This window comes from Eucyclogobius newberryi, unplaced genomic scaffold (assembly GCF_026437365.1).
Source record: "Eucyclogobius newberryi isolate DKJ021-1_F unplaced genomic scaffold, fEucNew1.0.hap1 SCAF_2, whole genome shotgun sequence".
NCBI classification, from domain to species: Eukaryota; Metazoa; Chordata; class Actinopteri; order Gobiiformes; family Gobiidae; genus Eucyclogobius; species Eucyclogobius newberryi.
Window position 1 is genome coordinate 46364425 of NW_027315834.1, and position 67946 is coordinate 46432370.

Consider the following 67946-nt stretch of genomic DNA (forward strand, 5'->3'; position numbering starts at 1 on the left):
ACAGAGGGATCTCTCCAGGTAAAAGCAAGAGGCAGCGGCATGTTTCTCCACACATCTCTTAATTAAGTGCAAACCATTCTACTCTTCACATGCGTTCGCCTCATTCATTCTGGCCCCTGTTTACATCCCGCCGAGCGCTAACGTGCAGGAGGCACCTTGCTCAGGGACAAACCAGTACCTTACTTTTACTTTAAAATACACTATATATTTTACACTATTGTCAGGTCATTATCTTTTTTCCGGTTCAAAATCCCTCACTTTTCTCATAAACAGGTTTTAAATCACTCTGCTTCGTGCAGCTCTTGCAATTCTTGTTCTGATTGGTCAGAGCAGTCAAGTGTTTCACGAGTGGGACACATGGCTACCAGATGTAGCTAGATGCTAAAGGCTAAAGGGACATGCACTAACGAGCATGACCCAATGATTTGACTGGACAACCATGGGATGAGTACGCGGACACTGTGACGTCATACATTTGATTCTGTGAGGACAAAGTTATACCTTCACCAGGGCGAGTTATAACAGTGACAATCACCCAAACTGAGGCAGTTGAGGCGGCAGAAGGAGGCAGCGCACAGGGCAGGTGACCGAGAGCGCTACAAAGACGTGAAGTATGGATTTAGCAGGGAGGTGTCGAGCGCTACATCTCAGTACAATACATGTCTGAAGCAGCAGAACTTCACCAACTACAAGCCCAGAGCCCCCACGCTGACCAGATAGTCCACTCCCTCCACCCATGACGTCACTAATCTGGGAAATACAATATACTTTTGAAGCTCAGAGATGACAAGGTCACAAACAAGATAATTGAAACAAGCCTATAGAATATTATACACTTTTAGCTCTAATTCATGTCCTTTTCAACTTTTATTTTATATATTTTTGGAGTATCATAAATAATACTTCACACAGATTTAAAGCATTAAATGAGCTCTTGATGAAGTAGTGTGCTGATTATCGGTGTACAGAAGCTGAACTGAATCAATAACTTCATATCATTTTTTTTTTGTATATTTCTGTCAAACCCAGAGTCTTCCACACGACATCAGCAATGACCATTTCAGCGGCTCTCAAACATGAAAGTACTTTTTACTTTTACTCAAAACTGCAGTATGTCGGGCTGTGAACAGGTTTGGGCTTCGGCCCTTGGGATCACGGCTCTATTACATCCTGTTCTCAAATGTGCTGAAGTAAAAGTGAAAAGTATCCACTGTAAAAGGTAAAGAACAGATACCTAAAACATTTTGTGACAGGTCATAGACACATTTCACTCAAATGCAGCTAAGATTTGTATGTTTTAAATTTGGCTAAAATGATTTTTTTTAAAAATGTGTCCCAGAATAACTCGTTTTTAGGTTTATAATTTTATATCCTGTTCGCAATTGATGACATCACACTAGAAATTACCCAGCAAACACTGGGAAAAAAAACTCTAATGTCACAATTTTTTCACTTGACAAATACAAATATATGAGAGCGACTTTATGTTGTTGAACTAGAGTCAAAAAAGACGTTTCTTTGTGTAAATTCTGCATAAACTTTATCTGGAATGAGTGTCCCTGGTGTGATGTCACTTCCTGTCATTTCCTACAGATTTTTCAACGTTTTCAAATACCTGCTCGATCGGTGTCAAACTATAATATATATGTACAACAGGTATAAACACACCAAATAAAGTCAAAATGAGAAAATCATAAAACCCTGTCATATATGCACTTAAATCTAACAATACAAGGGTCAAAATGGGACAAAAATGCTCTCGCGCGTGTGCAGTGATGACCCTGGCCCCTAGAGGTCAGCGTCATCACCTCAGCTGCATCTTTAAGCGATATAATCCGAGTTGTTCATCTCATTCGCAGATAATGTCATGACGTTGTTGCGCAAACATGTGATCGCATTAGAGTGAGTAAATGACCGTGGAAGAAGCGGCTGACCGGTGAGTGACCACGGCGCGGGCGCACGGTCTGGGCGTGGTTCTCTGCTCGGTATGGTCACTGTCGCTGTAGGAGCCCCGAGTTGTGAGCGGAGCGGACGCGAGGGGGCGCCAGCGGGCCACCTCCGCGCGCACAGCGGGACGGGAGGGGGACGCCGGGCTCTGCAGCAGCCACGCGCGGTCAGGTGGTCAAGACGCGCGGGACAGGGGAGGGCCCGGAGGAAACACCCCGTCAAAATAAAACGCAAGGTTATTTTCAACACACGCGCGCCGTCATTGTCTGGTTTCTGGAGTGAGATGATTGAAATGTCGTGTCGAATACGGTTTCAACTAGAACGATCCGATAACCCACTAATGAGATGTGATTTTTGGTATGTGTGTTCACGCGTCAGTTAATCAGGGGATTTTGAGAGTAACTGCTGCATTTGGAAGACATAGAATTCATCTTTGTCACAATAGTTTGTCCTTTTTGCGTCACTTTCCTCGTGTGAAAGTGTGAACAATCAGAAAGAATTCAGATTACTCGCATCAGATAGAGCTGTTTACATGATGATCATTTATTTATTTGCTCTTTGTTGTTATGTTGTAATGTGTGAGCGACTGTGTCCAAGTCACTCCCCCTTTTCAATCAATAAAGTTTGTAAGTCTAAGTCAAATTATATACATTAGGCTACTTAAAGTCCAATAAAGTCTTTACCTGGTGACCACAATTCTGATTAAAAACTTACAATTAAAAGAAACAGTATGAAACTTTCTGGGGTGTGGCATCATTCCGTGGAAATACTGTAGAATATTATAGCCAAAGGAACAACATTTCCATTGAGAGGCTCTCAAAGTAGGAAGCATGTTTTCAAGAAAAAGTTACGTGCTGGAGCTTTTACAAAAAGAAGATGTCTGGCAACTTTTGTGCAGAACGTTATTCATAAAAAGTTTTATAAGTATGAGGATGAGTCTGTCTACAGGAGGTGGAGCGGCTGGTGTCCTGGTGGGGACAACCTGGAGTTCAACGCCCAGAAGACGATGGAGATGATCATGGACCCCCGAGGGAGCCAACCATCATCCAGGACCTCAAGTGGGAGCCGACCATCACCCAGGACCTCAAGTGGGAGCCCACCATCACCCAGGACCTCAAGTGGGAGCCCACCATCACCCAGGACCTCAAGTGGGAGCCACCATCACCCAGGACCTCAAGTGGGAGCCACCATCATCTCCCTCATCAAGAAGGCCCAGCAGAGGCTGTACTTCCTGCAGCAGCTGAGGAAGCCAAGCTGACAGTGGAGATGATGGTGCAGTTCTACACGGCCATCATTGAGTCCATCCTCACCTCCTCCATCACCTCCTCCATCACCGTGTGGTACGCTGGAGCCACAGCCAGGGACAAACAGAGACTACAGCGCCCTCTGCTGAGAAGGTGATCGGCTGCAGACTTTTCTGCAAGACTTGTACATCTCCAGGGCTCTGGGACGAGAGGCCACTCCCCTCAGGCAGGTAGCCACTCCCTTCAGGAGAACATTTCTTTCCCTCATGGACACTTTAACCTGTTACCATCCACCTATTTTCGCCCTGTGCACAATGGTTGGACATACCCAAATGGCATTGCTTATTAAAAGAGGATCTTATGTTCCACATGCAAGTGTGATGTATCATTAGAAAGCTTAGGCCTTCTAGTTTCTGCAGATGTGCACATGACACACTGTCAGGGCTTCAGAACTTACACTACAGAGGCCCAAATATAAACAAAACATCCTTTTTAGTCTTGCCTGAATATTGGCAATTTGTAATGGTCCTGAGCATGACATATTTCATTGTGTGCATATGCTGTTCACTGCACATGATGTTTATCTTGTTGACAACAACTATGTAAAGTTTCAGATCTCTAGGAACAGGCATTTTGGTGCTGTTGACCTTTTTGTATCAAAAAGTATATTCGGAACAAGTGATCCAAATATGTGCCAACTGTGCCAAACTGTTTTATTACAATTTTAGCTCCTCTATGATCATAAAACATACATTTTGATGTTTTGTAGGCCACTAATAGCAATTATAACCGCTAAAAACAATATATGTGAAAATGTGTAAATATGAGTTTACCCATGAATTTCCCATATAGAGGTTAAAAAAAAAAAAAAAATATATAATATTTTTATTTCATTTTTGTATTGATATAATAATACAAATATCTAACAAAATGCACGTCCAAAAGGCTAATAAAATCAGAAAACGTTATGCGCAAAATCCTGCCGAGAAATCTGGCTCTTTACAGCCTTACCTGAGCCTTACGCACCATAATACAGAAGATTCTGTGTCAATGAGCCCTTTGTCCCGCCTCTCTTTCTAAAGCTATTTTCATTGGCTAGAATAATCTGTCAATCAATCTGAGCTACGTCATTCGCACGCGGCGCTATTTATATGTAAACAGACTAATCCATGTGCGTCACAAGCAGCGCATTTTTTTTTTTGCGGAGGCTGTAGCAAACAAACCCGTGGACAGAAAAATTGGTGGATGGTCTCATTCTGTAGGAAACAGTCTGAAGAAAAGAAGGATATCCAACATTATTTTATAGGTCAAACAGGTCATTTGTTATGGACGGAGAAATGCGCCGAACAAGCGCATTCTCGTCCGGCGAGAAACGAAGAAAAGTTTGTTTACTTGACAATATCTCGAAATCGGATGACTTCAGGAAAAATACAAGTGGACATTGTTTTTCAATGATTCCTTACGGACAGACTGAGCACAAGGATGTACAGAATTAAAGCCGTTTCGTCCGTCATAAACAGCAAAGGACATGCGTTTGTAAAAGTTGAGACTTTCTCACAAACTATTGGCAATTGCTTTTTGGAGCATATTATTCAATGTAAATCAATGACATATTCGTTTTGTTGAGAAAATAAGCTTTAAAATGATGTATGGCTTGCTGGTATTGACCACGGAAATAAAACTGATGATGTAAGAGAATATTTGAGATATAGAAAATGTTCGCCGGCGGACAGGTGGGTGGTAACAGGAAAAACACTTGCCACTTTATCAATTATTCAAATCAATAACCATTCATTGGACTGTTCTGACTGTTCAAAGTATTTGTTGATAAGTTCCTAGTTTAGTAGAGTCCTAGTTTTTTCTCCTCCTTCATTACAGTCCCCACTGGTTCATCCGCCGCGCTTTTATTTTGTAACCGAGCGCCGTTTCCGCCGCGCACTATTTCCCTCCGCCTTGACTGATCCGTCTCGGGCACAAGAAGCACTTTGTCTTCTCTTCTCTTTCCCGGAGAAGGAGGAGGACGGAGGGGGACGCGGCCAGGAGAGCAGAAGGAGGTGTAGGTGGAAAGGAGAGTCCAGCGCGCGCGCCTCGTCCACACCGACTCCCGCAGCGGCGCAAGGACGCAACCGGAGTGCTGACGCGGCGCAAAAACCACCGCCACTACCGAGGGCCAGGGGGGGGGGGGGGCATCCAGGTGGTCCCACACCGAGGGGATGCAGCGCGAGGACGCCCCCCTTATTCTTCTTCTTCTTGCGTGCACGTCTTGCTGAAAGGATGCTGCCGTCGTGCCAAATACGCGCAAGAAGACGCGCTATAACGGAATAACGGATTTCCAAACGAGAGGGTGACATACCCCCCCCCGCCTCAAATAAACCCCTTCACTCCCAGTGCTCAGCAGCAGCTCCGCTTTGCATGAAATCAACCCCGGGATCTGAACACACACAAAAAAACACAGAACAGGAGGTTTTTTGTGTGTGTGTGTTTTTTTTTTTGTTGTTGCACGGAATCTGCGCTTAAATTAAAGACGCGCGCGCGGCCGGACGCGGAGGAGGAAAAAACCCCGGGGCTCGCGATTTATTGACCCGAAAGATGTTGCTGCGATGCTACCGGGGCAAACTGTCGGTGTGGGCCGCGCTGTGCCTGCTGGTGCTCTGCTGGTTCTACGTGTACCCGGTGTACCGGCTCCCGCGCGACAAGGACGTGGCGGAGGAGGTGCGGCGGCAGGGAGACGCGTGGAGCCGCAACCGGAGCGGCGTCGATCTGTTCAGGTGCGTGTGTGTGGGTGTGTGTGTGGGTGCGTGGGGCCCCGGGATGGAAGCTCTGTTGTTGTTGTTGTTGTTGTTGTTGGGGATGGTTGGATGGTTTGGGGCCCCCCGCGGCTAATGCACATCACAAAGAGCAGCTCGAGCCCCCAAAAAGGGAATTCCTCACGATTCAAAGGGAAATGTCTTCAAACGTGATTAGAGAGGATTAGCTCATCAGAGAGTTCTTAAATGCTGGTAATGATGTGATTCTTCTGGAGTTATGAGATGATTAAATTGTGCAGGTTTTGACAACGGGAAATAATGCAAAACAAACGGATGTGGCGGAGACAGAGAGGAAAGAGAAAGTGTTGAAAAAGAGTATTCAAATGTGTTTGTCTTCCAAATGCAACATGCAAACGATGTAACTGACATAAACAGACCGTTATTATGATTATTGGGGTTTGTGATTGATCTGTTGGCATCTGATTGGTGGTATTTGATGCAGAGTCGGGGAGAATACTTTGAAAATGTCTTGAGTTGCAGAATACTGAGTACAATACATTATAGGGGGAACTCTTTTTTTTATGCATTTATTTATCGTTATTTAGAGAAGGGGAAATCACACATGGACCCAAAGAGCAGTTTCTTTTTGTTGTTGGTGGTGGTGGTTTCCCCCTCTGACTAATACTGTGGAGTTTAAACCCTGAATTGCTCGATTAAGTTACGATTAAAATACCACCAAATGAAAGAGAAACTGTACCAAAGTAACTGAACTGAAACATGCTTGAACAGACCAGCAATGATTAAGCTTAACGTGTTTTATTCCACTTAACTCTGCAACAACACAGGGAGAAATACAATATGAATTAATTTGTAAGCATATATAACAGAAATATAGTCATGAAAAAATAAAAATAAAAAGATGTGTAAGTAAATATATAACAGACATATAATAATGCAAATAAAAAAAAAATGATTAATTAATTTGTAAGTAACAGAAATGTCTTCAAAAAAAAAAAAAAAAGATTTGTAAGTATATATAACAGAAATATAATAATAAGAAAAAAAATGTGAATTAATTTGTAAGTATATAAAACTGAATTTTTTGATAAAAAATAAATACATATTTCGATCATGGTAATTGTTATCTGGACTATACGAAATACATACGAAAATACCTTTTTTTTAATCAATCATAATGTCAAAAAAAGAATAAAAGATTTCCGATAAATGTAGAAAATGTATTTCTTCATAAATAATACAATAGAAATAATCGTTTGACTTGTCGACTGCTATAAAAAAGGATGAGACGCTGCCCTAATTCTATAAACGTATTCTTGGTACACGTAGACCAAGACGAGCAAGCCGTCCCCATAGCAACAGTAATCAAGCGCGGACACTCAGTCACTGCGAATCGTACTTGTTGATCTGAAGCTGCAAATGAAATCCCGAAGAGGCTGATGCCCAGGGAGAAACTAGAACAATCCATTATCTGGAGCGTCCATAAATATCCAGATTTATGAAGATGTGGAGCTTTAGATTAGGGCTCGATGCATAATATGATAATAAAAGTTTAGATTTTCTTTTCAAAAACGACAAAATGTGACTCAATATGAACTTAATGAACGCAAACAAAACCGACTTTTAATAAACAGAGCTAAATATAAATATGCAAACTTCCCTGTACGACATTACCACCATATTCATTTTACGAGACGATATTTATTGCGACTTTTTATGTTAAAATGCCTTGAAGTGTGTCAATCATCACTGTCTCTTTACAAAGAATAAAAGGACACGTATTTTTATGCAGAACAAACATTTTTGAGCTTTTAACCGTGTCATAACATCGTTCCCTCGTCAAAAACACGCCCTCTGTTTGATGAATCCTCTCCCTCTGAGCCTCAGAAAACACGTTAAATAAAGGCTTATTTTATCTTATAAAAACCAAAACAATCGTCACAAAATTCACACTTTTTCACTCACCAATTTACACCAATTTACAATTGGGAATAAACTAGTTCTAAGCACGAAACTAAACCCCAAACTCGACCAGGATGATACAAATCTGTACTAAATCCAGTCCGAACGAAACCGCCTCACACTTCCACGTGCTCCGCCTTCGTCAGAAAGCATTCGTTTGTCATTTCAGTCAAAGCAAAACACACAAACGCTGCGTGGCTTCTGGGTAATCGGCAGACAATCGTTTGGCCTCACGCTCTCCACACGTCCTGACTTCCTGTCCGCTCTGTTGCCGACAGGAAGTTGCTCTTCGAATGCTGCGACCCCGGGAGGATGTTCGCCGTGACCAAGGAGAACTCGCCGATGGGCAAAGTCCTGTGGTACGACGGAGAATTCTACCACTCGCACACCGTCAACAACGAGACGTACCCAGTGTTCGTGCCGGTAAGAATATATACAAATATAAGTACACGGAGTTAAAGGGGACGTATCATCCTCTTTTCTCAGGTTCTTAGTGTGGAACTATAGTATAAGTACATCATCACTTTACATTATTTTCATTATCATTTGAAATATTGATCTAAAACGGCTCAGTAATGAAACATGTTTGTTGACTTCCTGCTCAAACCGGCAGAACTGATAAGCCCCGCCTCTTCAGAGTGACATTTACATGCTTTAGAAACGTTTGTCTTTATTATCATTATACTTTTCTTATGTAGAGGAGTTTGTAGCTATTGAATGAATGAATTTATTTCCAATATGAGTCACAACTCACGTCACAGATAGTCACAATAAATTATTCTGTTTTTCCGTTAAGTGTTTATGATTAGTGTTTACAGGATTTCTACCGATTTTGACAGAAAACCACTTATAACCGGTGTATTTAGCTGAAAAATGACCAAAAAATAAACTCATAATTCACCACCAAATCTCAAGATATCTCATGGTTGAGCGATTAATCGACCAAACGACTAAAGGTCTACGATTCAGAAAAACGTATCTCACTGAACACTTGTTTTCACAGTTCAGCGATATCTTTTATTAATTTTCTTTCTTAAATTTCATCATTTTGGTCACATAATTTGGGCAAAATGATCAAACTGTACTTCACACATCGGCATCACAATATCGCCACCTGCTGCTCTGGAGTCAAAAACATCAACGTCGGCGTCAAACATGAAAAAAACAAACTGTATCGCTCAGATTCTAGCATCGCGCATCAAGCCTTTCCTTTGTGTTGGAATCATGTTTCCAAATATGTGCATTAGCACTAACCAGGCCAAGATGAAGGAAATGCTTTTCGTCTTCAGGGGCCGTCACAGACCGCGGCGTCCAAAGCCTCCAGTTTTCATTCAAAGTCTATGTAAACGAGCATCAAACGCGTCCTGCGTTTTCCGCTACGCAATTCCTGCGTTTTCGTCGTCGAGCGCGATGCGTCGGACGCAGAAAAGTTGAGCAGTGTCCAACTTTTCTGCGTCGGACGCGGCGCAGCAGCCAATCAGAGCTGACGCTCCAGTGACGTGCTACGCACGACCCGGAAGAAGACCCAAAACAAACCCTGCAACGAGCCAAAAAAAATCTTAAGATGCAGCTCTTGGAGCGAATAAAGATATTGACTAAACTCTGCTTAGCTCTGAGCAGAGTTTAGTCCCCGGGGCCCATCGCCTCCGCTTTTGGACTTTGTAAAGTTAATAAACCAAAGCCATGGTCTGATTAAAGTCCATTTACACCACGAGAAAAGCAACACAGCAAAACTCCTCCACTGAGCATGTGCAGACGCCTCGGACGCACGTCTGCTGCTGAGTGTATTTTACGGACGCGCGTCCGAGTCTGTCTTCAAATGTAAAGGCGTCTAACGCGAATTTGACGCCGCGGTGTGAGGACGACTTTACTGGGCAGAACATGACACTCCGGGGATCCAGAGGAGGAGCATATGGGACAGGACGACCCCTTTGAGTGCAGGACGACCCCTTGAGTGGAGGACGACCCCTTGAGTGCAGGACGACCCCTTGAGTGTAGTGCAGGACGACCCCTTGAGTGCAGTGCAGGACGACCCCTTGAGTGCAGGACGACCCCTTGACCCCTTGAGTGCAGGACGACCCCTTGAGTGCAGGACGACCCCTTGAGTGCAGGACGACCCCTTTAGTGCAGGACGGCCCCTTGAGTGCAGGACCATCCCTCTAGTGCAGGACCATCCCTCTAGTGCAGGACCATCCCTCTAGTGCAGGACCATCCCTCTAGTGCAGGACCATCCCTCTAGTGCAGGAGAGGCCCCCGCACTCAAGACAGATGTGGGAGACGGTCTCGAGTGTCCCGCGGCAACGCCCCGCCGAAACCTCAGCACGGTCAGAACGAGCCGTTTTCAACGCTTTCCATTCAACGGAAAATACATCTGTGTTTTTGAACCGAACTTCCGACCTTTTCCGGGGTTTGACGACGAGGAATCGCGAGGAAGGGCCGGAGCCTGTAAACGTTCTGTTGCCATTTTCAGTGAACAAATGAGGAAGCTAGTGACTGCTAATGACATGTGCCTCTGCGATGCGGCGCGACACCAAACAATCAGTTCAATTCAAAAGAGAAGCACGTTATGACATATATTATACAGTGGCATGTGATGGAGGGTCACCAAAGACCCTCCAGGAGCTCCACATATGCTAACCTCATATGCTAACCTCATATGCTAACCTCAGTGCACGATGTAAACAGAGCATGTCGCGCAGAGTATAGATTATAGAACGACAATAGAATTTGAACGATGCGTTGTGACCATGGCAACCGGCTTTTTATGACTGCAAACGTTTTGAAACTCGAGGACGTGATTAGCTTCCAAACGGCGCAAATAATGAAAGCCAAAGCATGAAACACTGAAGCATTTTGAGCGTTAGAGCGCCCCCTGCAGGTCGGACGACTCGTCGAACTAAAGCAGTTAAGATGAACTATATTAAAAATTTTGCTTAAAAATTATACAAAATGTCATCACAGAATGGCACATTTTTTAGGTTTGTAATTTCACTTCCTGTTTGTAATTGATGACGTCACACAAGGAAATTACCCAGAATACACTAATAAAACTCACTTTTTTTTTGGGACAAATCAAAATATATGAGAGCGACAAATTTTGTTGAATTCATGTTTAAAGAGTCAAAAAAGTTGTTTCTTTGTGTAAATTCTAAATAAACTTTGACTGGAAAGAGTGTGATGTCACTTCCTGTCATTTTGTACAGATTTTTCAACATTTTCTCCACAAATACCTGCTCGATCGGTGTCAAACTATACTTTATATGTACCACACGTATAAATACACCAAATAAAGCCAACAGTAGAACACCGTAAAGTAAAGTAATCTCCTAAAGTGATATTCTTCCAGTGTTTGTGATGGAACTGTGCAAACGAAGAGCTCAAACGAGGCGCGGTTTATCAGAAGTACGCAGACTACGTTCTCTACATAAAACTATCAGAAGCAGATATTATAAAGTGTTTACGATGATAGACTCTCTTTACAGAAGACTATACCACCAGTTCATCATTAAAGATACAAACTACGATCAAATAAAGTTAGAATAAGGCGCTGGAATAAAGATAGATTTGGGACGATTATGCAAAGACCCAGAATCTTTTACAGTTGTTTCTTGAGACTTAAAGATGAGGAAAGTGGCTTTGCTCCAGGTTTTAAGAGCGCACGAAACGCTCTGAACAGAACCGGCCACGCCTTTTATATTTCACATTTTTGCTTCTGGACAGATGGAGTCAAACACATTTCGAAGCATGTGCAGTTTTTACACATTAAACGACATATTTTTGACCTGTCTCACTGATATTATTGTAATAAGAATAATTGCACCGTTTGTACTTTCATTTTCGATCTTTCAAGCCTAAAAAAATATTCTTCTTTCTTCCTTCTTCCTTCTTCCTTCTTCCTTCCTTCTTCCTTCCTTCTTCCTTCTTCCTTCTTTCTTCCTTCTTCTTTCTTTCTTCCTTCCTTCTTCCTTCCTTCTTCCTTCCTTTTTCCTTCTTTCTTCCATCTTCCTTCCTTTTTCCTTCCTTTTTCCTTCCTTCTTTCTTCCTTCTTTCTTCCTTCTTCCTTCCTTCTTCCTTCCTTCGTTCTTCTTCTTCTTCTTGCATCGATTCACGCACGCGCGCTCAGCTTCCTTTTAACCTTTCGAGGCTCGGCCAGTGGCAAAGTGCCGTTTCCATGCGGCGTTGCTATGGCATTTGCATTTCCGTAGACATAATAACAATCTGCCTGGTAATGAAGAGCTTTTGGAACGCCGACTGGATGCTGCGGTCCCGGCTTTGTGTGAATGTGATGAATATCTGACCCTAATTTGCAGGCGTGAAAGGGGCATGAGAGGGGCGTGTTCATGCGGGACGAGTGGGGGAGGTGTGGAGAGAAGAAAAGAACATGAAAGAGAGAGAGAGAGCTGGACACGGGCAGAGAGCGGGTAGTGCATCAGGAGCTCGACACACCGCACGGTTCGGTCTATTTTAGTCGACCGGCGTGTATGTTTATTATCTAATCTGCGATGCGTTAAGACTGGGGGGCGGGGCTGGGGGCGGGGCAGGGGGCGAGGCAGAACACGGGTTCCACGGGACGAGACACAACACCAGATGAAAGTCCTTGAGAACGAGCTCCAGACCCGATTTAGCCGTAAACTACAGTAAAGAAGTTGTGCTGTTCAGTTTCGTTTGTGATTTGTTTTATTTTGGTTAAACGCTCATTAGTCATTTTAGCAGAATACGTCCCCTTTAAGGCCAGACTCCGCCCACAGCTTACCCTTTATTTCCGCGCTCAAATGGCCTTCGCTACTTAATGATTAAAACGCCTAGATAATGCACACTATACAACTCCTAACAATAACGAGGAGATTCATTATTGTTGCACCGTCAGATGTCTTTCTCGTGTGCTCCTTATGTTGTAGAGTCTGTGTCCTCACGTGCCTCGATTTTATAGTTTTAACTTTATTTGGCGGGATAAAACCTGCCACTCGAGAAGAAACGTTTTCAAAAGAGAATTCTGTAACGTGTCGATGACGTCAAAACCTTTTTTTTGACCCTTTAAACACTAATCCCACGTCATTTTGATGCGTGTTTTATGTATTTTGTCATGACATCAGAGGAGAGGCCCGGGGTGGTTGCTGGGTAACAGTTCAGGAAGTTTCCAACCTGTTTGAACCACTTCAAGCAGATCAACCGAGACGTACTGACATTTCTGCAGACGACAAACTCTCGGGTCTGATGAAACCGGCTAACCCTGTACTTTAGTGAGTTTTTTAGTTTTTATGCAGTCGTTTAGCGTTCATATTTCAGATGTCTCTCAAATGTTTACGCTCCTGGACTTCAGTAAACAGAGTACTACTTTCAAAACCTAAACCTGGACCCTCTGACCGACGGTACTTGAAGAACGCCCGTAGCTAAGACGTTCCTCCGCGAGCTCAGCGAGGTCCACGCATCGCAGCGCCGGTCGAATCCGGTCCAACCGCCAATTAAGAGTGGAAGCCCTTAAGTGGCACGTCGGAGGCAGATGCCCAGCGCCGCCGCCGCCCAGCAACCCGCAATCACGGCGCGGTCACGGAGAAGACGTCCGGTGCAGACACTGTGAGGAGTCATCTTCAAGTGGATTCTTCTCCCACACAAGAGACGGCGATTGCGTACTGACTGAGCTGTAAAAGTACGAGGAAAGGGCGCGGCGTGCAAAATTGACTCTTTAAAGTTGGTGTGTCGCCATATCGGACTCATTTTCACCCATATTGTTACTAAATATCAGCTGATTACTCAATATTTTGTCCTTGGTGCGTCAGATTTGTCTTTTTGAACAGACACGTGACTAAAACTGGAAAGAAAAGACGAATCAGGCTAAGAATATGTCTGCAACAAACAGTTTTATATCCTAGTTACATTATTATTAACGCTTCAGATAGATTTGTGGGCCGTTCTATGATGTTTAAAGCACGCTCGTCTCCATGGATACGGTACATCATCGCTCCCCCCCCCCCCCCCCCCCCCCCCCCCCCCCCCCCCCCCCCCCCCCCCCCCCCCCCATTTGTCGCGCAAGTTCCATGGGAAATATGTCGAGCCGGTTCTGGTCCGAAACATGGAGTGAACACTTTGTACGGCGCGTGTGCAGTGCGTGTATTATTGAAGCTTAGCAGTACTTTTCCTCCTGATTATAGCAGCATTCTGTCCAGACTGACCACAGTGTGTCGAGACGGCAGCATATGTTTTCCTGGTAAATTATAGTGGGAAAGGGGAACGTCAAGTCCAAAGGGGGGGATGGAAATCAGACGGCACGGGCGGTCATTTGTTACATGGGAGAACAAGCGAGACATGTGAGGATAAGGTCGGCCAAACACAATAGTCAGTGATGAAAAGAGTACTTATATATACATAATACTTTCCCGTAAAAAGTGCACCGTGTGGTCGGGAAACTCCACATTGACTGCACTTGAATGCCTGCTCTATGGGAGGGGTCGCTCCGATTTGGATGAAAAGTGTCGTTCTTTATGCAGGGATGGTTACCGTGTGACCGTTGCGCCCGTCGTGTCCCTTTTCCAGCTCGTACACAGCGGCGGACTGGAGCGTCTGATACGTCGTTACATTAATCGTTGTGCAATATGAGGCAGCTTCATATTTCAAGAGAGAGGGAGAGAGAGAGGGGGGGAGAGAGAGGGAGGGGGGAGAGAGAGGGAGAGGGTAGAGAGAGGGAGGAGAGAGAGAGGGAGGGGGAGGGGGAAGAGAGAAAGAGAGGGGAGAGAGAGGGAGGAGAGAGAGAGGGAGGAGATAGAGAGAGGGAGGGGGGAGAGAGGGTGGGGGGAAAGAGAGAGAGAGAGGGGAGAGAGAGGGAGGGGGAGGGGGAAGAGAGAAAGAGAGGGGAGAGAGAGGGAGGAGAGAGAGAGGGAGGAGATAGAGAGAGGGAGGGGGGAGAGAGGGTGGGGGGAAAGAGAGAGAGAGAGGGGAGAGAGAGGGAGGGGGAGGGGGAAGAGAGAGAGAGGGAGGGGAGAGAGAGGGGGTGGAGAAAGAGGGAGGGGGAAGAGAGAGGGAGGGGAAGAGAAGAGAGAGAGAGAGAGAGGGGGGGGAGGGGAGAGAAAGAGGGGGGGAGGGGAAGAGAAGAGAGAGAGAGGAGAGAGAGAGATGGAGGGGGGAGAGAGAGGGAGGGAAGAGAGGGGGAGGGGGAAGAGAGAGAGGGGAGAGAGAGCGGGAGGGAGGGAGGAGAGAAAGAGGGGAGAGAGCGATGGGAGGAGAGAGAAAAATAGATGGAGGGGAGAGAGAGAGGGAGGCGGAAGGAGGGAGGAGAGAGAGAGAAAGACCCCGTGGGCGGTAAAGGCAGTTGTTTCCTCTGGTCGAGTCCGTGTTAGTGCATTTGTGGCGGTCGCACACACACACACACACACACGCGCACACACACGCATGCACACACACATACACACACACAAACAAACACACACACACACACACACGCATGCACACGCGCACGCACACGCACGCACGCACACACACATACACACACACACACACAAACACACACACACACACGCATGCACACGCATGCACACGCATGCACACACACACAAACACACACACACACACATGCACACGCATGCACACACACACAAACACACACACACACACACACAAAGAGAGAACACGTGGCGGTCAAGTTCCCACAGGTGAACGCGCTCGTACGGGACGGAGGGACGAGTGGGTTGTTCTGTCCATTTTCAAAGTCAAACGGTCTTTTTTTTCAACATTTTTGTAGTTGAGAACTTCCCACGGGACGTCACCCACTAAAACATGAAAATGGGGTAAAATCGAGCAATAGTGATTGTTTTTCTTTCTTCGTTGGTGCAGATGTTCGCTCTGGACAGTCCAGAGCGGTGATTCATTCCATTACCGTATTTTCCGGACTATAAGTCGCACCTTTTTTCATAGTTTTGGCCGGGGTGCGACTTATACTTATACTTATATACTTATACTCCGGAGCGACTTATATGTGATATTATTTGTTATTTTCACACTTGCAGCTGCATTTCGTACTCCAGTGCGATATGTTTTTTTCTTCTCTATTTTGCATTTTTTAGCTGGTGTGACTTATACTCCGGAAAGTATGGTACATCCATGTGTAAATTCCTCATATTTCTATTATGAACTGCTTTGGTTGTGGAACATGAGTCTGTGCTCGTGCCTGGATCCAGACATGGCCCTCTAGGACTAGGACTATTAGATGTACACTGGGAGAATAAAATATAAGTAACTTTCCTGTAAAACCCATGATTCACTTTGAAGACCTCACCTGGGAATACTGTGAGGGCTGATGGGAAAATACAAAGTCTCAGAATTCTATAAAACATGCAGGACTGGCTGAGGGCCCCGAAGTCCCCGGTCTACGAGTATGACATCATCAACGCCAATAAGCCTTGTGCGGTATATTTATGATTGATCTGATATTGTAGGTTTTACCGTGTGCAGTGTATAAACCCCGCCCTCTCTGCCTCAGGACAACCCTCTGACGCTGCCCCTGAAGAAGTGTGCTGTCGTGGGCAACGGAGGAATCCTTCGTCACAGCAAATGTGGCCGGGACATCGATCAGGCCGACTTCGTCATGAGGTGAGTGCAACGTGACCAGAAGGACCAGCAGGACCAGCAGGACTAGAAGGACCAGCAGGTCCAGAAAGACCAGCAGGACTAAAAGTACCAGAAGGACCAGCAGGACTATCAGGGCAAGACCAGCAGGACCAACAGGACCAGAAAGACGAGCAGGACCAGAAGGACCAGCAGGTCTATCAGGGCAAGACCAGCTGGACAAAGAGAACCAGCAGGACTGCCAGCACTAGCAGGACCACGGGAAACCATGACAAGGTCCTATGCCGTTGGATGCCGCTTGCGGCTTTAATTTCTGTTTATATCTGCTTTTTACTGTCTTGTTTTGACCCGAGTCTGTTTTAGAGCATGTGATACAAATCTCAGCCGTTAATAAACACAGACTCACGTCACCCTAACGTGCTCAATGGGTCTAACTTCTGTTGTTGTGACGTTCACCCACAACCATCACCTCATATCTCATCATGATAATACACGGCCACATGTTGCTAGGATACACAATTCACAGGATGCTGAAAACATCCTGCGTCTTGCAGCACACTCATTAGACATGTCATTGAGCATGTTTGGGATGCTCTGGATTGGTGGATACAACAGGATGTTCCAGTTCCTGCCAAAATCCAGCAACTTTGGCTACATTTTGGTGGCCAATACAGCAAAACCACTGTGGCCAGCCTGAGGCACACCTGTACGATATTCATCTCACTTTGATTATGACATAAAATCAAATTGTTTTTCATTTAACTGTAAAAATATTACATATTTTATATACTTTATAACTCATGAAACTCATTGATGTCCTTGTCTCATTTTCCTCCACAAAACGTCTCCAGTTTGAATTGTCTCAGTGAATGTAAATCCTCATGTGAGTTTATAAGTCCTCGTCTTTGCTCGCGGGGATCATACGAGGATCTTCTGCGACTCTCTTCATGTCTGTGGTCTGCATTTCACGTCTCACCTTCATAAATCACTCTGAACTCGTGCAGCGCAGCTCGTTTCCGGAGGACACAGCGGCGTCCCGTCTCCTGCTGCAGAAACATTACTCTTTTCAGCCTGTGACGCTCTGGGGACGTCACGTTTAGGCCCTGCTCGGCTCTGCGCGGCCTAAAAAGAGTTCCTGGTCTGAGGTTAGCACCGAACGGCAAAGCGCTAAAGCAGAGCCGAGACGGTACTAATGCCAAAGAATGTTCCGCTAACCCGTCAGTCAGAAGCACAGACCTTTACGTTGAGCAAAAGAACCAGTTTGACTTGATGCCCTCAGGGAGAAGGTTTAGAGTCCCAAACTGTAAACTGAAGAGATTTAAACATTCATTTGCACCATTAGACATTATATGGCTGACCTCAGAAAGCGCTGTCAAAAAACAAAACTATAGATGAGTGACGATGCTAAGCACGCTAAGGACTGCGCCATTAAAACGCTGCACACACACGTCCACGATATAGTGACTACCAGAACCTTTTTTTGTCTCTTCTTTTTGTGTTTGTTGATTTAAATGCATTTGTATTGTTGTGTTGGGACAATAAAGTATTATCTTGTTTTAATAGAGCATTCAGAACCTCTAAAAACACTTGATTCTGAACGTCTTCTGTGCCGTTTTGTAAATCCATAAGTCGTTACCAGACTCGTTCTGAGCATTTCTGCGGGAAAATCGAGTTAGCATTAGCATCAGCATTAGCATTAGCATCAGCATTAGCATAAGCATAAGCATAAGCATAAGCATTAGCATCAGCATTAGCATTAGCATTAGCATTAGCAGCAGCATTAGCATCAGCATTAGCATCAGCATTAGCATTAGCATGTCAAGGGAAAGCTAGGTTTGTTCGTCCCCCCGTGTAAACCCTTCTAAAACGCCAAAGCAAAAGTACTAAAGAGCACGTTTAAAGCCCAATAACAATCGAAGTAAAGCGTGTTCTGTTTCCTTTAAGGCAAAAAACACATCCCCGGATGAACCTGCACAAAAGATCAAATGTCAAGAGAGAGTACAGCCCGCCACGACAGCACGCTCCAGCAGGAGAACGTGGCGAGACGGAGCCTTTAGAGGCTTTTGACTAATGTAATATGTTGTGTGTTCTATAGGTGTAACCTGCCTCCGCTTTCCAAGGAGTACACGGACGACGTGGGGACAAGAACACACCTGGTCACAGCCAACCCCAGCATCATCGAGAAGAGGTGAGCCCCTACGCTTCCACCACACGCCACCACACACGCCACCACACACGCCACCACACGCCACCACACACGCCACCACACGCGACTACACGCCACCACACGCCACCACACGCGACTACACGCGACCACACACCACCACACACGCCACCACACCACACGCCACCACACGCCACCACACACGCCACCACACGCGACTACACGCGACCACACGCCACTACACGCCACCACACGCGACTACACGCGACTACACGCGACCACACGCCACCACACGCGACCACACGCCACCACACGCGACCACACACGCCACCACACGCGACCACACACGCCACCACACGCGACTACACGCGACTACACGCGACCACACGCCACCACACGCGACCACACGCCACCACACGCGACCACACGCCACCACACGCGACCACACGCCGCCACACGCGACCACACACGCCACCACACGCGACTACACGCAACCACACGCCACCACACGCCACCACACACGCCACCACACGCCACTACACGCCACCACACGCGACTACACGCGACTACACGCGACCACACGCCACCACACGCTACCACACACGCCACCACACGCGACTACACGCGACCACACACCACCACACACGCCACCACACGCCACCACACGCCACCACACACGCCACCACACGCGACTACACGCGACCACACGCCACCACACGCCACCACACGCGACTACACGCGACTACACGCGACCACACGCCACCACACGCCACCACACGCCACCACACGCGACCACACACGCCACCACACGCGACTACACGCAACCACACACCACCACACACGCCACCACACACGCGACCACACGCCACCACACGCCACCACACGCCACCACACGCCACCACCCGCCACCACACACCACCACACACCACACTCCACCACACGCCACCACACACGCCACCACACACCACCACACGCGACTACACACCACCACACACCACCACACACGCCACCACACCACACGCCACCACACACGCCACCACACGCGACTACACGCGACCACATGCCACCACACGCCACCACACGCGACTACACGCGACTACACGCGACCACACACCACCACACGCGACCACACACGCCACCACACACGCCACCACACGCGACTACACGCAACCACACGCCACCAAACACGACCACACACGCCACCACACACGACCACACACGCCACCACACACGCCACCACACGCCACCACACGCCACCACACGCCACCACACGCCACCACACACCACCACACACCACCACACACCACACACCACCACACTCTACCACACGCGACTACACGCCACCACACACGACCACACACCACCACACGCCACCACACGCAACCACATGCCACCACACTCCACCACACACGACCACACACCACCACACGCCACCACACGCAACAACACGCAACCACATGCCACCACACGCCACCACACGCGACTACACACCACCACACGCGACTACACGCTACCACACCCTGACATTTAAAACACAACCAGAACACACCTAGTCACAGCCAACCCCAGCATCATCGAGAAGAGGTGAGCGCCAACGCTTCCACCACACGCCACCACACACGCCACCACACGCCACCACACACGCGGCCACACGCCACCACACACGCCACCACACGCCACCACACACGCGGCCACACGCCACCACACACGCCACCACACACGCCACCACACACGCCACCACACGCCACCACACACGCGGCCACACGCCACCACACGCGGCCACACGCCACCACACACACCACCACACACCACACGCCACCACACACGCCACCACACGCCACCACACACGCGGCCACACGCCACCACACACGCCACCACACGCCACCACACACGCGGCCACACGCCACCACACACGCCACCACACACGCCACCACACACGCCACCACACGCCACCACACACGCGGCCACACGCCACCACACGCGGCCACACGCCACCACACACACCACCACACACCACACGCCACCACACACGCGGCCACACGCCACCACACGCGGCCACACGCCACCACACACACCACCACACACGCCACCACACGCCACCACGCTTCCACCACACGCCACCACACATGAAATTTTAAATTTTTCAAATTTTAAATTTTTCAAATTTTAAATTTTTCAAATTTTAAATTTGGGAGATTTCTGAAATTCTAGCTACAGTTTACAATTCTAGCAGAGACCGTGTCAAGTATCAATGTAATTTGAAAACCTTTTGATGTCCCACTCCTCAGCACCCTTTTCACCAAATTTCAGGCTTTTTAGAGCCAACGCCCTGGGAGGAGTTCGTAAAAGTACGACGTTTGGAAAAACTCCTGAGTCATGCTTAGCCAGTTTTGAACCAATATGGCCGACATTTGTTTGGGTGGACGGCTTTGCCGTAATAATATTTTTTACTTCTCTTGTCACCATCTACCTCTGCGCCAAATTTCATGATTCTACGATCAGATTTTTTTGGGTCATTTCCTATCTCTCAATGCATTTTCGGTACATTTGGGGGCGCTCACGCGCCAATTGTTTTTATTTTAGAAAAGGGAAATAGCCAGAATGTAGAGAGGCACGATTTTTAGAGGTGTGCAAATTTTTGTGACTTTTCGTCAATGTTCACTGGGTGAGAAATAGGGGGGTTGGTCCCGAGAAGAAAGAAGAAAGAAAGAAAAAGAAGAAAGAAGAAGAATATTCCGATGCGAAAACAATGTTTCCCATTTTTCAAATATCATAAACTATACATTTTCAGAGAGCTTTCCTACCTCATGGTGTGGGTCCCTGGTCACTGACGGGTACTTTTGTTAATTTTGAGTGGGCTCCACCCACTTTGTGTTTTTGGCCCTCTATATAGTAATAATGTTCAATTTTTGCATTACATGTTTATATGCACGGAACATGCAAGAGATGGGGAACGTATTCGTGAGCTACTTGAGTAAATGAGTGCTTTATATGTAAAGTGCTCGTTTAGTGCGCACTTTTGCACAGGCTTCGCCCGTTTACAACGGTAATGTTCCATTTTCCTACTACTAATTAGTATGCACGGGGCGTGCATGAGTGGAGGAGTGCGTTAGTGAGTGTTTGGAAGTTCGCGAGCTTCGCGCTCGATTTCGTGCGCACTACCTGCGCACTTTTGCAGCCGTGCTTTGGGACTAATATGCCTCTCGCCAGCTTGGCGCTCGGGCCTAATAACACTTGTACTCCAGAGCGACTTATAAGTATATAAGCATAAATACAAGTATAAGTGGCCAAAACTATGAAAAAAGGTGTGACTTATAGTCCGGAAAATACGGTAGTTAAAAGTTGTAAATTGAAAGACTCAATGTTAAATAATAGAGAGACCGTGACAAACCCAATCGTATCTGTCGAAGCAAGAAATACAAACGACCATTTCATATTGTCAAGCAGTAGAATTACAAGTACTTTTTACACAAACAGTACTTACTAAACAGAACAAATATAATATCTTGCTAAACTATGTGTAAGAGGAAGAGTGTGTAAACTGTCGAACGCCTTTTATGAAGAGAAAATCTACAAAGGTCAAGGAAGAAATGTGTTTTAGATTATTTAAGATTTAATTTTACCATTGATTTCTGTACAGTGTAAATGAGGTGTATTTTTACAATTGGGTATTTGGTAGATGGGTACTGCATATGGGTACTTCATATGGGTACTGCATATGGGTACTGCATATGGGAACTGCATATGGGTACTTCATATGGGTACTGCATATGGGTACTGCATATGGGTACATCATATGGGTACTTTATATGGGTACTTCATATGGGTACTTCATATGGGTACTACATATGGGTACATCATATGGGTACTGCATATTGGTACTGCATATGGGTACTGCATATGGATACATCATATGGGTACTGCATATGGGTACTGCTTATGGGTACTGCTTATGGGTACTACAGTTGGGTACTTCAGATGGGTACTGCTTATGGGTACTGCTTATGGGTACTGCTTATGGGTACTACAGTTGGGTACTTCAGATGGGTACTGCATATGGGTACTGCTTGAGTGCACACGCTTTTTTGCTCGCTCCGCTTGCTATCGCTGCTTTCCTTATTTATTTTGCTTTTAATCAGTTTTTGTCTTCCAAACATTTTTGCTTTAGACTTTTTCAAGTAAGCCAAGGATTTTAAGAACATTTTTCCAGTTTTATCGACATATCTGACGCCAGCAACATGTCCGGGAGAAGAAGGGAGAAAGACTGTGAACGCTGTCGGAAATATCAACAAGAAATTAATGAGCTGAAAACACGGATATTTGTTTTGGAATCTGAAAAAGTTCTTCACGATACCATTCCTGTGTCAACCGACGGTAAAAAGAGCACACTTTTTACAAGAAAAACTGCTACTTTCAACCTAAACCGCAGTGACTCTGTGTCGTTTCCAAAACTGTCTAAAAACCAGAAAGACCAGGCTGTTTCTTGGAACAAACTTGGAGCAAAGCCTAAACGATACAAAGATAACGTGAAGTCACCTAAAATACAGCTCACCAACAGATTTTTACCACTTTCAGAGATGGAATTAAATGAAAAAAGGAAAGATGACGTGGCCAAAATACAGCGAAGAGGATCTGCCAAGGTCACGCAGATTGTTTTAGTTGGGGACGGCGCGATAAGTCACATGACGCATGAAAAGATAAACACACATTCTTTTCCAAGCGCCACTGTTTCTGAGATAACGTCACTCCTTCCAAATATTATGGCTAATCATTGAGGAGCTAAACAGCTGATTGTGCACGTGGGTGCAGTGGACATGCGGCGGGAACAGACTGAAGTTTTGAAAAAAGACTTCTTGAAGTTATTCGACGTGCTTGATAAAATGGAAATCAAAACTTTCATAAGTGGACCTCTTCCAAACATCGACAGGAGGATAAACAAGTTTAGCCGGCTTCTTCAGCTGAACACCCGAGAGGACTACACTACATTGAGAACTTCTATCTATTCTGGAAACGAGAGGACCTGTTTAAGAGAAATGGCCCCCACCTATGCAGAGGTGGAGTGAGGGTGCTGACAGAGAACCTGCTCCACGCTCTGAGGCATTGGACTGGGCCTGGACAGGGTCCTGAGCAGATAGTTAGAGAAGAGAGGAATGAGAGAAGAATTCCTGCTCCCTCAGCCAGAGACCGAGCCAATGTTTCAACATCAAAAGCACCACAACCTCAGCCTCCACCAAAGGATTCATCAGCAGCTGCTCCACCACCACCAGCAAAGGATTCAGCTCCAGCTGCTCCACATTCACCTCCACCGCCTCCAGCAAAGGAACAATCTTCAAAGGCCTTGGACCCATCTGTGACAAGCCCAACAACATCCCTGTCATCGCCCCTGCCTTCACACCAGCCCTGGGTTCCCCCTGCAACATCTACTCCCACTAAAGATTCATCATTCTCCTTCTCATCTCCACTCTCACCCATGGGCCTTCCCAGCCATTTTGAAAGTCTGATCAAATCAGGCATTAAGATGGCTCCACTCACGCCCAATATAGCAAGGGCTATGCCGACTACACCAACAAAAGCCCCACCACCCATCCCCCCTCGCCTCTCACCTGGTCCCAAACTCTCCTTGGCTACAAAAGCCCCACCACCCATCCAACCTCGCCTTTTACCTGGTATCTCCCATAGCTAGGATGCACTGGGTCTCAGCGTTGCCGGGAATTATTGTCACATTAAAAATCAAACCAACCCGGGGCCCTATGTAAAAAGAGCCCCCCCTAGTGCTATTTCTGTAGTCACATCATCACACAGATGGAAAAACAAAATGCGAGTCAGGCCCAATCTGAGAAATGTGATTCATATTCCCTGTGAAAAGATAAAGCCCAGTCCCACTGAAACTAGTCTGAAACTTGCTGTGCTAAATGTCAGATCCTTATGTAACAAATCTCTCTTAATTAATAATTTTATTTCTTCTTATAATCTTGATTTTATGTTTTTAACTGAAACATGGCTTGACAAAAACACAGGAAATGTAGTTCTGATAGAATCTGCTCCACCCAACTTTAAGTTTGAATCTGAAACACGAGAAAACAAAAAGTCTGTGCTGTCTTTAGAGATGAAATAATTACCCGCAGGTTGTCTTTTGGGGTGTTTTCATCATTTGAGTATGTATCCTTTAAAATGGAGCTAAAACGGTCTCCATCCGTTGTCTTCATTGTTTTATACAAGCCTCCCCAGCACTGCCAAAGTTTTATTGATGATTTTACTGAGATGCTTTCAGTCATATGCACAGACTTTGATGGTTTGGTCATTACAGGTGATTTCAACGTGCATGTTGATAATGTTTGTGACAGAAACGCTAAAGAGCTTGATGCTGTCCTTGAAACCTTCAGTCTTACTCAGCATGTGAGAGGCCCCACCCACAGCAAAGGACACACTCTAGATCTCATAATTACAAAGGGGGTAAATATTTCAAATGTTAATGTGATCGATGTTGCTCTGTCTGATCATTTCTGTGTCTTCTTTGACCTGTCTGTTTCTCCCAAACCTCCGGTTGGTCCTGCAGTTGTTCAGAGGAGACACATAAGTGATGGCACAGGTGCACTGTTTATGGAAATGATAAACTTTGAAAATGTCTCATGTTCTAATGTAAATGATTTGTTGAACTCTGTTACATCTAGTGTTTTGAATGTTCTGGACACCATCGCCCCTATAAAGGCTAAAATGGTTAAAAATAAGCAGAAGGCGCCGTGGAGAAATGATGATTCGGTCAGGGCACAGAAAAGGGAGTGCCGCAGGGCCGAACGGAAATGGCGCAAGTCAAAGCTCCAGGTTCAAAAAGAGATTTACAAAGAAAAGCTGAACATGTACAACCTAATCTTATGTAGAACTAGGGAAAGATATTTTTCTGAAATAATTGGAAGCTGCAGTAACAACTCGCGTGTCCTGTTTGCCACAGTAAACAGATTAACAAACCCTCCAGCTCAGCTGCCGTTAGAACTCATTTCCACATCCAAGTGTAATGAGTTTGCATTATTCTTTAATGACAAAGTTCAGGGTATTAAAAATGCTATAAATCCCACAATGCAAAAAATTACCCTAAAACCACCAAGACACTTAGAGCTAACTCACTTTGCACCAGTAACTGACAAAACTGTCCATGAGATCATCACCAGTCTGAGTTCATCTACATGCTGCCTTGATGTGTTACCCACCAGATTTCTAAAGTCTGTGCTGAACAGTTTGTTAGCACCATTCACTCACATAGTTAACATGTCGCTTCAATCTGGAACATTCCCAATGTCTTTGAAAACTGCGGTCATAAAGCCTCTCCTAAAGAAGAGCAGTCTTGATGCCGCAGTACTGAGTCATTACCGGCCCATCTCTAATCTGCCATTTTTGGGCAAAGTCCTTGAAAAGGTTGTTTACCAACAGCTCACAGATTTCCTCTTAATAAACAACTCATTTGATGTTTTTCAGTCAGGTTTTAGACCTCATCACAGCACTGAGACTGCTCTTGTCAAGGTGACAAATGACATCCGCCTGAACACTGACACGGGCAAAGCCTCAGTCTTAATTCTGTTAGATCTGAGTGCTGCTTTTGACACTGTCGATCATGGGATCCTCTTACAGAGACTAGAGGACTGGGTGGGCATCACTGGCACTGCCCTAAACTGGTTAAGGTCCTATCTGGAAGACAGGAAGTACTTTGTTGAAATTGGTAGCTGTGTCTCAGACCACATGACCCTGACCTGTGGAGTGCCCCAAGGGTCAGTCCTGGGTCCCCTTCTGTTCAACCTCTACATGCTGCCGTTAGGTCAGTTGATACGCAGTGAAAATGTGTCCTATCACAATCATGCAGACGACACTCAGATCTATGTTTCACTATCGGCAGGTGACTATGGACCAGTAGATTCACTCTGTCACTGCATCCAACAGATCAGTATGTGGATGCAAAACAACTTTCTCCAGCTGAACTCAGACAAGACTGAAATAATCGTTTTTGGCCCACAGAAACAAAGAGAAAGTGTTAGCGGTCACCTCCAGAGTCTCGCTCTAAAACCTACAAACCAAATTAGAAATCTGGGGGTAATAATGGACTCAGACTTGAACTTTAATAGCCACGTCAAATCAATAACATCAGCAGCTTTTTACCATCTAAAAAACATTGCCAAAATCAAAAATATAGTGTCAAAACCAGATTTAGAGAGACTTATCCATGCGTTTGTCTCCAGTAGATTAGACTACTGTCACGGCCTGCTCACTGGTCTCTCCAAACGAGTTGTAAAACACCTGCAGTACATCCAGAACGCTGCTGCTCGGGTCCTGACTAGAACCAGGAAGTATGATCACATTAGTCCTGTTCTCAGGTCTCTGCACTGGCTCCTGTGGCTCAGAGAATAGACTTTAAAGCAGCTCTGCTTGTGTACAAGTCTCTCCATGGCCTAGCACCAAAGTACATCTTGGATATGTTAGTGCCATATGAACCATCTCGGACTCTGAGGACCTCAGGGACCGGCCTCCTGCGGGTGCCCAGAGTCAGGACAAAACATGGGGAATCTGCGTTTCAGTTTTATGCAGCTAAAATCCGGAACAGTCTTCCTGAAGATGTGAGACAGGCTTCAACTCTGACAATGTTCAAATCTAAGCTAAAAACAGTTTTGTTTAGCTGCGCATATGACTGAAAGGATTTTTTCTTTGCACTCTTCTCTTTTGTTTGTGATTTTATTAGTTTAGAAAATCAGTTGGATTGATAATTTTTAATTTAGTTAATTTTATTGTATTTCTGTTTCTGTAATTTCTTTGTGATTTGAATGCATTTTTCCTGCTGTGAAGCACTTTGAATTGCCTTGTGTATGAAATGTGCTCTACAAATAAACTTGCCTTGCCTTGCCTTGCTTATGGGTACTGCATATGGGTACTGCTTATGGGTACTTCATATGGGTACTTCATATGGGTACTTCATATGGGTACTGCTTATGGGTACTGCTTATGGGTACTGCTTATGGGTACTACAGTTGGGTACTTCAGATGGGTACTGCATATGGGTACTGCTTATGGGTACTGCATATGGGTACTGCTTATGGGTACTTCAGTCGGGTACTGCTTATGGGTACTTCATGTGGGTACTGCATATGGGTACTGCTTATGGGTACTGCTTATGGGTACTTCATATGAGTACTGCATATGGGCACTGCTTATGGGTACTGCTTATGGGTACTGCATATGGGTACTGCTTATGGGTACTTCAGTCGGGTACTTCAGATGGGTACTGCTTATGGGTACTGCATATGGGTACTGCTTATGGGTACTGCTTATGGGTACTTCAGTCGGGTACTGCTTATGGGTACTGCTTATGGGTACTTCATGTGGGTACTGCATATGGGTACTGCTTATGGGTACTGCTTATGGGTACTGCATATGGGTACTGCTTATGGGTACTGCTTATGGGTACTTCATATGAGTACTGCATATGGGTACTGCTTATGGGTACTGCTTATGGGTACTGCATATGGGTACTGCTTATGGGTACTTCAGTCGGGTACTGCTTATGGGTACTGCTTATGGGTACTTCATGTGGGTACTTCATATGGGTACTTCCCTCGTCAAACATTACACAAAGTAGGCCGATCGTCCTGCTCCTGACCAGGATCCTGGCTCATCTGGAGACGGGCCCCTGCGGGCCCCTGCGGTGTTGTTCCCACACTAAAACCTCATTCTCAGGTTTCATACTAAGTAAAAGGTTAAGAACTTGATTAATTTTCAACACCAAATGAAAGTAGTTTCCATTTCGCGCCATTATAGTAATGACATGGATCAAGACCGTTGACAAAGCTTTTAGCGTCCGTGTTGCAAATAGGAAGTGAGCACGAGCACAAATTGGCCCCTCGAGGAAATTGTTGTTGTGATTTCGGGCATAAAAACTAAATTGAACTGAATTGAACAAATTTGCCCCCGTGAGTCACTTTACGCCCCTGTCTTTGTCATTTCTGTTGTCGGAAACAACATTCTAGCCTTAAAATGTTTGTTTTCCCGGTGTTTCTATTTCGCTTATGTCTTTCTGCTCCGGCCGACACTAGCGACAGGTTTGCACGACAGCTAGCACTCCTCCTCGCTCGTGATTGGCTCTGTAGTTGCCATGCAGACTACACGGAGATTTCCAATTATGGAGCTAAAACTGCTAGCCACGATTAGCTTCAATTGCCTGGAACCGAAGATACAACATATATAAGTCTCACTGGAGTATAAGTCGCATTTTTGGGGGGGGGAATTCATGTGATCAAATCCAAGACCAAGAACAGACATTTCATCTTGAAATGCAGTTTAAAATAATAACAGATGAGAGAACATGGTGAATAGGTGTACGTATGCTAACGCTAACACCTTCAGCTACATGACGTATGCTAACGGTAACACCTTCAGCTACATGACGTATGCTAACGCTAACACCTTCAGCTACATGAGGCACAGACAGAACTGTGGTAAGTGTCTGGTATGTTAGCGTAACATATGAACAGTTATTCAGATAACTATAGCATAAAGAACATGCTAACAAGTTTAGCAAAGCATCAGTTTTACCCCAAATCACTAAATCCACTGAATTCTTCTTCCTCTGTGTCACTTCTAAACAACTCCACAAACTCCGGAGGTAATATTACATACAAGTCGCTCTGGGGTATAAATCGCACCCGGGCAAAACTATGAAAAAGGGTGCGACTTATGTTCTGGAAAATACGGTATCTAGTTTTTATACTAGTTTTAGAACCAATTAGTGACAAATCCGGCACGGGTTGAAGGATGGGTCAAATGTCTACAAATGCACTATTACACAATTGACTCCCATCTTGTCCCGTTCTTTTGTCCAGATTTCAGAACCTGCTCTGGTCGCGGAAGGCCTTTGTGGACAGTATGAAAGCTTACGGCTCCAGTTACATCTACATGCCGGCCTTCTCCATGAAACCCGGGACGGACCTGTCTCTGCGGGCACACTACGCCCTCTCCGACACCTCCTCCGACCTCACCATGCTCTTCGCCAACCCAGAGTTCCTCCGCACGGTTGGCAGGTTTTGGAAATCCCGCGGCGTGCACGCCAAAAGGCTCTCCACGGGCCTGTTCCTGGTCAGCTTAGCGTTAGGGCTGTGTGAGGAAGTGACTGCCTACGGATTCTGGCCTTTCTCAATGGGCTTGGACGAACAACCCATCAGCCATCACTACTACGACAATATCCTGCCCGATAAGTGGTTTCACGCCATGCCGGAGGAGTTTGTGCAACTTTGGCAGCTACACAAAAGCGGCACGCTGCGTATGCGGGTCGGGCACTGCCCCCTACAGGAAGGCGGGTCGTAGACGGCCGATAAGACTGGACTAACATGTCACAGGAGGCGGATGTATCTCTCCTGATGCAGCAAACTCAAGAAAAAAACTGCCGTATCAGTGTGGATGTGAGCTTTTCCCTGGTCATTAAAAACTACGATGTCCTTTTCCAGTGCGGGACACGAGACGATGTGAGAAAGACATTCCGGAGAACTGAAAATACCCCCAGTCGACCATCGAATGCATGAATGTGTCTTTGTTCATGGGAGTTCTGGGGCCAAAAACGGCGCAAACATCTGAGGATGAACAGTTGGTTGTTGCCTTTGTCGACTGATTGCTGTATCTCACTACGGGCCAGCGTGACCAAGCCCCCCCCAAGCGTGACCAACTCCCCCCCATGGGGCTTTTGTTGAATACAGAATGAGACCTGAGGGGAATAGTAAATGCACTGAAAAGACCAAGCAAATCCAAGGGAATTAACGCCGTCCAATACCGTGCTTACATAGAACGTGAAGTTAAAATTACATAAATCCCAGTTACTAACCATAGTTTTGTTATTTACTGTGACATGTTTCAAGATATTTCGGACTGGTTTAGATCTAGTCTCTGTATATTGCAATTTAGTCAAAAGGCACAGGGGCCAAAAACGTGCGTAGCCATTTCGCTTTTTGTTCCCAGACACGTTTAATGCCGCAGTGTGGAACAAAGCAAAGTGAAAAAATGACCACAGAACTCCGGGTCGGGCCCGGTTTGTACCACGGATCTACGAGACGAACCGAATCACAAACGAGCCGTCGAAAACCAAAACGACGCCGTCTTCGGTTCGTCTTCCAGATCTGCTTTACGCTTTTGTGGTTCGGCTCTGTTCTCGTGCGTACGGTTGTTGGTTGTTGTCGTGTCCCTCGGCAAAACACTTGGCTCGCGCAGGTGTGTGAACGAGAGGGTGCGTAAAATACCGGCACATTTTCGACAAAAAAATCTTCAAACCAGTCCAAAATATCCTTGGAACAGATCGTCCGGAGCAAGTCAACATTGCTCAGTCGTGATTAGTATTTAAGTCATTTTAACTGCTGCTGATGTGCGTTTGCTGCAGTGAAATACGGAGGCAACGGGAGGATGTAAAAGCAAAGAATGTCTGGCCAAGTTGCAATTTCACCCTTCAGTGGAAAAGGGAATGCCCGCTGGCTGCTGATGCGCGAAAATCCTTTATTTGGTGACTAAATGTGTCTGAAAGTGAAGGGTAAATGTACAGCGCTGTGCAAAACGTTAAGTAAGACTGTTTTTGTTTGTTCTGATTAATCTGGGGGGGGAAATATCAACTAAACTAATAATTTATGTCATTTCTGCTACAGGATCAGTCAAACGCGATTTAGATTACCGTATTTTCCGGATTATAAATCGCACCAGCCAGAAAACGCATAATATAAGTTGCACTGGAGTATGAAATGCGGGTGTGAAAATAACAAATACTATCAGATATAAGTCGCTCCGGAGTATAATTATATAAGTATAAATATAAGTGTACGTCGCACCCCGGCCAAAACTATGAAAAAAGGTGTGACTTATAGTCCGGAAAATATGGTATGGGATACAGTTGAATCTAATCTTGTTCATTAATTTATAGTTAAATTCTGTGCAATTTAAAAAAAAAATGTTTTGGAAATGTTAATCTTTTTTTTTTTTTTTTTTTTTCATTTTGACTTTATTTTTTTAAAACACAAAAAAAATTACAAAAAAAAAATCTACACATTTATACAATTTTAAGAGACAATATCCTTTCACTTTCTGACCAACTACAACTACAGAAAAAATTATAGAACATAAGACTTAGGTTTATATATACTGTATATTCATAGATTTTTGCGCAGTACAAATTCTACTTTACCAGACACACATGCTATTATTATTATTATATTATGATTATCTATTAGTGCTGCAAAATATGGGAGAAAAATTGGATATCCAGCAACAGTAATAACTTTATTATTGCAATATTATAGTTTTTTTCACACAAACCGACCACAGACCGACCAATAACAGCTTCAAACGTGAGTGAAAATTCGGCGAGATTGAGAACCTTTTTTTGGTTTCCGCCACACGTACCTTTGCTGTATATATAAATAAATATACATATACAGCGCTGCTTTTCGGTGTGCCGCGCGGTTACCCGGGGCGTCCGACAGCCTTCTCTTGGTACCTGTACTATACCCCGCCAAGTGCCAATCCAAGAGAACAGTGGCCTCTTTGACGCAGCCTCGCACCGTCGCTCCGCTCTGCGCTCGCTAGCAACAAAAAGACTGACGAACTCGACACTGTATGTCCCGAAAGCGGCATTTCAGTGACTGTGAATACCTTTTTCCTTTCAATGTTACTATGAGGTAAATAGTTGTTGTTATTATTTATTCCGCTGCCGTCGTTAGCACTGGGGGGAAAAAAAAAACTGGTAGAACTTGAGCTTATGTCGTCGGTGATTCTGAACACGTGACGTATTTAGTTTTTTTTTATAGTTGTGTTTTATTTTTGTACGAGGGCAAACTGTAACGTCTTGAAAAGCCAAGGTGATGACACATTTTTGCATGTTTTTTGCACTCGCAGGCCTTGGAAGCAAAATGTACGTTTCTGTGATTTTCATTGATGCCATACTAACAGCGCGGCGAGACGAGCGGACGCCGGCGCATGGGACGTGCAAGGACGACGGTGACGTTTTTTGTCTTTCGTTTCGACTAACCGCAGACTTCTGGGCCAGTGACTTTTGTAATAAAGCGACGTCAAACCGAGCGTATTCACGGCGCACCACGACACACTACACGACGCCATGGCGATCGCCGCTTTGCCCGGAACGTTCCGACCGGTGGCGTTAAGCCTAGATTATCATTGTACTCGTTTAATTCCAGGTGCTTTTAATGCCGCACTGTGGGACATTCCGGTCGACGCGCCGATAGCTCCGTGGAGACAATCAGGTGGCGGACCCTCCATCAAAAAAGTTACATAGGGCAGCTTTAATTTCGGACATACATTTAATGGCATTCTGTTGTTTACGTGAATGAAATAGACTGAACTCATACTATTAACTGTAAAAATAAGACATCGCTCGTCAAATAGCTGGTTTTGGCACTCAAAGGCGGTATGTACGAGCTAAAGTTATACGGTTTTAGCGCACAACATGGAGTCTCGTGTGCTTTCTCATGCCAAGTGTGTTAAAACACGTGACTCCGGGTTGTTGAACGAACGTAAACCACTGCCACAAACTGAAATATTTCGCCTGTGATTCTGAAAAGCCTCTTCGCTGTCCGCGGATGTTTGAGGTACGACATATCTTTGTGTTTTACGTGAAGCTGCGATCGTGTAAAAAGCGTAGTGAGCTCGAGTTGGCGTCTCGATAATGTCGATACTCTTTTAGGCTGTGGCGTATTTTGAATATTCTTTATGCCTCAAAATTAGCATTAGCGTTAGCATTGAAACACAAATACCTCCCCTTTCAAATACAGAAATGTTCACCTCATTTGCAATGTTTTTAACCGGTTGTCAGTGACATCCAACCGCAGCTCGTAGTCCACTGGCTGATCTGACTTTATTCTGTTATGATTTTTGTGTGCGACTCAGGAAAAACTCCATAGAGATCAAACTGGACAGGAAGTAGTGACGCTGACGGCGAGCTCGCCAGGAGCCGTTACACACCGAGCTCACAGACTGTAGCATAAGCATTATTAATTCTCTCCGGGTCGCTAGCTACAGTTGCCCTTGGGCAGAGTGACTGAAATGTGGCTGTTTTCCTGTGTGCAAAGCAGGCTAATCACCACCTAGCATACACAAACAGCTACAAGAGGATGAAAAATTATTTTTGGTGTAAGAACTGCCAACCTTTGCGCGCTACCAAACTGAGCCAATTCATTCGCAAACACCACAATTCAACCCTATTCTTTCCTTATTTATCAAACTAAATCATCTGCCATTCCTAAGCAGGCTATTTGAAACTTTTTTTTAATGCCAGATGCCCTTACAAACCAAAGTCACTCCTTTCTACTGACCCAAACCGTCCAGAATAATTCAACAATATTCAATAATTCCTAAAGTTCTGAGGGAATCGTTATCTTTGTGTTTTGCCCCTTTGCCGGCCAGTGTTGTGAACGGGTGAGTCGAAGCGGCGTGTCGAGAGTGCGCATGGTGACGTTTAGTGAGTGCTTTTTATAGATCGTTTTAAACATTTGATGCTCTAAATTTGTTACCGTTGTTTTTAATGCCAATGCTGTTTCAAGTGAAGTTGTCGTTTGAGTTCAATGGGTCCAAATAAAATGCTGATGGAACAAGATATTGCGCCGTGTGTGTGTGTTTTTTTACCGTGACTTTTTATAGGCCACTGGATATGTGCGTGGGTCAAATGTGGGTGGTCCTGTGGATATTGATCAAATTATTGTCATGTCTGTGTCCTGTTTATCATGAGTCACGACAATCTTACGGCATATGGGTCACGATGAACTCTCTGTGTATTTTCTGATTATCTGTGGACTAGTCTAAACAATCTTAAAGCGGACGTCATATCAACGTCAGGCCATTTTATCAGACCCAAGCAACAGCTATATAAAACACAGCTAATTCTTGTGACGGGTCGAATCTCAGCTGCAAGACGAACAACACGCTACTGTTTTGCCTGTTTTTCCATGTTTTCATCAAATAAAGAACTTGAGAACGATCCTCGCCTCCCGCAGTCTGTATAGACTAAACTTTGACAGTCCTGGGGCTCAGAGCGGACTGGATGGGCTGAAACAGGGAAGCTGACTCGTCCTGGTGAGTGGACCCCGTTCGTCTGCTCATCCGAGAGGAAGGAGAAAGACTGTTTTCAAGCTAAGAAGGTTAAAAGCTCGATTTTGCATGAAATGGGCCCTTTAATAGTAGAATGTGTCTCTGTGCTCGGGGCCTCGCTCGCTGAGGTCTTTCCTGAAAAAATTAAATCATAATCTTACCTGAATTGTTGAATTATACTTTTTTATTCCTTAGGCCGATCTTGATTCACAGAAAGAGTTTCTGCGGCGATAGCTGTGGCTAACGCTAGAGTAAACAAGAATTACTTCTGGTTTATCGTCAGTTTCTTAAGTTGCGTTTTCACGTCTCTTTATGTGATGCATACGTTTAATGTCAGATTCATTATGCACTGGTAATCTTAACATGAGTGCATCGATAAACAATGAACAGCTGATGCTAACATGCGCTAACTTCGTTTAGCCCAACATATAAAGTTAGCATCACTGGAAATACAGCAGCTAATCACAAAATCAAGTCAATGTTCGGTTAAAAAAAATCATTATTTTCTCTTTCTATCTGCTTTTTATCTTGTTGTTTTTGAGTGTGTGTTCGCTCTTGTCCAATCATGTCCCTAAAAAAAAGTGTTTTCCGAGAGCTGAAAGTGGACTGGGCCGCTTTGGAAGCACTCACGGTGATGGACGCCGCTCCCTCTCCCTCCCCCTCCCCCTCCCCCTCCCCCTCTCCCTCCCTCCCCTCTCCCTCTCCCTCTCCCTCTCCCCCCCTCCCTCTCCCCCTCCCTCCCCCCCTCTCTTTTATATGGTCCAAATGATCCATATTTACGCCCGAGGCTTCTGCAAACGACAGATAGAAAGAAGAGAACAGATCTGTGAGAAGTGTGTCAGGAAGTCTGTCAAACTGGTACTTTGGAGGCTAAAAGTACTTTAAAATGATAATTACAGTGGCGGTCCGTGGGTCTGGGACCTGGAACTTCAGTGAGGTCCTACACAGTCCCACCCGTATGAATCCTCCTCTTATTACCATCATTATGATGCCACGGCTCTAGACGCTGAACATTTAGACAGAAACGCAGTTTAACCAGGCGTTGAGTCACCTTGAAATGAACATTTCTATTCAGAGAATTGCAGGGGAAAAGTACAATACAGTTCAACTAAGTTCAATATTTCCCTATTTTTCTTGACCTTTTCATTGAGCAGCTCCGTTGCTCGCTCCGTTGCTCGCTCCGTTGCTCGCTCCGTTGCTCGCTCCGTTGCCCGCTCCCTTGCCCGGCCGTACTTTGGAGTCTCGTTGACCAAATCGACCACTTGCAAAGGGCATTTCCTGCTGTACAGTTTGCAGAGCTTCTCAGAGCCTGTGAGACATTGATAGCTCGTAGCTGGAACTTTGAAAGTGGCGAACGATCCCGCTCGTGACAGGGTTTGCAGCGTCGGTGTCGGGCGACCTCTCCTTACAATGTCTAACTTTTCTTGAAAAGTTTGTCTTGTGAAAGGCGTTATGATTATATTCTTGACCAAATCGATATCTTTTCCTCCTCCCGCGGTTTTGGGTCGAAAAAGCAGCTTAGTAGTACGCACATTAATGTGTTTATCAAATTCAGTTTCCTAGTTGTGAGGTTCTGCATAGCCCCGCCCATAGGACCTGCCTCTCAATATTGGTGATCCAATCAAAAGACACGTGATGCACCTGCTGCTGCTCCTGAGCAACAGCAGCAGACGCACAAGAGCAACTCTGAAGCTGATTGGTTGACACATAATTTCCATTTACTATAAGCTACAAGCACCAGCTCTGTTGAGTCTGAAGGCCTCGGCAGATTTTAGAACCCTGGCAACACACGGCTGAATATGATTGGATAAAAGCTCTAATATAAAGACCAGCCTCCAAATCTGATCCTGGGGCAGAAGCAGTGCAACAAGAGGAAAGCCATGAAATGAAGAGTAAAACTCTTACTCTGGGGAATAATGTCATAAATATTTGTGGTTGCAAAAGTGAAAACAACAATGTCTTTAAGGTGGATTCATCATTTTACTGCGAGACTTTGTGTGAGATCCAGTTGTGAGAGTCACACAAACACAAGCTCTTCTCCTCCTCAGACTTATTTCTGTTTGTGCTGCAGAGATAGAAACTCCTCCGAGCTCAAGTCTGGAGGATTCAGAAGTCTGTCCCACCCACTCTCTGTCTGCACTATTCTCACTTTAATAATAACTCCACCTCCACACACTTGACTCTCTTCTCTCCCGTGAAACCACCACAGCTTCTGCTTCATTCTGCCCAAAAACGTCACTGCATTTCTTTCCGTTTGTCGTATTTCCTTTTGGAATTAACACGTTTGACTTCACAGAGTTTGAGTCTTTCTCATGATATTAACTTTGAACAGGGTTTGACGACAATTTTGCACCGGTTTAACACTGGACGTGATTACTTCCCTGGTCGTGTGTGAGGAGGTGCAAACGCTCTGGTCTCTGCAATATTCACGCTCCAGAAGATTCTGTTTTTATGAATGGAACGGAAACACATTTCCTGCTGCAAATGAATATGACACGGTAAAAGCACAGACGGCCTTTGTGCCCCAGATTCAGGACAATCTCCACTTTTATGGATAAGAATAATATCCTGGATCTAAACTTCATGGACGTGATGTGTGTCGTAAAACATTAGAATAATAGACATAATAGACATAATAGACAGTAAAGCTCGTTAATGGTCTTCAATTTATTGTTTTGAAGTACGTTTTAGTTCATATTTACTTAGATGGGGTTTAGTTGAAAAGTGCTGAACGTCGGAGTGAATGACCCGTGAACGAGTCGTGACATGGAGTCGTGTTAATGAGTTACATCCTAATTTACGCAAGTTTTTGATCTAAAATGCACTTAAATATAGGAAATTAATTCTGATTTGCCCAAAAGACTCGCCAACAAATCAAACTCATGTCTTTTTACCACATTCTCAAAGTGCCTTTTGAGAAGAAACATAATGACATTCTTCTGTTGCGGTCAGAGTGTTGGAGCTTTAGGTTTGAAAGAAGAATATTGTTAGTCAAACTTAAATGTGTCATTGAGAGAGTGACTTATACAAGTACCTGGTGTTCATCTGAACCACAAACTGGACTGGACTCATAACACAGACTGTACAGGAAGAGCCAGAGTCGGCTCTACCTCCTGAGGAGACTCTGGTCTTTTGGAGTGACAGGGCCACTCCTGAAGACCTTCTACGACTCTGTGGTGGCATCAGCTCCTGTAGGTGTGGCGTGCTGGAGCAGCAGCATCACAGAGAGGGAGAGGAAGAAGCTGGACAAAGCTCCGTCCTGGGCTGTGCTCTGGACTCGGTGCAGGAGGTGGGGGACAGGAGGGTCCTGGCTAGATTCACATCTATGCTGGCCCATGAGTGTCACCCCCTGCAGGACACTCTGTCCGCTCTGGAGAGCAGCTTCAGTGAGAGACTGATCCACCCTCGATGTGTGAAGGAAAGGTTTCGTAGGTCTTTCCTTCCTGCTGCTGTCAGACTTTATAACAAACACTGTTAGTCCTGAACACTCGCAATACTGACCTAACCATGTGCAATTCCGTCATATGTGCAATTACTGTCGTGATTCATGTGCAATTACTGTCATACTCACATGCAATAATGTCACATTCATGTGCATATAATTGATGAAGATAGACTGTTTACCGTTATTATTAGAATTATCGTGTCTTACACTAGCTGTTTTTATTTTATTTTATCTTTATTTTTCCCCTCCATTCTTTATTAGGAAATAAGAGTTTTTGTTTATAAGAGTTCTTCTATTAAGAGTGTTTTTTAAACTTCCTATAAGTTATCTGTCCTTTTCCTCTGTATCTACTGCGTTGTAACAATGAAATTTCCCCATAATGTGAACAATAAAGGATTATCTTATCTTATCTAGAAAGTGCTTGAAGGTCGTCTTTAAAAACATGAGTGACCAGTTACTAAACATGACTCACATCTGAAGAAGACCGCCTGCTTTTGGTCCTATCGTCCCGTCTGAACTTTAAGATAAGATAAGATAAGATAAGATATTCCTTTATTGTCCCACATGGGGAAATTTCATTGGTGCAACGCAGGTAGATACAGAGGTAGATACAGAAGAACAGATCACTTATAGGAAGTCTGAAAAACACTGTCAGTAGAAGATCTCCTATAAATAAATAAAAACTCCTATAGACAAATAAATAAATACATAAATACCATTGCATGTGATCCCGACAGTAATTGCACATGAATATGTGTCACGACAGCACATAGGTGCACATGAATTTCACAGTAATTGCACATGAATTGCACATGAATTCCAACAGCAATTGCACATATGACAGAATTGCACATCAGTATTAGGTTAGGTCAGTATTGTGATTGTTCAGGACTAACAGTGTTTGTTATAAAGTCTTTTTTGCCATTATGCCCCGCCCTTACACTCAGACCACCTGCTCTGTCTGCGAGTCGAGAAGAGGCTTTCAGCGCACATTCGTGACGGGGTCAAGGGTCATAGAAAGGAGAAACCAAGGGCATTTTAATTTGAGGGAAGAGGCCAGTGGACAGAGGGGAGGGGACAGGGGGATAGAGGGGAGGGGCCTGGGGGACAAGGGGAGGGGACAGAGGGGAGGGGACATGGGCCAGAGAGGAGGGGACAGAGGGAAGGGGACAGTGAACAGAGGGGAGGAGTCAGGGGGACAGAGGGGAGGGGACATGGGCCAGAGAGGAGGGGACAGATGGGAGGGGACAGTGGACAGAGGTGAAGGGACAGTGGACAGAGGGGAGGGGACAGAGGGGCCAGACGGGAGGGGACAGTGGACAGAGGGGAAGGGACAGTGGACAGAGGGGAGGGGACAGAGGGGCCAGAGGGGAGGGGACAGTGAACAGAGGGAAAGGGACAGTGGACAGAGGGACAAGTGGACAGAGGGGAGGGGCCAGGGGACAGAGGGGTGGGGACAATGGGTAATCCTTGCATCCTGTGATGATTTGGTGAGTGTTTTTCAGCCTCAAAAGCAGAAAAACTATTTTTATTTATTTATACAGGGGGAAACTCTCTTTTACTCCTTTACCATGTTGAATACAAGAAAACATATCTAGCTATCTAGAATATCTAGCTAAAATGTCATTAAAACAAAATAAAACATATTTATAAAAACAACACACAAGAATAATAATAAAATAGAAGAATAAGAATAAAATGGTGTAAAACAAAAACAAAAAGTGCTTTGACTTCATTAAAATGTCTGTGTTTTTTTTCATAAACCAGGAGCAAAGCCTTTTCCTGTTCCTCCGGATTGATTCTGTGTGAATGTAAAAAAGAATGTATTATCTGTAGAAATAATAAGCGGGGCCGGCAAGAATTGAGTGTTTTCAATTAGAGAAAGTGGAGGGTTCAACGTGCTGGAGCGGACCGCGTGTCCTGAGGTTACACCCACACGTCCTGAGGTTACACCCACACGTCCTGAGGTTACACCCACACGTCCTGAGGTTACACCCACACGTCCTGAGGTTACACCCACACGTCCTGAGGTTACACCCACACGTCCTGAGGTTACACCCACACGTCCTGAGGTTACACCCACACGTCCTGAGGTTACACCCACACGTCCTGAGGTTACACCCGCGTGTCCTGAGGTTACACCCACACGTCCTGAGGTTACACCCGCGTGTCCTGAGGTTACACCCACACGTCCTGAGGTTACACCCACACGTCCTGAGGTTACACCCACACGTCCTGAGGTTACACCCACACGTCCTGAGGTTACACCCACACGTCCTGAGGTTACACCCGCGTGTCCTGAGGTTACACCCACACGTCCTGAGGTTACACCCACACGTCCTGAGGTTACACCCACACGTCCTGAGGTTACACCCGCGTGTCCTGAGGTTACACCCACACGTCCTGAGGTTACACCCACACGTCCTGAGATTACACCCGCGTGTCCTGAGGTTACACCCGCGTGTCCTGAGGTTACACCCGCGTGTCCTGAGGTTACACCCACACGTCCTGAGGTTACACCCACACGTCATGAGATTACACCCGCGTGTCCTGAGGTTACACCCGCGTGTCCTGAGGTTACACCCACACGTCCTGAGGTTACACCCGCGTGTCCTGAGGTTACACCCACACGTCCTGAGGTTACACCCGCGTGTCCTGAGGTTACGCCCGCGTGTCCTGAGGTTACACCCACACGTCCTGAGGTTACACCCGCGTGTCCTGAGGTTACACCCACACGTCCTGAGGTTACACCCGCGTGTCCTGAGGTTACACCCACACGTCCTGAGGTTACACCCACACGTCCTGAGGTTACACCCGCACGTCCTGAGGTTACACCCACACGTCCTGAGATTACACCCACACGTCCTGAGGTTACACCCACACGTCCTCAGGTTACACCCACACGTCCTGAGGTTACACCCCACACGTCCTGAGGTTACACCCACACGTCCTGAGGTTACACCCACACGTCCTCAGGTTACACCCACACGTCCTGAGGTTACACCCCACACGTCCTGAGGTTACACCCACACGTCCTGAGGTTACACCCACACGTCCTGAGGTTACACCCGCGTGTCCTGAGGTTACACCCGCGTGTCCTGAGGTTACACCCACACGTCCTGAGGTTACACCCACACGTCCTGAGGTTACACCCACACGTCCTGAGGTTACACCCGCGTGTCCTGAGGTTACACCCACACGTCCTGAGGTTACACCCACACGTCCTGAGGTTACACCCACACGTCATGAGATTACACCCGCGTGTCCTGAGGTTACACCCGCGTGTCCTGAGGTTACACCCACACGTCCTGAGGTTACACCCGCGTGTCCTGAGGTTACACCCACACGTCCTGAGGTTACACCCGCGTGTCCTGAGGTTACGCCCGCGTGTCCTCAGGTTACACCCACACGTCCTGAGGTTACACCCCACACGTCCTGAGGTTACACCCACACGTCCTGAGGTTACACCCACACGTCCTCAGGTTACACCCACACGTCCTGAGGTTACACCCCACACGTCCTGAGGTTACACCCACACGTCCTGAGGTTACACCCACACGTCCTCAGGTTACACCCACACGTCCTGAGGTTACACCCCACACGTCCTGAGGTTACACCCACACGTCCTGAGGTTACACCCACACGTCCTCAGGTTACACCCACACGTCCTGAGGTTACACCCACACGTCCTGAGGTTACACCCCACACGTCCTGAGGTTACACCCACACGTCCTGAGGTTACACCCACACGTCCTGAGGTTACACCCGCGTGTCCTGAGGTTACACCCGCGTGTCCTGAGGTTACACCCACACGTCCTGAGGTTACACCCGCGTGTCCTGAGGTTACACCCACACGTCCTGAGGTTACACCCACACGTCCTGAGGTTACACCCCACACGTCCTGAGGTTACACCCACACGTCCTGAGGTTACACCCACACGTCCTGAGGTTACACCCGCGTGTCCTGAGGTTACACCCGCGTGTCCTGAGGTTACACCCACACGTCCTGAGGTTACACCCACACGTCCTGAGGTTACACCCACACGTCCTGAGATTGCACCCACACGTCCTGAGGTTACACCCACACGTCCTGAGGTTACACCCGCACGTCCTGAGACTAGACCCGCGTGTCCTGAGGATATACCCACACGTCCTGAGGTTACACCCACACGTCCTGAGGTTACACCCACACGTCCTGAGGTTACACCCACACGTCCTGAGGTTACACCCACACGTCCTGAGACTAGACCCGCGTGTCCTGAGGATATACCCACACGTCCTGAGGTTACACCCACACGTCCTGAGGTTACACCCACACGTCCTGAGGTTACACCCACACGTCCTGAGGTTACACCCACACGTCCTGAGGTTACACCCACACGTCCTGAGGTTACACCCACACGTCCTGAGGTTACACCCACACGTCCTGAGGATATACCCACACGTCCTGAGGTTACACCCACACGTCCTGAGGTTACACCCACACGTCCTGAGGTTACACCCACACGTCCTAAGGTTACACCCACACGTCCTGAGGTTACACCCACACGTCCTGAGATGTTAAATGGTGAATCCTGCTCTTATCTTCAGCAAATAATAAGACAAAATCCCAATGAAAGCTTTGGAAATAAACCAAATTTAGTTTTGTTCTCAATTCAATTCCATTCATTTTCATAGCACCAGAGGTATTAACACCGTGGCTGGGAGAAGCTCCAGGCTCCTGCGACCCCGCGACCCCTGACGAGAACAAGTGGTAGAAAATGAATGAAATAATGAATACTGTAGAAATGTATATATTTATATACATAATCCAGCACTTAAGAGTAATGTCGCCTGGATGAAGCGTTTACTACAAAGAAGAAGAAAACACTTTTATTCTACAGAATGACACACGCTGGCTTTAATGGCTTTAGGATGATCCGTCAGCTCTTGTACGCATTTGTTGAAGGAGAATTTATCATCGAACCAAGATACAAGTATTTGTCACAGGGTACAAGTACAGCATACAGCTTTTACTTTTCTTATATCTTACATACTTTTACTTACATCTTACATACTTTTACTTACATGTACTAACAATGCACATTTCAGTTGAAGAAAAAAGTGGATCTGGCGTGTGAAAATAACCTGTAGCATACATCTTTGAAGCTATTATGTATTATTTCTGGCCCATTTGAACCATTCCACCTCATAATAAAGCACCAAAATGCATAATTCAAGGTGAACAGAGCCAGTCGTGTCCGTTTGCATGTTTTACCTGCTCCCATCTGAAACCCCGCGGGCCGTGAGAACGCAGCCATGTGTAGCGTAGTACTTCCTGTTACTGCAGCTTGTGTACTGTAACCGTTTGGTGCTTGTACATGTGTCGCTCCAGCTCCTGCGCCAGCTCTGAAGCCCCCAGAGGGACTCGCTCGGCCCCGTTTCCCCCAGCGGCCCCATGTCAGCTCTCATTACACCGAGCAGCGCCCCCGTGGGCCAATTAGAGCGCAGCCAGAGGCCCGCGGAGAGGCCCCATTGGCTGACGCGCGGAGCCCCCTCCCTCGTGTTGACGTTACGGAGTAATAATAAGCGGGGCCGGCGAGAGTTGAGCCCCCGAAGGAATGTTTTCAATTAGAGAAAGTGGAGGGTTCAACGTGCTGGAGCGGACCGCACGGTAACGGCAGCGGTGCGGCGTAAAACGTGTTCAGTTTGAGGTATAAATAATTGAATAAGGGGAAATATTTGCACATCGCCAGGTTCTATGCAAATGCAGTGAATGTGAAAATGCAAAACCTCCTCTCACCAGATGATGATGCGATTTGTGTGCGTCGCGCTCATGGATTCGACCTATTTCACCATATTTTGTCCTTATAACCGGCCATATTTGTTTCGATCTGGACGGGCCATGCGGGTCCTTGATTTGCCAATTCACCTGTCAATCAAGTATTTTTTGTGACGCCCAGAATTGCAGTGTTGCTTCCTTCCAAAAGTTACAAAATCAAACAATGAAACTGTGTTCACGGGACAGAAGCTAATGGCTAACATTAGTACATCGTGTAAGTAGCACTTTTGAGGCAACAAAAACTCCTTTAACTAGATAAATGAAAGACAGATGAGTTTATATCATACTCAAGAAAACTGACATAGTTTCACCTTTAAACATCAAACTGCCTCTTCACCTGAGGAGCCTCATGTTCTGTGGCCTACAGCCTCTGTTTGAGAACCACTGCTTTAAATCAACTCTAACACACACGAATGCAGAGTACAGGATCAATGGCCCGGTGTCTTGAAATACATAAACTGAAATAAATCCACTGAAACTGTTCAAGGGAGAAATGACACCAATTCACAGACTGCGCTGCGGCCACGCCTCTCGCATCGTGGCCACGCCTCGAGCATCGTGGTCACGCCTCTCGCATCGTGGTCACGCCTCTCGCATCGTGGCCACGCCTCTCGCATCGTGGCCACGCCTCTCGCATCGTGGCCACGCCTCTCGCATTCAAGCTCATCCTCATTCATAACATTTTACCAGCGTTGTTCTACTCTCATGGGCAAAGTGTCCTGTGATATTACATCCACCTGATGCAGAGCTCTCCTCCTCTCGTCTCCACCTGCTCTGCTTACCATTAGAGAGAGCGGGCGAGCGGGCGATCGGGCGAGCGGGCGGACGGACACCTCTGCGTGGGCCTCTGCTCTTTGGGACAGGGGCTCTCAAATGGCCTGATCCTGCAGCATTTGACCTATGGGGAATCCCGTCCACCACAGGTCTCTGGCGGCCACAGCTAAGGCAGAGGAGCACTGGGCCACACCGGCCGTTTACCCATCAGCCCACTGGGAAAACCCCCGTATGCCAGTCCACCCTTGCCTCACTCACTGAATCACATCATATTCATTTCTGTGTGTTTGGATTTGTATTTTGGGCTTGGATCAGTGCAGCTGAGAGGGAACAGCAGTGACCGGACAGATATCGATCTGTGGTGTCTCCATTCCAATGTTTATGACCCCAATACCATATGTGAAGTGTGTGCAGTGGTATTGTGCTCATGTAACAGTGGCGTCCCATCACAGCAGGAGCAGACGAGGACAGACAGCTCCAGAGAGGAAACAGACAGGAGAATGTCCACGTGTGTTCGGACTCAAACCACAGATGACAAACTATGATCCTTCCATCGTGGACTAGTTTTTCCACAACCCTGCATCATTCTATTATCATGGGCCAATTTCTTTGCCATTGTATCCATAATAAATGCACCGGCCCAGGGGAGGAGACAGAAGCCCGTGGGACATGTTCCTTTGGAGACGGCCCATGTGCCACATTTAGGAGATTCAGGGGCCATGGGACGACTGCAGACAATTAAACAACTCATTATTTTGCAGTTTTTTTCAGGACCAAAGCGGCAATATCTTAACAACTCAAACCAATGAGAAGTGAAAAAATATACATTCTTATATCCACCATTCTCGCTCTGGTGTGTAGCCCCCCTGTAGCTCCTCTTTGCCTCGCTCTGGTGTGTAGCCCCCCTGTAGCTCCTCTTTGCCTCGCTCTGGTGTGTAGCCCCTTGCAGCTCCTCTTTGCCAGTCCCCTCGCTCTGTTGTGTAGCCCCCCTGTAGCTCCTCTTTGCCTCGCTCTGGTGTGTAGCCCCCCTGTAGCTCCTCTTTGCCTCGCTCTGGTGTGTAGCCCCTTGCAGCTCCTCTTTGCCAGTCCCCTCGCTCTGTTGTGTAGCCCCCCTGTAGCTCCTCTTTGCCTCGCTCTGGTGTGTAGCCCCCCTGTAGCTCCTCTTTGCCTCGCTCTGGTGTGTAGCCCCTTGCAGCTCCTCTTTGCCAGTCCCCTCGCTCTGTTGTGTAGCCCCCCTGTAGCTCCTCTTTGCCTCGCTCTGGTGTGTAGCCCCCCTGTAGCTCCTCTTTGCCTCGCTCTGGTGTGTAGCCCCTTGCAGCTCCTCTTTGCCAGTCCCCTCGCTCTGTTGTGTAGCCCCCCTGTAGCTCCTCTTTGCCTCGCTCTGGTGTGTAGCCCCCCTGTAGCTCCTCTTTGCCTCGCTCTGGTGTGTAGCCCCTTGCAGCTCCTCTTTGCCAGTCCCCTCGCTCTGTTGTGTAGCCCCCCTGTAGCTCCTCTTTGCCTCGCTCTGGTGTGTAGCCCCCCTGTAGCTCCTCTTTGCCTCGCTCTGGTGTGTAGCCCCTTGCAGCTCCTCTTTGCCAGTCCCCTCGCTCTGTTGTGTAGCCCCCCTGTAGCTCCTCTTTGCCTCGCTCTGGTGTGTAGCCCCCCTGTAGCTCCTCTTTGCCTCGCTCTGGTGTGTAGCCCCTTGCAGCTCCTCTTTGCCAGTCCCCTCGCTCTGTTGTGTAGCCCCGCTGTAGCTCCTCTTTGCCTCGCTCTGGTGTGTAGCCCCCCTGTAGCTCCTCTTTGCCAGTCCCCTCGCTCTGGTGTGTAGCCCCCCTGCAGCTCCTCTTTGCCTCGCTCTGGTGTGGAGACGCTCAGAACCAGAAGGTCGCGAGTTCAACCCCCGTGCCAGACACTTCCTGTGTGGAGTTTGCATGTTTTTCCCTGTGTTATTTCCCGCCCATGAGGTTTCCTCCGGGCATTCCGACTTCCCCCATCGACCCAAAAACATGCACCATGGGAAAAATCGTCCAGGGAAGCTAGTCCTGACTTAGCCTCGCAAAGATCTAGAGATGAGTGGAAGGTCTGGCAGCTTAAACGTGCTCGAAAGTAGATGGATTTGTGTAAAATATTCACCGTTCAAGCACCAATTCCCTTTTCTCTGGAGGTCTCATACTGCCGGGCGGAGCATCACGAGGGATGGCGACGCTCAGGCCGACTTCGGGTATAAGGTGAACACTGTGGAACATTCTGGGCAAAGCGATGACCTCGCCATGGAAACGAGCAGACTGTGGGGCGTCCGCTGGAAGAAAGAACCTCGTCACGATATTGCAATTGCGCGGAAAAAATCGTTCTCGTTTTTGTTGCCTATTTTTAGAGGAGCTTGCCATGTCGCCGGGCGTCATGGCAACAGGTCGCTACAATGTCTGGACAGTCTTTTTATCGCTCCCTCGTGTGCGTGACTCAGAGGCAGAGGAGACATCTGACTCGAGCGGTTTAGAGCAGATGTGAAGACTGGTTTACGTACTTTATATCGGGCTATTCATCACCAAAACGCTGTAGCTACACACGTAAAACCAGTGATGTCACGATTTCAGATTTTAGTGTAACGATTAATGTGAGAATAAACATTTAACGAGCATTCATGATTATTAACGTCACAACCAAAAACAATACAGTCCTAAATGTTCTGTGTTTTCTTTACACATTTACCGCTCCTCAACATACGACCTGCTTTATCAAATCAAACGTTCTGAATCAGTTTGACATAAAGAGCTGGATGAAAAAAGCACTTTACATTTAGGTCTACTTTTTTGGGGAAACTGTGCAGAAAGGATATAAAGCGCCCCCTACAGGTCGGACGACTCATTGAACTAAAATCCAGTTACAATATATTTTGAATTTTGCTAAAAAGTTTAATCACAGAATAGCAAATGTTTTGGGTTTACAATTTCACTTCCTGTTAGTAATTGATGACATCACACTAGGAAATTACCCAGCAAACACTGGGCCAAAACTCATCTAATGTCACAATTGTTTTTATTTGACAAATAAAAATATATGAGAGCGACTTTATTTTGTTCAATTCATGTTTAAAGAGTCAAAAAAGTTGTTTCTTTGTGTAAATTCTGCATAAACTTTGACTGGAATGAGTGTCCCTGGTGTGATGTCACTTCCTGTCATTTTCTGCAGATTTTTCAACGTTTTCTCCACAAATACCTGCTCGACTGGTTTAAAACGATCATTTATATGTACAACAGGTGTAAATACAGCAAATAAAATCAAAATTAGAAAATCTTTAAAAACCTGTCATAGGCACTTTAATTTAGCTTCTAAAACTGTCTAATTTCTTTTAATTGAATTAATTAATTAATTTAGTAAACAAATGTTGAACTTTTTATACATTGAATGTGATAAATGCTTTTTTGTCACAAAGAGTTCGTCCGTTACAATATTATCGATGATTCACTTTTTACAAATACAATAACTATACAACAATGTTTGAGCGCGTTCATTGCGCTCTAATCTCTGTGAACGCCGTGTCGTCTGGTTTATTGTTGTTCGGTCCTCATTATCTACTGTTCATGACTTACAATCATTTAAGTCAAAACAGTGACCTTGATTTAGGAACAGAGACTCTTGCTGCTTTCTTTCAGGGTGAATAAGGTTTCAGGAAATGTAATATAATAGTGATACTTTGTCATGAGAGTTCACATGAGTTCATATGTATCATCTGCAGTCCATTTTCTGCGCTCTACATAACTATATTCAGAGCCACTTATTGTACATAAACGCCTTATATATTTGCACGTTAGATTTAAGTCTATTGTTATTTATGCTTACCTTCTTCTCCTCCGTCATCTAAACGAGACAGAACGAGGCTTTGACTGACGTGCGCGTATTGTTTTTGGCCTGATTTGAACTGCTGTCCGCGATGGCCTTCAGTACACAGTTTGTAGTCCTGGTTTTTATCGTGTACTATTATGTATACTGTAGACGCAATGGAATAAAAGATGAGAGGATTGCCTTTCGAGTTTGGATCACGATGCTTCCTGTTGCCGACTTCCCATATGAAAACCATTACCGTATTTTCCGGACTATAAGTTGCACCAGCCAAAAATGCATAATAGAGAAGAGAAAAACATATATAAGCGGGAAAATAACAAAATATATCACATATAAGTAGCTCCAGAGTATAAGTATAAGTATACAAGTATAAGTATAAGTCGCACCCTGGCCAAAACTATGAAAAAAGGTGCGACTTATAGTCCGGAAAATACGGTAACTATTTTATTTTTAAGATGAAGGAAATGTAAAGGATCTTACTGATTTATATTATATAGTTTCCCATCTGCACTGCACTTATATTGACACATTTTTGGGCTTCAGTAACATAAAGTACGTAATAGTAGTAGTAGTAGTAGTAGTTACTCAGCCGTTTAAATACTGCGGTTTACAATGAACACAATGACGACCTACTTATGGTATAGTTCAATATTAAGTGCTTGTAAGTACTACTCTGTCTCCTTTAAGGTAACCCAGCAACCACAGCTCCAAGGCAGAACCGCAACGCAAACGACGAGTCATACGAGCTAAAGTAAAGGCACTTCCTGTCTTATAAACAGTAACTAAAAGGCCTGTATGCAAAGTGAGTATGTGCACTTCAAAACAGTATTTCAGTCCGTCGGCGTCGGAGAAGTATACAAAATACTGAGCATATTGTATATAGTAAAAACTAAAACATCTGCAAAAAGAACAATTGAAAACAAACAGATTTTTCAAAAAGTAAAATTTTGACACGTTTGTGGTTCATTTTACAATTCATCCACTTTGTTTGGTCTTTGAGCCGTAACCATGACATTCAGACGCTTGTTCCAGTATTGTCTGATCATCATCCTTGTGTTGGTCATCTAAGAGCTGCCGTCCCCCACGAGCAGCCGGCCGCAGCGTTGTGAGTTCGAACCCCGGCTCTGGCAATGTGCTGCATGTCCTCCCTTCTCTCTTCCCCGATGCATGCTAAACAGTCCTGTCCAAAAAAGCCCACGGGCTAAAAGAATCATTTAAACTCCAGATTTGGACAATTCTGCTGCATCCAACAACAAAAGAACTCAAGCTGGAACGTCAAAGAACATCGATGACTCACTTTAGCATGTGCAAAACGTCAAGAGACATACATTAGCCAAACAGGACCAACATTAGCCAAACGGACCTACATTAGCCAAACGGACATACATTAGCCAAACGGGCCTACATTAGCCAAACGGACATACATTAGCCAAACGGACATACATTAGCCAAACGGACATACATTAGCCAAACGGGCCTACATTAGTCAAACGGACATACATTAGCCAAACGGGCCTACATTAGTCAAACAGACATACATTAGCCAAACGGGCCTACATTAGCCAAACTGGCCTACATTAGTCAAACGGGCCTACATTAGTCAAACGGACATATTATCAGCCAAACGGGCCTACATTAGCCAAACGGGCATACATTAGCCAAACGGGCCTACATTAGTCAAACAGACATACATTAGCCAAATGGACATATATCAGCCAAATGGGACCTACATTAGCCAAACGGACATACATTAGTCTAACGGGACCTACATTAGCCAAACGGACATACATTAGTCAAACGGGACCTACATTAGCCAAACAGGACCAACATAAGCCAAACGGACATACATTAGCCAAACAGACATACATTAGCTAAACGGACATACATTAGTCAAACGGGACCTACATTAGCCAAACAGGACCAACATAAGCCAAACGGACATACATTAGCCAAACAGACATACATTAGCTAAACGGGACCTACATTAGCCAAACAGAAATACATTAGCCAAACAGACATACATTAGCCAAACGGCCATACATTAGCCATGTATACTTTTGCTTGTTTTGTCTCTCGTGGACATAAGGGACGTGTCTGAGGAGAGTTGTTCATAACTGATTTACTTTCCGTGTTCTTCCCGGAGTGTTTGAAGCCGTGTGCGGGAGACGATGAGCCGTGAGCGCTGGCCGGTCCAGTTTGTTTGGGATATTTATAGACCTCATTAGACACATCCCAGAGAGAAGGGTCAGAGGAAGAGCCGGTCTAGAAGTGTCCACAGAGGAAGGTTCAAAGGCACAAAGAGGCTTAAGTTAGATACAGATTTTCTAAATATTCTTACTGTGAAAATGATCGTTTTTCCATATCATTTTAGCTCATTGTTTGAATCTTGGTTTAAAGCTTTTTTTAATCGGACACCTGGTTTTTCCAGTACCAAAGGCTCGTTCACGCATGGGAAAGGAACAGTGTCACTTTTAATACAGAAACTCAAACATAACAGCAAAAATAAGCACCCAAAATCTAGTAATGAATACAAACAAATACACGTTTTTTAAGAACATATGCATTCTGTACATATAGTGCGTATTCTCCATTCTGACATCTCAAAAGGTTCTTTGCCGTAGCATAAATATTTCTGCAAAAAAGCTTGTCCACTAATCAGTGATGAGTACACATTTACATGAAAGAAATGTTCAAATATTTCAAATATAAATACATTTATTTTGGATGAACAAACTGCACTAAACCACTGAGAGCTCGGGTCACTGTCAAACGCATGAAAAAGTGTCATGGCGACTGACAAGAGAAAAGAAGTCTTAAAAAGTAAAAGGTTTTGTGGAACAATAGCGCTAGCAACTACTTACACGTGTTTTAATGTGTCACTGCCATATCATTTAAGAGAAGCCACCATTTCTCTATGAATATCTCCATTCTGTAAAGGTTTGAAGTAACACAACCTGTAGCAGTGTGAAATTGAAGCTGTAGTAGTAGTAGTAGTAGTAGTAGCTGTAGTAGTACTAGTAGCTGTAGTAGTAGTAGTATTAGAAGCTGTAGTAGTAGTAGTAGTAGTAGAAGCAGTCGTAGTAGTAGTAGTAGTAGTAGTAGTAGTAGAAGCAGTCGTAGTAGTAGCAGTAGCAGTAGTAGTAGTAGTAGTAGTATTAGAAGCTGTAGTAGTAGCAGTAGCAGTAGTAGTAGTAGTAGTAGTAGTAGTAGTAGTAGTAGTAGTAGTAGTAGTAGAAGCTGTAGTAGTAGTAGTAGTAGTAGTAGTAGTAGTAGTAGTAGACGCTGTAGTAGTAGTAGTACTAGAAGTACTAGAATGGCTTAAGAGAGTGTGCACACGCTTTTTTGCTCGCTCCGCTTGCTATCGCTGCTTTCCTTATTTATTTTGCTTTTTAATCAGTTTTTGTCTTCCAAACATTTTTGCTTTAGACTTTTTCAAGTAAACCAAGGATTTTAAGAACATTTTTCCAGTTTTAACGACATATCTGACGCCAGCGACATGTCCGGGAGAAGAAGGGAGAAAGACTGTGAACGATGTCGGAAATATCAACAAGAAATTAATGAGCTGAAAACACGGATATTTGTTTTGGAATCTGAAAAAGTTCTTCACGATACCATTCCTGTGTCAACCGACGGTAAGAAGAGCACACTTTTTACAAGAAAAACTGCTACTTTCAACCTAAACCGCAGTGACTCTGTGTCGTTTCCAAAACTGTCTAAAAACCAGAAAGACCAGGCTGTTTCTTGGAACAAACTTGGAGCAAAGCCTAAACGATACAAAGATAACGTGAAGTCACCTAAAATACAGCTCACCAACAGATTTTTACCACTTTCAGAGATGGAATTAAATGAAAAAAGGAAAGATGACGTGGCCAAAATACAGCGAGGAGGATCTGTGCCAGGAGCCAAGGTCATGCAGATTGTTTTAGTTGGGGACGGCGCGATAAGTCACGTGACGCATGAAAAGATAAACACACATTCTTTTCCAAGCGCCACTGTTTCTGAGATAACGTCACTCCTTCCAAATATTATGGCTAAGCATGGAGGAGCTAAACAGCTGATTGTGCACGTGGGTGCAGTGGACATGCGGCGGGAACAGACTGAAGTTTTGAAAAAAGACTTCTTGAAGTTATTCGACGTGCTTGATAAAATGGAAATCAAAACATTCATAAGTGGACCTCTTCCAAACATCGACAGGAGGATAAACAAGTTTAGCCGGCTTCTTCAGCTGAACACATGGCTGTCCAAAGAGTGTGCCCCGAGAGGACTACACTACATTGAGAACTTCTATCTATTCTGGAAACGAGAGGACCTGTTTAAGAGAAATGGCCCCCACCTATGCAGAGGTGGAGTGAGGGTGCTGACAGAGAACCTGCTCCACGCTCTGAGGCATTGGACTGGGCCTGGACAGGGTCCTGAGCAGATAGTTAGAGAAGAGAGGAATGAGAGAAGAATTCCTGCTCCATCAGCCAGAGACCGAGCCAATGTTTCAACATCAAAAGCACCACAACCTCAGCCTCCACCAAAGGATTCATCAGCAGCTGCTCCACCACCACCAGCAAAGGATTCAGCTCCAGCTGCTCCACATTCACCTCCACCGCCTCCAGCAAAGGAACAATCTTCAAAGGCCTTGGACCCATCTGTGACAAGCCCAACAACATCCCTGTCATCGCCCCTGCCTTCACACCAGCCCTGGGTTCCCCCTGCAACATCTACTCCCACTAAAGATTCATCATTCTCCTTCTCATCTCCACTCTCACCCATGGGCCTTCCCAGCCATTTTGAAAGTCTGATCAAATCAGGCATTAAGATGGCTCCACTCACGCCCAATATAGCAAGGGCTATGTCACACAAGCCGACTACACCAACAAAAGCCCCACCACCCATCCCCCCTCGCCTCTCACCTGGTCCCAAACTCTCCTTGGCTACAAAAGCCCCACCACCCATCCAACCTCGCCTTTCACCTGGTATCTCCCATAGCTAGGATGCACTGGGTCTCAGCGTTGACGGGACTTATTGTCACATTAAAAATCAAACCAACCCGGGGCCCTATGTAAAAAGAGCCCCCCCTAGTGCTATTTCTATAGTCACATCACCACACAGATGGAAAAACAAAATGCGAGTCAGGCCCAATCTGAGAAATGTGATTCATATTCCCTGTGAAAAGATAAAGCCCAGTCTCACTGAAACTAGTCTGAAACTTGCTGTGCTAAATGTCAGATCCTTATGTAACAAATCTCTCTTAATTAATCATTTTATTTCTTCTTATAATCTTGATTTTATGTTTTTAACTGAAACATGGCTTGACAAAAACACAGGAAATGTAGTTCTGATAGAATCTGCTCCACCCAACTTTAAGTTTGAATCTGAAACACGAGAAAACAAAAAAGGGGGTGGAGTCTGTGCTGTCTTTAGAGATGAAATAATTACCCGCAGGTTGTCTTTTGGAGTGTTTTCATCATTTGAGTATGTATCCTTTAAAATGGAGCTAAAACGGTCTCCATCCATTCTCTTCATTGTTTTATACAAGCCTCCCCAGCACTGCCAAAGTTTTATTGATGATTTTACTGAGATGCTTTCAGTACAGACTTTGATGGTTTGGTCATTACAGGTGATTTCAATGTGCATGTTGATAATATTTGTGACAGAAACGCTAAAGAGCTTGATGCTGTCCTTGAAACCTTCAGTCTTACTCAGCATGTGAGAGGCCCCACCCACAGCAAAGGACACACTCTAGATCTCATAATTACAAAGGGGGTAAATATTTCAAATGTTAATGTGATCGATGTTGCTCTGTCTGATCATTTCTGTGTCTTCTTTGACCTGTCTGTTTCTCCCAAACCTCCGGTTGGTCCTGCAGTTGTTCAGAGGAGACACATAAGTGATGGCACAGGTGCACTGTTTATGGAAATGATAAACTTTGAAAATGTCTCATGTTCTAATGTAAATTATTTTTTGAACTCTGTTACATCTAGTGTTTTGAATGTTCTGGACACCATCGCCCCTATAAAGGCTAAAATGGTTAAAAATAAGCAGAAGGCGCCGTGGAGAAATGATGATTCGGTCAGGGCACAGAAAAGGGAGTGCCGCAGGGCCGAACGGAAATGGCGCAAGTCAAAGCTCCAGGTTCAAAAAGAGATTTACAAAGAAAAGCTGAACATGTACAACCTAATCTTATATAGAACTAGGGAAAGATATTTTTCTGAAATAATTGGAAGCTGCAGTAACAACTCGCGTTTCCTGTTTGCCACAGTAAACAGATTAACAAACCCTCCAGCTCAGCTGCCGTTAGAACTCATTTCCACATCCAAGTGTAATGAGTTTGCATTATTCTTTAATGACAAAGTTCAGGGCATTAAAAATGCTATAAATCCCACAATGCAAAAAATTACCCTAAAACCACCAACACACTTAGAGCTAACTCACTTTGCACCAGTAACTGACAAAACTGTCCATGAGATCATCACCAGTCTGAGTTCATCTACATGCTGCCTTGATGTGTTACCCACCAGATTTCTAAAGTCTGTGCTGAACAGTTTGTTAGCACCATTCACTCACATAGTTAACATGTCGCTTCAATCTGGAACATTCCCAATGTCTTTAAAAACTGCGGTCATAAAGCCTCTCCTAAAGAAGAGCAGTCTTAATGCCGCAGTACTGAGTCATTACCGGCCCATCTCTAATCTACCATTTTGGGGCAAAGTCCTTGAAAAGGTTGTTTACCAACAGCTCACAGATTTCCTCTTAATAAACAACTCATTTGATGTTTTTTCAGTCAGGTTTTAGACCTCATCACAGCACTAAGACTGCTCTTGTCAAGGTGACAAATGACATCCGCCTGAACACTGACACGGGCAAAGCCTCAGTCTTAATTCTGTTAGATCTGAGTGCTGCTTTTGACACTATCAATCATGGGATCCTCTTACAGAGACTAGAGGACTGGGTGGGCATCACTGGCACTGCCCTAAACTGGTTAAGGTCCTATCTGGAAGACAGGAAGTACTTTGTTGAAATTGGTAGCTGTGTCTCAGACCACATGACCCTGACCTGTGGAGTGCCCCAAGGGTCAGTCCTGGGTCCCCTTCTGTTCAACCTCTACATGCTGCCGTTAGGTCAGTTGATACGCAGTGAAAATGTGTCCTATCACAATCATGCAGACGACACTCAGATCTATGTTTCACTATCGGCAGGTGACTATGGACCAGTAGATTCACTCTGTCACTGCATCCAACAGATCAGTATGTGGATGCAAAACAACTTTCTCCAGCTGAACTCAGACAAGACTGAAATAATCGTTTTTGGCCCACAGAAACAAAGAGAAAGTGTTAGCGGTCACCTCCAGAGTCTCGCTCTAAAACCTACAAACCAAATTAGAAATCTGGGGGTAATAATGGACTCAGACTTGAACTTTAATAGCCACGTCAAATCAATAACATCAGCAGCTTTTTACCATCTAAAAAACATTGCCAAAATCAAAAATATAGTGTCAAAACCAGATTTAGAGAGACTTATCCATGCGTTTGTCTCCAGTAGATTAGACTACTGTCACGGCCTGCTCACTGGTCTCTCCAAACGAGTTGTAAAACACCTGCAGTACATCCAGAACGCTGCTGCTCGGGTCCTGACTAGAACCAGGAAGTATGATCACATTAGTCCTGTTCTCAGGTCTCTGCACTGGCTCCTGTGGCTCAGAGAATAGACTTTAAAGCAGCTCTGCTTGTGTACAAGTCTCTCCATGGCCTAGCACCAAAGTACATCTTGGATATGTTAGTGCCATATGAACCATCTCGGACTCTGAGGACCTCAGGGACCGGCCTCCTGCTGGTGCCAGAGTCAGGACTAAACATGGACCGGCCTCCTGCTGGTGCCCAGAGTCAGGACAAAACATGGGGAATCTGCGTTTCAGTTTTATGCAGCTAAAATCTGGAACAGTCTTCCTGAAGATGTGAGACAGGCTTCTACTCTGACAATGTTCAAATCTAAGCTAAAAACAGTTTTGTTTAGCTGCGCATATGACTGAAAGGATTTTTTCTTTGCACTCTTCTCTTTTGTTTGTGATTTTATTAGTTTAGAAAATCAGTTGGATTGATAATTTTTAATTTAGTCAATTTTATTGTATTTCTGTTTCTGTAATTTCTTTGTGATTTAAATGCATTTTTCCTGCTGTGTGAAGCACTTTGAATTGCCTTGTGTATGAAATGTGCTCTACAAATAAACTTGCCTTGCCTTACCTAGTAGTCATGAATAAGTTTCCCTCTTAAACTGCTTTGCATTGCTAATCACAGTCTTTAAATAGGTCGAAAGAGGCCGGTGTCTGAACAGTTGAATCCAAATGATACCACGACTACACAGGCTTTGTACAGGTCTATGTATATACGTATACATTTTCATTTTTAAGAAATTTCTACTATGAAAACATATTTAAGTGACGTTTCGGCCGAGTAAAAGAACATTACGTGTCTCCCGATAGTTTACAATTGTCCCATCTGCCCAAACCACCGCTCTCGCGCCACAGATACAGTACGAGTATCCGCTCAAGCTGTCGGCGTGAGATTTCCCAGCATGCATCAGCGGCAGCAGGTGGCGGTGGGCGTCGGGTGTTGAGGACCGCGGGGGCGGAACCAAACGGAGGCGCCCACTCAAATCCAACGGCTCACACGAATGATCAGGTGGTTTTAGCCGGGAAGGATGGAGATTTTGCGTCGGCATGGCAACAGCTACCGAAATATCTTAAGAACATCTAAAAAAAATCTGTGTTGGATTCAGTGTTTTAAAGAGTACAGTGCCCGTTTCATCTTTAAAGTTCCGACCAGTGTTGTTGTGTTGTTGTTGTTGTTGTTGTTGTTGACAGTTAGACCACTCGCTCACAGTTGTCTTCAGAGTCACGTGATGTCATTGTTGCGCGTCTTGGCAGCTGGCGCATCGTACACGGCTTTGGCACCGCCATCTGCCGTCCGACTTCTTCAGGACAGAATCCCAGGTGCGAGACAGTGAAAAGGGCCCCCTCGTCCCGGTTTACAGTCCCGTGTTTGACTTCTTCAGGACAGAATCCCAGGTGCGAGACAGTGAAAAGGGCCCCCTCGTCCCGGTTTACAGTCCCGTGTTTGACTTCTTCAGGACAGAATCCCAGGTGCGAGACAGTGAAAAGGGCCCCCTCGTCCCGGTTTACAGTCCCGTGTTTGACTTCTTCAGGACAGAATCTCAGGTGCGAGACAGTGAAAAGAGCCCCCTCGTCCCGGTTTACAGTCCCGTGTTTGACTTCTTCAGGACAGAATCCCAGGTGCGAGACAGTGAAAAGGGCCCCCTCGTCCCGGTTTACAGTCCCGTGTTTGACTTCATCAGGACAGAATCCCAGGTGCGAGACAGTGAAAAGGGCCCCTCGTCCCGGTTTACAGTCCCGTGTTTGACTTCTTCAGGACAGAATCCCAGGTGCGAGACAGTGAAAAGGGCCCCCTCGTCCCGGCTCACAGTCCCGCGGGTACTTTTCTTCCAAATCCAGCGATGATCTTTGTCGCCCTACGATGTTAGCTCCGTCCTGTATCTGTCATGCACTTCTCTCGTTTACAATCATCAGAAATGGCCGATTTGAAGTCTCTTCCCGTTGATGGGGACATCGCCTGAAAACTCTGGAGAAGATCGTGAGTGACCTTTCTTTTTCCAAGGACTTTTTGGCACGTAGGCTTTAATAAAAAGGACAGCTGAGCGTGAAACTGGGATGAGCCGGGATTTACACTCACGACATGGGGGTCATCTTAACCACTCGACCACCGGGCGGCGCTGTGAGTGACCTTTCAAAACGGCCAAAGGACCTAAAGGACTTTACATGAGGTACATTTTGGCAGTGCATTTCCATAGATACACACGGTGCATTCATAGGCTCTTTTACAATAATTACTGTGACAAAAGTAAGTATTTGAACACGGGCTCTCAAAGACCTGTTCGTCTGCCTTTAAAAAGTCCATCTCTGCTCCACTTATTTATCTAAATTAGCAGCAGATATTTGAGCTCGAGAAAAGGTACTGTTTTTGAAAAAGTGTGACTTCATTTTGTGGCAGAACTATAAGAGTTTGTTTGCTGAAGGTTGATAAAGAACAGTGTCCAGTCTGTTTCAAAGTGGAAATGTGTTACAAAAATGCAGAATTGTATTTCTGCTGTGCTTTCACCGTTGCTATGGCAGCGGGGCAGTATCTGTTCATTGTTTTTTAACTGAAATGATGTGTTAAAAACAGAACTACTGAGCTTCCCTTCTCTCATCCTCATTTTCTGCGATGGTTTCCTGTTTAGTTAAGACTTCAGGCAAAAACAGACAAACGAAAACTGACAGAGTCTCAGAGTTCTCAAACGTTCAACTTCAAAATCTACTTGTATTCTGGGTATAATTAAGTCCTTAAACTCGTCAAACCTGATGAAGGACGCAGTAATCAGCCGTGTTTGTTCAGTGTTATGAGCTCAATAACGATCACTATTGGATTCCGGACGTTTCCATTCATTTTTCAATTAGACTTACAAAAAATGAAATGAACTAAAATGAAAGTTTGAAATCTTACTCAGGGCTAATCAGCAATCTGGTGACCAATGACAACGCCATCATTTTATCTGATCCGTTTCTACAAACACATTGGAGCTTTGCGGTGGGCGGGACTATTGAGCTATTAAAGGTGCACTGCGTAACTTTTATGTTCTGACCGTCCATCACAATATCAACATATATTTAATTTGTTCAATTACAGAGATTTTACTGTCACCTTCTCGTCTCCATGAAGCGAGATACGGTGTGGAACATTCAAGTCAAAGCGCTAACATCTCCATGGAGACGAGCAGGTTTCAGACTCTCCACCTGAAAAGTTACACAATGCACCTTTAAAGTTCAGCATGTGATACGGCGTCGTCGTGGCGATGATGCTGCGATTACAGTTCGGGACTTTGTGGGAAAGAGACCAAAAACAAAACCGGCGCTTTGCTTCGTCAGACTTTAATCCCATTAGTGTCCAATCGCTGGAGCCGGATCCAGAGAGCGACCATCATTCATCCTGATGTCCGGATGACCTTTCAGTTCTTAGACGAGGCCGAGGGCTATCGCCGCAGCGAGAGAGCGGCGTTTGTACCGAGACGGCGCCGGACGTCCCGCCCCTTTTGAGGAACGCAATCACGACGATGAACGTTTGCCTTTGAACGTGAAAAAAAAACTGGACGGTTCGAGGGTTTTGTCGAGAAACCCTGGACTCGCTGACATGATCGAATGACGGCATCGTGCGGATTCCTCGATCGCAGTGAGGGAACGTTGGCGGCTGAAGGTCATTGAGTTTGCAGAACGCCGAAAACTTGTCCAATACTAGAACAGAGCTTTTAAAAAGGTCCGATACTGAGCAGAACGGAGCTTTTAAAAAGGTCAGATACTGAGCAGAACAGAGCTTTTAAAAAGGTCCCATACTAAGCAGAACGGAGCTTTTAAAAAGGTCCGATACTGAGCAGAACGGAGCTTTTAAAAAGGTCCGATACTGAGCAGAACAGAGCTTTTAAAAGGGTACGATACTGAGCAGAACAGAGCTTTTAAAAGGGTACGATACTGAGCAGAACAGAGCTTTTAAAAAGGTCCGATACTGAGCAGAACGGAGCTTTAAGAAAGGTCTGATACTGAGCAGAACGGAGCTTTTAAAAAGGTCCGATACTGAGCAGTACGGAACTTTTAGCCGCGTCAGAATGTCGTTATCTCGTCCAAAACGCACCCAGGGCTGAGTGGCCCTTTAATAGGGTTAGAGAGAGAGACGGTTGTCATGGTGCAATATCAGTACAGACAAAGTGGGCGGGGCCATTTGTTCAGATTAAAACATGTTCCCGACTCATAAAACAAAGACACAGTTATTTGTTTCGATGGAGAAACAGCATTTGATAATCATCTAACTGTTGTGCATAAAAGGCCCTTTAAAACCCTTTTCCTCACGAGGGCCGGTGCTGTCACAGGATTGTTCTTGGGGGCCCGATTGAAGGAGGCCGAGCCAGAAACAACGGCGTAAAATGTGGACAAACCCTTCTATAACGTTTAAAACTGCGTATTACTTTTGTTTGCCGTTTATTAGAAGGAAATGGCGATGTGTTTTCATGGTAAAACACGTATAGAACATGCGGACATAGTGACAGAATATGAAACAAAAATGCTAAAACGTGGGGTAGATTTATCTCTGGGGACCGGTGGCAGATGGCCCGCGGCCCGGTGTTGGGGACCCCTGCTTTGATACCAACAATCCTGATCAATAAGCGAGATTCACGAGCTGTTTTGAAGTGTTCTGAGCATTTCGCCGTCACGTTACGTCCAGTACACGTGCGCGACTCCATCAGCATTCAGACCCCACTCAAGCACATAAGACCAATAGTAATAGTGCCTAATATTTCCTTTCTTTCTTTCCTCTCTCTCTCCTCACTCTCTGTCCCCCTTTTTCACCACTTCTCTTTCCCTCTGATGCCCGTCGTACCCTCTTAAGTTTCAATCACTCGACCCTCTACTTGGCTTCTCCCTCCCTCCCCGTCTGTGTCCTTCCTTCCCTCCCTCCTGCTCTCCTTCTTTCCCTCCTTCCCTGTCCCTCTGTGTCCTTCCCTCTTCTTTCCCTCCTCCGGTTGGTGCCCATCCTTCCCTCTCGTTTCCCTCGTTCTCTGCCCATGGTGACTGCAGTGCGGAGGAAACTTGAACTGTGCCAAGCTGCCATAAATACACCTCTCTCACCCCCCCTCTTCCTCTCTCCCTCCCCGCTCTTCCTCGCTCCCTCTCTTTCTCTCGCTGTCTGTCCCTCCCCATCCCCCCTCCCTCCCGCTCTCTCTCCTTCCCTCCCCCCTATCTATCTCCTTCCCTTTCTCTCCCCCTCTTCCTCCCTCTCTCCCAGTCTCTCTCCCCCCCTCTTCCTCTCCCTCCCTCTCCTCCCTCTTCCTCTCCCTCCCTCTTCCTCTCCCCCCTCTTCCTCTCCCTCCCTCTCCTCCCTCTTCCTCTCCCTCCCTCTTCCTCTCCTCCCTCTCCTCCCTCTCCTCCCTCCCTCTCCTCCCTCTTCCTCTCCTCCCTCCCTCTCCTCCCTCTTCCTCTCCCTCCCTCCTCCCTCTCCCTCCCTCTCCTCTCCTCCCTCTTCCTCTCCCTCCCTCTCCCTCCCTCTCCTCCCTCTTCCTCTCTCCTCCCTCTCCACCCTCTTCCTCTCCTCCCTCTCCTCCCTCTTCCTCTCCTCCCTCTTCCTCTCTCCTCCCTCTCCTCCCTCTTCCTCTCCTCCCTCTTCCTCTCTCCTCCCTCTCCTCCCTCTTCCTCTCCTCCCTCTCCTCCCTCTTCCTCTCTCCTCCCTCTCCTCTCCTCCCTCTCCTCCCTCTTCCTCTCTCCTCCCTCTCCTCCCACTTCCTCTCCTCCCTCTTCCTCTCTCCTCCCTCTCTCCGTCCGAGACAGACAGGACAGCACATTTACAAACCGCTATGACTTTAAGTGCGGATGACTTGCAAAAAAGTATTAACCCACGTGAACGCAGCGTGCAAACTGGCACGGTCAGATCTGCGGAGAGGCGAGTAAGAAAGCATGTTTTTTTGTGAATAGTGATATTAACAGTCCGGGCGTGTTCCTTCCCCCAAACAGTATCTGAACGATGTTTTTAATGAACCATGTCTGATGCTTCGTGTTTTTACCCCCAAAAATAAAGAAAAAAAACCTAAAACTACATTTGTCAGTTTAATCAATAATGTCTCTCCCAGACACTCCAGGGGCAAATGAAGCTGCTAAATGATAATGTGCAATAACAGGCTTTATATAAATGATAATCAAATCAAATCAATTTATTTTTGTAAGGCCCAAAATCACAACAGTTGCCTCTGAGGGCCACAGTGAGAAATGAATCAACAATGTCTGTGGTGGCGAGGGAGTCAGACAATGTCTGTGGTGGCGAGGGACGATGTCCCAGGGTCCTCTGTCCTTAGACTCTCCTTCTCGGCCAGGAAAAACTACAAAAAAAACCTCTTTGGGAAAAAAGCGTAGAAACCTGGAGGAGTTCCAGTGAAGGAGAGATCCGACTCTCACAGACGGACAGACGGACACGAGGAGACTGGAGCTGGACCCACTCTTCAGGCAGATGAGGGACCGTCTGAGGCGAACTGGAAAAATGTGCAATAACAGGCTTTATATCAATGAAAATGTGCAATAACAGGCTTTATATAAATGATAATGTGCAATAACGAGCTTTATATTAATGATAATGTGCAATAACGGGCTTTATATAAATGATAATGTGCAATAACGGGCTATATGATATGGTTTTGAAACCATATCTATATGATTTCAGGCCCGAGCCTGAAAACCATCTCGGGCTTCAAAATCCCCCCTGCCCAGACAGAGGGGGATCTACAGTGGGTGAATGATTTAAATGCTCACTTCTTGAGGTTTGATCGGTCACCCGCCCCTCCCCCTGCACAGCTGCATGCTCCCTCTTCCACAGCTGGACAATGCCCTGCATCTGTTCCTCTTCGCTTCTCTGCCCCGGACCATCAGCTCCCCACTTCGCCTGGACTCACCCATCCCCCCAGCACACAGTCCCCCTGCCAACCACTGACTGTCACAGCAGCACAGGTGAGGAGTGAGCTGAAGAGGATTAAAGTGAGGAAGGCAGCAGGACCTGACGGCATCAGCCCCAGGCTCCTTAAGTCCTGCGCAGATGAACTGTGTGGAGTTATGTAGCATGTCTTCAACATGAGCCTGAAGCTGAGGGTGGTACCACAGGTCTGGAAGACCTCCTGTCTGGTACCTGTGCCCAAGACACCGCGCCCCCAAAGACCTCAACAGCTTCAGGCCAGTGGCTCTCACGTCCCACCTGATGAAGACACTGGAGCGGCTGGTTCTGGACCACCTCCGCTCCACCGTGAGCTCAGCCATGGACCCGCTGCAGTTTGCATATCGGTCTGGCATCGGAGTGGAGGACGCCGTCATCTCCCTGCTGCACCGCTCTCTCTCTCACCTGGAAAAGCCTGGCAGCTCTGTGAGGATTCTGTTCTTCGATCTTTCCAGCGCCTTCAACACCATCCAGCCGCTGCTCCTGAGGGACAAGCTGGAGACGGCTGGTGTGGAGTATGACCTGGCAGAGTGGATCCTGGACTACCTCACGGACCGACCCCAGTTTGTGAGAGCACGGAACTGTGTGTCTGACACTCGGACCTGCAGTGTGGGGGCGCCCCAGGGCACTGTCCTCGCGCCCTTTCTCTTCACCCTTTACACTGCAGACTTCAGACATGACACGGACAGCTGTGTCCTGCAGAAGTTCTCTGATGACTCTGCCATCATCGGACTCATCACGGACGACGATGACGAGGAGTACAGAGGACTGGCGCAGGACTTTGTGGACTGGTGTCAGCGGAACCACCTCCTCATCAACGCGGGGAAGACCAAGGAGATGGTGGTGGATTTCCGCAGACGCCACCCCACTGCCCCCTCACCAGTGAACATCCAGGGACGGGACATTGAGAGAGTGGACTCATACAAGTACCTGGGTGTTCATCTGAACCACAAACTGGACTGGACTCATAACACAGACGCACTGTACAGGAAGAGCCAGAGTCGGCTCTACCTCCTGAGGAGACTCAGGTCTTTTGGAGTGACAGGGCCACTCTTGAAGACCTTCTACGACTCTGTGGTGGCATCAGCTCCTGTACGGTGTGGCCTGCTGAAGCAGCAGCATCACAGAGAGGGAGAGGAAGAGGCTGGACAAAGTCATCAAGAAGTCCAGCTCCGTCCTGGGCTGTGCTCTGGACTCGGTGCAGGAGGTGGGGGACAGGAGGGTCCTGGCTAGATTCACATCTATGCTGGACCATGAGTGTCACCCCCTGCAGGACACTCTGTCCACTCTGGAGAGCAGCTTCAGTGAGAGACTGATCCACCCTCGATGTGCGAAGGAAAGGTTCCGTAGGTCTTTCCTTCCTGCTGCTGTCAGACTTTATAACAAACACTGTTAGTCCTGAACACTCGCAATACTGACCTAACCTAATACTGATGTGCAATTCTGTCATATGTGCAATTGCTGTTGGAATTCATGTGCAATTCATGTGCAATTACTGTGAAATTCATGTGCAACCTATGTGCTGTCGTGACACATATTCATGTGCAATTACTGTCGTGATCACATGCAATGGTATTTATGTATTTATTTATTTATTTGTCTATGGGAGTTTTTATTTATTTATAGGAGATTTTCTACTGAAAGTGTTTTTCAGACTTCCTATAAGTGATCTGTTCTTCTGTATCTTCCTGCGTTGCACCAATGAAATTTCCCCATGTGGGACAATAAAGGAATATCTTATCTTATCTTATATATTAATGATAATGTGCAATAACAGGCTTTATATCAATGATAATTTGCAATAACGGGCTTTATATCAATGATTATGTGCAATAACGGCCTTTATATAAATGATAATGTGCAATAACAGGCTTTATGAAATTTCCCCATGTGGGACAATAAAGGAATATCTTATCTTATATCAATGAAAATGTTCAATAACAGGCTTTATATAAATGATAATGTGCAATAACAGGCTTTATATAAATGATAATGTGCAATAACGAGCTTTATATTAATGATAATGTGCAATAACAGGCTATATATTAATGGTAATGTGCAATAACAGGCTTTATATCAATGATAATTTGCAAGCCGGAGATCGTCACGTTATCCCGGCGGACATCCTAAGGAAAATGCAAAGTTTGACATGGTCTATAAGAGATATTCTACTGAGAGTGTTTTTCAGACTTCCTATAAGTGATCTGTTCTTCTGTATCTACCTCTGTATCTTCCTGCATTGCATCAATGAAATTTCCCCATGTGGGACAATAAAGGAATCTTATCTTATTTTATATAAATGATAATGTGCAAATAACAGGCTTTATATAAATGCTAATGTGCAATAACAGGCTTTATATAAATGATAATGTGCAATAACGGGCTTTATATAAATGATAATATGCAATAACAGGCTTTATGTAAATGATAATGTGCAATAACAGGCTTTATAATAAATGATAATGTGCAATAACAGGCTTTATATAAATGATAATGTGCAATAACAGGCTTTATATAAATGACAATGTGCAATAACGGGATTTATATAAATGATAATGTGCAATAACAGGCTTTATATAAATGATAATGTGTAACAACTGCCTTTATATAAATGAGAATGTGCAATAACGGCCTTTATATAAATGATAATGTGCAATAAAAGGCTTTATATAAATGAGAATGTGCAATAAAAGGCTTTATATAAATGATAATGTGCAATAACAGGCTTTATATAAATGATAATGTTCAATAACAGTCTTTATATAAATGATAATGTGTAACAACTGCCTTTATATAAATGAGAATGTGCAATAACGGCCTTTATATAAATGATAATGTGCAATAACAGGCTTTATATAAATGATAATGTGCAATAACGGCCTTTATATAATGATAATGTGCAATAACAGGCTTTATATAAATGATAATGTGCAATAACAGCCTTTATATAAATGATAATGTGCAATAACAGGCTTTATATAAATGATAATGTGCAATAAAGGGCTTTATATTAATGATAATGTGCAATAACAGGCTTTATATAAATGATAATGTGCAATAACAGGCTTTATATAAATGATTATGTGCAATAACAGGCTTTATATAAATGATAATGTGCAATAACGGGCTTTATATAAATGATAATGTGCAATAACAGGCTTTATATAAATGATAATGTGCAATAACAGGCTTTATATAAATGATAATGTGCAATAACAGGCTTTATATAAATGATAATGTGCAATAACAGGCTTTATATAAATGATAATGTGCAATAACGGCCTTTATATAATGATAATGTGCAATAACAGGCTTTATATATAATTATGTTCAGAATACCATTATTAAAATTTGAGATAGTTCCTGCTCCATGTTCAGGAAACCGCAGTAGAATCAAAGTGGAACAAAAGGCTGGTTCTTTAGCGGAGCCCCAGAGCTTTACACTTCATGTTCAGCCGGCTGAGATAAAGGGCCCCTTTTAGTCCCCCCAGAGCCTCAATAAGAGTGTGATCATGGACCGCACGTAATCAGGACTTCATCATTAGAGGAGCACGTCATGTGCCCAGTGCTGCCACCTGCTGGTGACGAGGAGGAAGTGCTTCTTCTGTAGCAGCGAAACGACAGCGACGATGTGAATGTGAACAGCGCCATCTGCTGGTGGAGAGACGTAAAAACAAAACGAGTTAGACGAGTTGAGGCTAAAAACTCAAACAAACTCAACTGTCGAGTCTGTTTACAGTGTGTAGGACCATTTACCCTCTGTACACACCATTTTAAACTCCAAAATGCTGCGGGGAATTAAATAATACAAATATAATAAGCCATCCTTTCTATTGTATTGCACATGGGATGGAAAGTAATGAATGAAGTCTACTCAGGTGACTCATTTAGAAGATTTTGGGGGTTAATGTGGAAAAAGTGGGACCATTGTGTTCAGGATTCAGCTTCTCTTTAGTCTGAAATGAAATGCTGATTCACACAAATGTTTTGGAAAACTCTCTGTCCACATCAGATACATAAAGATATAAATAGTAGATGCAGACGCTGGTGTTACGTGTCAGACACACGTTGGCCCCGAGTCAAAGTCTTGGAAGTGTTTTTGTAAAAGTGGAACCACAACTATGTTCACTTTTCACTCAAAACACATGAACATGAAACAAAACAACTGTATTTACCATGTGGTTAAGAGGCTACTATAGTCAACTAAGTAATAAGCCACATTTACATTTACTTTCAGGACTCTGATTCAAATTTTGGGAACTTTTAATCTTCTTTTACCTCAAAACAATCCATTCATGTTGTTGTTACTTTTAATGGCGGTTTACAACTGCAAAACTGCATTTACCGCCACATACTGCAGTAGTACGTCTTCAAAGTACACGTTTTACTCGAGACCTAAATCTTATAAAACATTACATCACGATCGTGCTTAGGGCGGACGATGACACGAAATAGGGGCTGATAAGTACATATTTGTCAGTAGTACTTTACTTTATGATGGAGTAGTGTACACGTTTAAGCTTGTAAGTGTACTTCTAAACATACAGAGTACTTCTAAACATACTGAGTACATATACTACATACTGAGTACACAGTGTGATCACTGGCTAGTTTAGGCCACTCTTCAATATTAAAATAAATAAAAAGTATAAGTAATATCCTCCTCCTCGTCACTAGGTGGCAGCAGCCGCGAGAGGCGCCAGCCGCAAAGCATGCTGGTCCTTTCCTGAGCCATAAATAGAAAGTCGCTGCTTCGTCTCGCGTGCGTGTATCGCGTAATCAGC

At 45.5% G+C, this 67946-nt stretch overlaps 1 protein-coding gene across 1 annotated transcript; it reads left to right on the top strand.

The window, feature by feature from the left end:
* Window positions 1–5780: 5780 nt before the first annotated feature.
* st8sia1 (ST8 alpha-N-acetyl-neuraminide alpha-2,8-sialyltransferase 1) lies at window positions 5781–30440 on the top strand. Its single transcript, XM_072453273.1, has 5 exons — window positions 5781–5959; window positions 8197–8341; window positions 16389–16498; window positions 18570–18662; window positions 29495–30440. The coding sequence occupies exons 1-5, from the start codon at window positions 5781–5783 to the stop codon at window positions 29973–29975; spliced, it is 1008 nt and encodes a 335-aa protein (XP_072309374.1). The 3' UTR covers window positions 29976–30440.
* The last annotated feature ends 37506 nt before the right edge of the window (window positions 30441–67946 follow it).

Coding starts and splice junctions, on each gene's coding strand:
- st8sia1 (XM_072453273.1), top strand. CDS start 5,781: ATGTTGCTGCGATGCTACCGGGGCAAACTGTCGGTGTGGGCCGCGCTG. Junction 16,499..18,569: donor CAGGCCGACTTCGTCATGAG/GTGAGTGCAACG, acceptor TGTGTTCTATAG/GTGTAACCTGCCTCCGCTTT. Junction 18,663..29,494: donor CCCAGCATCATCGAGAAGAG/GTGAGCCCCTAC, acceptor TCTTTTGTCCAG/ATTTCAGAACCTGCTCTGGT.